The sequence below is a fragment of the Loxodonta africana genome, chromosome 4 (assembly GCF_030014295.1).
Source record: "Loxodonta africana isolate mLoxAfr1 chromosome 4, mLoxAfr1.hap2, whole genome shotgun sequence".
Lineage (NCBI taxonomy): Eukaryota > Metazoa > Chordata > Mammalia > Proboscidea > Elephantidae > Loxodonta > Loxodonta africana.
Window position 1 is genome coordinate 120,651,024 of NC_087345.1, and position 71,187 is coordinate 120,722,210.

General features: G+C 36.0%; 1 pseudogene; it reads right to left on the bottom strand.

Moving 5' to 3' along the window:
• Positions 1-30,632: 30,632 nt before the first annotated feature.
• Positions 30,633-55,210, bottom strand: LOC100663287 (large ribosomal subunit protein bL9m-like; annotated as a pseudogene).
• Between the last annotated feature and the right edge of the window lie 15,977 nt (positions 55,211-71,187).

Consider the following 71,187-nt stretch of genomic DNA (forward strand, 5'->3'; position numbering starts at 1 on the left):
GTAGCAAAGAGATTTATGGTCTCTTTTTGTTTTACACATAGACACTTCTGAGAATTCAGGTTAAACATTCCTTCTTGACAAGTCATAGGGGAGGAGAGAGAGAGATGTCTTTAAAGAAATCTGTCACTTTATGAGATCTAATGAGTCAAATATTAATATACCCATTATGATAAATTAGCAACTTTCTAATCTCAGAGTAAACCTCAAAATTATTGTTACCTCAAAACCATTAAACTGTTGTTACCATTACCTTTAAACTATATTGCCATTCATTATTGTCATCATATTATGCAGAGAGCTAGTCTTCTCCCATTTTAATTTTTATACTTTTAAAAGTCAAATAATTCTAAAAGATTTATACAGAAAAACGATCTAAAAACTTCCTCACACCCTGACAATCCCAAATCTCCACTCCTTAAAGAACAGCTTTTACAAAACTCTTATTTCTGTATTTTGGTATTAATTTATATTCCTAAATAACATGATTATCATATTATTTCTTGATTTTTTATTGACTTCTTTCTGCAGAAGGTTTCCCTATGTGCCCTTCTTCACAACTGTGTCCTCTATTTTCCAGTATAGTTATATCATAGTTTTTGGTTGACTCAATAATCAGTGTTTATAATTTGATTATGTTGCATTATTCACTGTCAAGCCATGCAGTCTACAATGATTACATTTAATATCTCTACAGTTTTGTGTTTTTCAGGATATAATAGTCTGTTGTGTTGTTCTTAACACTGGGTGCCTATCACTACACGTAGCTAATAGTTTACCCCCAGACCCTCTACTGAAGTGTTAATTTTCTCTCAACATATTTAAACAAATCATCTATTTAATTGACTTGTGTTTCTTGGAGATTTTATTCCTGGAAGTCTCCATCCCTGCTTGCTAACTAGAAATACTATATACCTCTCTTCCTGGAATCTTTCTTCATCATCATTCTTCAACTTTCTCCAGTGCTGACCCTTTGTTTTCTGGACCCGTCTTTTCTTTCTTGGTTTACTTGCTCCATCTTCCAGCTTCCGATGAAAAGGACAAGCAAAGTAAAGTATATGAGATTATTCTATATCTCAAAACAGCTTTATTCTATTCTCATATTGATTAATACATTTTCTCCCCAAAATTTTGAAATATTTCTCTATTGTCTTTGAGAAATTAGTGCTTCCATTGCAAGAACCAATACATTTCTACTTTTTTTTATCCTTTTCACATGACATGTGTATTCTCTGGAATTTATTTTACTTAATCTTCTCTTTATCCATGGTATTTTGGAATTTTATGATGAGACCCAAAGTCAATCTTTTTTATTAATAATTTTATTGGGCTCTTCTAAAACCAAATCCATTGCCATTGAGTCAATTCCAGCTCACAGGGACCCTGTAGGAAACAGTAGAACTGCCCCAGAGAGTTTATATGGTAGGTTGGTACCCTTGACATCTGTGATTCCAGACTTCCTTTTTTTCAACCACCCTGGTTTGTTTTTGGTGTATATATTATAGAAACTGTTCAAGCCATAAGGGATTTCATTTTTTTTTGGATCCACAATGAACACGTATGGAAGCAGCAGTCAAGAAATCAAATGGAGGCAGGGCCAAGATGGCAGAGTAGTCAGATGCTTCTGGTAATCCCTCTTACAACAAAGACCCGAAAAAACAAGTGAAACAATTACATTTATGACAAGCTAGAAGCCCTGAACATCAAAGGCAAAGTTAGGAAATAGACTGAGTGGCAGGGGGAGGGAGAGACTGTTCAGAAGCAGAGAGGAGTTATTGGACCTGAATCACCAGCATCCCTCAGGCACCATTACCAGGAGTGGCTGCGGCAGGCTGGTGGTAGTGTTCAGCTGCAGTTTCCTCAGGAAGAAACAGCAGTCACACAGCCTACTCACATCTCTGGAACCAGAGAAAAAGGCACTCTCGGCAAAAGCTAAGTACTTGTGTATATTTTACTGCGCCCCCAACCATGAAGCCGGCTTCAGTGGTTGTTGATTTTCCTGGGCCTGAATCAGGTCTGGTTGCGTACCCTGAGCCATTGCCCTGGCCTTGGAAAAGGAATAAATTCACAACTAGGGAAAAGATAATCTGCCAGCTCCACTAACCTGGGGAGCTCAGGACAGAAGCAGCTCCTGTCTAGGCATAAATGGTCTGTGGACTTTGAATACCTTTCTCCTCTGCATGGACCTGTGTGGGCCTATTTCAGGAGAATAGGATAGTGTTGGCAGACTATATCATTTAAGCTTTGCAGTGGAGAGGTGGGTGTTTGATGTTTCACACAGCTTTGCCTATTAAACAGGGTCCCCACATCCCATATCAGGGGCCTAAGGATAGGTAGCTCCACTCAGGTCACCCACTTACCTGAGACAGAAGTACAAGGACATCCCATATCAGGGGCCTAAGGATAGGTAGCTCCACTCAGGTCACCCACTTACCTGAGACAGAAGTACAAGGATAACTGATACCTCCCAGTCCTTACAACCAAAACCAAGGTCTGTCTGCAGAACTTACCCACCTGCATGCTCTAGAGAACGGGGACACATTTTCCCCACAGACACTCAGGGGACGATTGTCAGCCCCCTGCCTTGTTCAGAGCATGATCCCTTGGTGCCACCAGGTACCAGTACCTACAACAATCTCTCCTGCCCCTCTAAGTCTATAAGACAGAGCCTGTACCACACACTTGATGACAAACTCCCTGGACACCTGAGTGAAGCCATACAAGAAAAGTGAATGGACTCCTAGGCTCATATACCTGGTAACAGCTCCAGTGACAGGGTGTGTGATCTTCAAAGGTGAAAATAATCAAGCTACCTCACTCAAGCAACCTATTTGGACATATCAAAACAAAACAAAGACAGAAGCTAGGATATAGTAAGCAAACATAAAATAAGCTAATATAATAACTTATAGAATATACAAAGACAACAGTCAATATTAAATCACATAAAGAGGCAGATCATGATCACTTCAATAAGCACTCAAAAAAAAAAAAAACAGAATCCAGGGATCTTCTGGATGAAGGTGCCTTCCTGGAACTACCAGATGCAGAATATAAAAGATTTATATACAGAACTCTTCAAGACATCAGGAAGGAGATCAGGCAATATGCAGAACAAGCCAAGGAATACACAGATAAAGCAGTTGAAGATATTAAAAAGGTTATTCAAAAACATAATTAATAATTTATTAAGCTGCAAGAATCCAGAGAGAGAGAGATAGAAATCAGAAACTCAGAAGATTAACAATAAAATTAAAGAAGTAGACAACTCAGTAGAAATTTAGAGGAGAAGAATTGAGAAAGTGGAAGGCAAAATTGGTGAGCTTGAAGATAAGGCACCGGGCACCAATACATTTGAAAAAAATCTGATGAAATAATTTTAAAAAAAGAAGAAATCTTAAGACTCTATCACGAGAAATAACCTACAACTGATTGGACTACCACAACAGGGAGGGATAACAGAAAACACAGACAGAATTGTTGAAGATTTGTTGGCAGAAAACTTCTCTGGTATCGTGAAAGATGAGAAGATAGCTACCCAAGATGCTCATTGAACTCCACATGAGGTAGATTTTAAAAGAAAGACACCAAGACATATTATAATCAAACTAACCAAAACCAAAGACAGAATTTTAAGAGCAGCTAGGGATAAACAAAAACTCACCTACAAAGGAGAGTCAATAAGAATAAGCTCAGACTGTTCAGCAAAAACCACGCAGGCAAGAAGGCAATGGGATGACTTATATAAAGCACTGAAGGAAAAAAAATTGCCAGCCAAGAATCATATATCCAGCACAACTGTCTCTCAAACATGAAGGTGAAATCAGGACATTTCAGATAAAAAGAAATCTACGGAATTTGAAAAAACCAAACAAAAACTACAAGAAATACTAAAGGGAGTTCATTGGTTAGAAAATCAATAATATCAGGTGTCAAACCAAGACTAGAACACTGGACAGAGCAATCAGATTTCAACCCAGATAGGGAAATCACAAAAACCAAGATAAAAAAATGCTCAAAACAGGGAAACTGTGATGTTATTATGTAAAAGAAGACAACATTAAAACAATAAAGAGGGACTAAGAAATGTAGTCATAGATCTTTCATATGGAGAGGAAGACAAGGCAATATAAAGAAATAAAAGGTAGGTTTAAACTTAGAAAAATAGGAGTAAATATTCAGATAATCACAAAGCAGACTAACAATCCTACTCATCAAAATAAAATACAAAAAAAAAAAAAAACCAGGGACTCAGCAGAAAGAAAATCAAGAGCAATGAATAAGAGAAAAAGACAATATATAAAGTAAACTACTCAGTACAAAAAATTAAGCAGGAAAAAGAAAATGTCAACAACACACAAAAAAAATGACATCAAAATGACAGCAGTAAACTCATACGTATCCATAACTAAGCTGAATGTAAATGGACTAAAAGCACCAATAAAGAGATAGAGAGTGGCAGAATGGATTAAAAAAAAGCTCCATCTATATTCTGCCCACAAGAGACACACATTAATGTAATCCATCATATAAATAAAACAAACACAAGAATCACATGATTTTATTAATTGATGCAGAAAAAGCATTTGACAAAGTTCAACACGCAATCATGATAAAAACTTTCAGCAAAACAGGAATAGAAGGAAAATTCCTCAACATAAAGGGCTTTTATACTAAGCCAACAGCCAACATCATCCTAAATGGAGAGAGCCTGAAAGCATTCCCCCTGAGATCAGGAACCAGACAAGTATGCCCTTTGTCATCACTCTTACTCAAAACTGTGCTGGAGGTCCTAGCCAGAGCAATTAGGCTAGATAAAGAAATAAAGGGCATCCAGACTGGTAAGGAAGAAGTCAAAGTATCTCTATTTGCAGATGACATGATCTTATACACAGAAAACCCTAAGGAATCCTCAAGAAAACTACTGAAACTAATAGAAGAGTTCAGCAGATTATTAGGATACAAGATAAACACACAAAAATCATTTGGATTCCTCTACACCAACAAAAAGAACATCAAGGAGGAAATCACCAAATCAGTATCATTTACAATAGCCCCCAAGAAGATAAAATACTTAAGAATAAATCTTACCAGAGCTGTAAAAGGTGTACATAAAGGAAACTACAACACACTGCTGCAAGAAACCAGAAGAGAACTATGAAAGTTGAAAAACATACCTTGGTAATGGATAGGAAGATTTAACATTGTAAAAATATCTATTCTACCAAAAGCTATCTACATACACAATTCAATTCTAATCCAAATTCTAATGACATTTTTTAATGAGATGGAGAAACAAATCTCCAACTTCATATGGAATGGAAAGAGGCCCCGGATAAGTAAAGTATTATTGAAAAAGAACAAAGTGGGAGGCCTCACTCTACCTGATTTTAGAACCTATCATATCACCACAGTAGTCAAAACAGCCTAGTACTGGTACATCAACAGATACATAGACCAATGGAATAGAATTGAGAATCCAGATATAAATCCATCAACATATGAGCAGGTGATATGTGACAAAGGACTAAAGTCAGTTAAATTGGGAAAAGACAGTTTTTTTAACAAACGGTGCAGGCATAATTTGATATCCATCTACAGAAAAATGAAACAAGACCCATACCTCACACCATGCACAAAAACGAACTTTAAATAGATGAAGGACCTAAACATAAAATCTAAAAAGATAAAGATTAAAAATTTTTATGGAAGAAAAACAGGGACAACTCCAGAAGCCCAAATACATGGCATAAACAGTATAAAAAACATTACTAACAATGCAGAAGAATAACCAGATAACTGGGAGCTCCTAAAGATCAAACACTACGCTCATCCAAAGACTTCACCAAAAGAATAAAAAGACTACCTACAGACTGGGAAAGAGTTTTTAGCTATGACATTTCTGATCAGTGCCTGATCTCTAAAATCAACATGATACTGTAAAAACTCAACAACGAAAAGATAAGTAACTCAATTAAAAAATGGGCAAAAGACATGAACAGGCACTTCACTAAAGAAGACTTTCAGGTAGCTAACAGATACATAAGGAAATGCTCATGATAATTAGGAATTAGAGAAATGCAAATCAAAACTACAATGAGATTCCATCTCACTCCAACAAGGCTGGCATTAATCCAAAAAATACAAAATAGTAAATGTTGGTGAGGTTGTGGAGAGTCTGGAACACTTATACACTGCTGGTGGGAATGTAAAATGACACAACCACTTTGGAAATCGATTTGGCACCTCCTTAAAAAGCTAGAAATAGAACTACCATAAGATCAAGCAATCCCACTCCTTGGAATATATCCTAGACAAATAAGAGCCTTTACACGAACAGAAACATGCACACCCATGTTCATTGCAGCAATGTTTACAATAGTAAAAAGATGGAAGCATCCAAGGTGCCCATCAATGGATGAATGGATAAATGAATTATGGTATATTCACACAATGGAATACTATGCATCGATAAAGAACAATGATGAATCCGTGAAACATTCCATAACATGGAGGAATCTGGAAGGCATTATACTGAGTGAAATTAGTCAGCTGCAACAGTACAAATATTGTATTAACCCAATATTATAAGAACTGGAAAAGCTGTTTAAACAGGGAAGAAAATATCCTTTAATGGTTATGAGAGCGGGGAAGGAGGGATGGGGTACTCACTGATTAGGTAGTAGATAAGAACTACTATAGGTGAAAGGAAAAAAACACAGTACAGGCGAAGTCAGCACAGCTGGACTAAACCAAAAGCAAAGAAGTTTCCTGAATAAACTGAATACTTCTAAGGCCAGTGTAGCAGGGGTGGGGGTTTGGGGACCATGGTTTCAGTGGACATCTAAGTCAATTGGCATAATAAAATCTATTAAGAAAACATTCTGCATCCCACTTTGGAGAGTGGCATCTGGGGTCTTAAATGCTAGCAAGCAGCCATCTAAGAAGGATCAATGGTCTCAACCCACATGAAGCAAAGAAGAGTGAAGAACACCAAAGACACAATGTAATTATGAGCCCAGGAGACGGAAAGGACCACATAAACCAGAGACCACATCAGTCTGAGACCAGAAGAACTAGATGGTGCCCGGCTACAACCGATGACTGCCCTGACAGGGAATACAACAGAGAACCCCTGAGGGAGCAGGAGAGCAGTGGGATGCAGACCCCAAATTCTCATAAAAAGACCAGACTTAATGGTCCGACTGAGACTAGAAGGACCCCAGTGGTCATGGCCCCTAGACCTTCTGTTGGCCCAGGACAGGAACCATTCCCAAAGCCAACTCTTCAGACAGGGATTGGACCCGACTATTTTATGGGATAGAAAATGATACTGGTAAGAGAGAGCTTCCTGGATCAAGCAGACACATGAGACTATGTTGGCATCTCCTATCCGGAAGGGAGATGAGAGGGTGGAGGGGGTCAGAAGCTGACTGAATGGACACGAAAATAGTAGAGGGAAGGAGTGTGTTGTCTCATTAGGGGGAGAGCAATTAGGAGTATATAGCAAGGTGTATATAAATATTTGTTTGAGAGACTAACTTGATTTGTAAACTTTCACTTAAAGCACAATAAAAATTAAAAAAAAAAAAAAGAAATCAAATGACATATTGGGCAAATCTGCTGCAAAAGACTTCTCTCAAGTGTTAACAAAGATGTCACTTTGATGTCTAAGGAGCGCCTGACCCAGGCAATGGTATTTTCAACCACCTCATGTGCATGCACAAGCTGAGAATGTATAAGGAAGACTGAAGAAGAACTGATGCTTTTGAATTATGGTGCTAGCGACGAATATTGAGTTTTTTTTTTTTTTTTTTTTTATGGATTCCAGAAGAATGAACAAATCTATTTTGGAAATAGTACAGCTGGAATGCTCCTTAGAAGTGAGGATGGCAAGGCTTTGTCTCACGTACTTTGGAAATGTTATCAGGAGGGTTCAGTCCCTGGAGAAGGACATCATTCTTGGTAGAGGGTCAGTGAAAAAGAGGAAGACCATTGTCTTAGTTAATCTAGTACAGCTACAACACAAATACCATAAGTGGATGCCTTCAACAAACAGTTAATTCTCTCACAGTCTTGTTGTTGTTGTTAGGTGCTGTGGAGTTGGTTCCAACTCATAATGGCCTTATGTACAACAGAACAAAACACTGCCCAAGTTGTGTGCCATCCTCATAATTGTTATTATGCTTGAGGCCACTGTTGTGGCCACTGTGTCAAACCATCTCGTTAAGGGCCTTCCTCTTTTTCGCCAATCCTCTACTGAGCATGATGTCCTTCTCCAGGGACAGATCTCTCTTGATAACATGTCCAAAGTATGTGAGACACAGTCTCACTAGCCTCGCTTCTAAGGAGCATTCTGGTTGTACTTCTTCCAAGACAGATTTGTTAGTTCTTTTGGCGTTGTGGTATATTCAATATTCTTAGCCAATGCCACAATTCAAAAGCATCTATTCTTTGATCTTCCTTATTCATTGTCAGCTTTAGCATGTATATGAGGTGACTGAAAACACCATGGCTTGGGTTAGGTGCACCTTAGTCTTCAATGTGACATCTTTGCCTTTCAACACTTTAAGGAGGTCTTTTGCAGCCCATCACCCAATGCAATGTGTCTTCTGATTTCTCAACCGTTGCTTTCACGGGTGTTAATTGTGGATACAAGTGAAATGAAATCCTTCACAAGTTCAAACTTTTCTTCATTTATCATGATGTTGCTTACTGGTCCAGTTGTGATAATCTGTGTTTTCTTTATGTTGAGGTGTAATCCCTACTGAAGGCTGTGGTCTTTGAACTTCTTTAGTAAGTACTTCAAGTCCTCCTGACTCACAGTGTAACTCCAGGGCATTGGCTTCAGGGAAAAGCTTTCTCTCTCTGTTGGCTCTGGGGGAAAGGTCCTTGTCATCAATATTCCCTGGCAGGGGAGCTTCTCAGTGCAGGGATCCCGGGTCCAAAGGACACACTATTTTCCTGATTCTAATTTCTTGGGGTCTCCTTTTCTCTTTTATATCTCAGAAGAGATTGGTTTAAGGCATATCCTAATATTGTAGATTGAGTTCTGCCTCAGTAACATAACTGCCACTAATCTCTCAATAATATCACAGAGGCAGGATTTACAACACATAAGAAAATCACATTAGATGACAAAATGGTGGACAATCAATCACACAATACTGGGAATCGTGGACTAGCCAAGTTGACACACATTTTTGGGGGAACACAGTTCAATCCCTAACAACCCTGGCAGTGCAGTGGTTAAGAGCTACAGCTGCTAACCAAAAGGTTGACAGTTTGAATCCACCAGCCACTCCTTGGAAACCCTATGGGGTAGTTGTACTCTGTCATGTAGGGTTGTTGTGAGTTGGAATTGACTAAACAGCAATGGGTTTGCTTTTGGTTTTATGTGCTATTTAGATATTTGTTATTTAGTTCGCAAATATTTGGGAAGATTTTACAGCTATCTTTCAGCTGTTGAGTTCTAATTTAACTCCATTTTGTTTGGGAAACATACTGTGCATGATTTAAAATAATTTAAGTTTATGTACACTTTTTTTTATGGCCCAGTTTATGGTCTCCTTTGGCAAATAATTTGTATGCAATTGAGAATAATGTATTTCCTGCTTCTATTGGATGAAGTGTTTTAAAATGTAAAGTAGGTCAAGTTGGCGGATAGCGATGTTCAAATATTCTATATCCTTTTCAATTTTCGGTGTACTTATTCTATCATTTATTCATAGAAGGGTGTCAAAGTCTCTGAATATAATTGTGGATTTGTCTATTTTCCCTTCAGGTTCTCTCAGCTTTTGCTTTAGGTAATGTGAGCTCTGTTATTAGGTGATAAATGCCTAGGTTTGTTATGGTTTCTTATGTTGAACTATGTGTGATGGCTAAGATTGTGTCAACTTGTCTGGGCCATGATTCTCAGTGTTTTGGCAGTTGTATAATGTTGTGATCACTTCCCTGTTGAAATCTGATATGTGATCACCCCCATGATGGAACTTGCTGAGTAGTACAGGCAGGGGCAGGGCCCGTGGCAGCTCACTGTGCCCCTTGACTTTCCTCTCTCCAACCTCCATCACCTACTTCCTTTCTGCTTGCCTCGCCGATGCTTTTGGCTTATTCTGGATCCTGAAGTTCCCTCTTGATTGTCCCAGGTGGCTTCTGATCCTGTTTTCGCCAGCCTCTGTGGCTACATGAATCAGGAGAAGCCTCTATCCTGATCCACAGACTTGGGATGTTCTAGGCTCTATAATCACGTGAGCTGTTTCCTTGATATAAATCTCTCTCTCTATACATTTTACTGGTTTTGTTTCTCTAGAGAACCCAGCCTAACACACTATGAAATGACATTATTTAACCATGGTAATATTTTGTGCTCTAAAATGTACTTATCTGATATTAATATGACCTTTACACCCATCTTTTGATTAGTGTCAACATAGCATATCTTTTCTCCTTTTATTTTTAATCTATTCATATACTGATATTTTAAATATGGTCCTTGTAGGGACCATATAGTTCAGTGTTTTTTGTTTTTACCCAATATGACAAACTTTACCGTTTAATTGATGTGTTTAGTCTATTTACATTTGATGAGATTATCTATACATTGGGTTTATATCTATCATCTTGCTATTAGTTATTAATGTAAACCATCTCTTCTTTATTTTTTTCCCTTTTTTTGCCTTCTTTTGTATTAACAGCATTTTTAGGATTCCATTTAATATGGTTTATTATCTGTTTTTTTTATCTGTAATTTTTACTTTATTATTGCATGCTGTAAGATTTATAGTATACATCTTTAGCATGTAACAGTATTTTTTTGTTGTGGCTTATTAGCTATAACTTTTGTTTTATTATTGATTGCTGTAGCATTTACAGTATACATCTTTAGCATATAACAATATCACCTCAAAAATATTGTAATGCTTCACATAGAGTATCAGAACTTTACATCAGTTTTCTTCCCCTTCTTCCCTCACTACCTTTTTGCTATTAAACTCTTCCTGAGCCTATGTTCACTTTTCTGGTTTTTTACTCAGAAATCCACTTACTTCTTGACTTTCTCTAATAGTTTTCTTTGACTGCTAAGTCACTTACTATCTGCCTATCTCCAATATTTCATCACCCTTACTTCCTTTCTCATCTATGAGTCCTTTAGTTAGCAGATCTTTTTAAAACATTTTCTACTATTCTTTTAGTAGGGATTGGGAAGGTAATCAGTACATGTATATAGTTAATGAATGGAAGCCTCATTTTATTTTAATACTTTAATACATGTTTATATTAAAATAGTTGTACTGCTTTGTAGGAAGACAACTTCATCCGCTATGTATTGCTTTAATCCAATGCTTATGACTCCCTACATTTTTCCTATACTTCAGTCCATTTCTAATATCAGTCCTTCTGCAAGCTCTGCTGTTTCCTAGAATAAAAACCAAATTTCACTACCAAATTCTTGGCATTTGCCTTATTTTTCCTATGAATGAAATATATATATATTTTTTTTATGAATGAAGCTTGTCTTTCCCTACATCTTGTTACTCACCTCCGGGCAACCATCCCAATATAGCTCTTTTTTATGTATCTATAGTTACAGGGTCACTATGAGTCAGAAAGGACTTGACGGCAATGTGTTCTTTTTTTCTTTTTTTTTTTAGTTACTGGTGACCGATACATAAAAAAAAGTTACTAGTGGTGCCCTTGTGGTGTAGTGTTTAAGAGTTTGGCGGTTAACCAAAAGGTTGGTAGTCTAAATCCACCAGCTGCTCCTTGGAAACCCTATGGGACAGTTCTCTGTTTTATAGGGCCACTATGAGTCAGAATTGACTTGAGGGCAATGAGTTAGATTTTTTTTTTCCAGTGACTGGTAAGGATAGAAGATCAGTGTTTTATCATCTTTACTGATTGCATGTCATGTTATTATTCCATCCTTTTCCTATACACCCTGTTGGGGTTAATCAACATCTCTTCCTTTCAGTGATTCAGATCCTGGCTCACAGTTTTTCTCTTTACTCTTTCTCATTGATGGTAAGGGGGAAAGCACATTGATATTAAAGTCACACCCATCAGGAACTGAATTCTGGCTCTGATATTTACCTTGAAGGTGGTGTGACAGATTATTTTTACTGATCTTTCCAATTAATAGCATTAATGACCTGCGATACACAGATGACACAACCTTGCTTTCTGAAAGCCAAGAGGATTTGAAGCACTTACTAATGATGATCAAAGACCACTCAGCCTTCAGTATGGATTACACCGCAACATAAAGAAAAGAAAAATCCTCACAACTGGACAAATAAGCAACATCATGATAAACAGAGAAAATGTTGAAGTTGTGAAGGATTTAATTTTACTTGTATCCACGGTCAATACCCACAGAAGCAGCAGTCAATAAATCAAATGATGCATTGTATTGGGCTAATCAGCTGCAAAATGCATCTTTAAAGTGTTAAAAAGCACAGACCTCACTTTAAGGACTAAGGTGTGCCTGACCCAAGCCACTGTGTTTACAATTGCCTTAGATGCATGTGAAAGCTGGACCATGAGTAAGGAAGACTGAAAAGAAATGATGACTTCCAATTATGGTGTTGGCGAAGAATATTGAATATACCCTGGAGTACCAGAAAAACAAACAAATTTGTCTTGGCAGAAGTGTAGCCAGAATGTTCATTAGAAGCAGGGATGGACAGATTTTGTCTCGTATCCTTTAGACATGTTATCAGGAGGGACCAGTCCCTCGAGAAGGACATCATGCTTGGTAAAGTAAAGGGTGAAAAAAGGAAGACCCTCAATGATATGGATTGACATGGTGGTGGCAACCATGGGCTCAGGCATAAAAACGATTGTGAGGATGGCATAGGACAGGCCAGTGTTTCCTTCTGTTGTAACATAGGGTCGCAATGAGTTGGAACCAACTCAACGGTAGCTATCAACAACAACATGAAGTCAACAGCTATGACAGACTTTGATAATTTTCATTTTAATATTGAATTAAATATAATTCAATGGTATAGACAAAAAATGTAAATAAAAAAAAGAGAAAGACTACAGGAGCACTGTAAGCTTCTTTGGGTCTGCCTGGAAGAGCCAAAGAAATTTTTCACCAGAATTGATTTTTGATGAATATTCTCCATTGAGATTTCGATTCTTAATTTATTATGTCTAGATAAGCTTAAAACAATAAGACTGTAAGTGCCAGTATGAACCCCTATGCTAAATATACACAGACCAAATATCTAAAAATTATCAAAGAATGCGGAGTAATAAAATGGACCTTTGAACATAACACTTTTTCTTCATCAGTTGTTACACTAGCCAGATAATTTATGTCACTTGCCTTCCTTTGTCCCAATACTCTTGGCCAGTCATTTCAAATCCCCCAAATTGTTGTTCCGCTGTCTCTACCTTTTCTTTCCTACCCCTAAAGAAACTTTCTTTTGACTCTGAAAGCTCTGAAATTATTATCTAATCACTTTTCTTTATTTCCCTACCAAAATTATTATAAAAGTTTTTATATTTCCTAATTATATGTCCTTGTTGGTGTTGTTAGGTGCCATCGAGTCAGTTCCAACTCATAACGACCCTATGCACAACAGAATGAAACACTGCCCAGTCCTGCACCATCCTTAACAATTGTTGTTATGCTTGAGCCCATTGTTGCAGCCACTGTGTCAATCCACCTCGTTGAGGGTCTTCCTCTTTTCCGCTGACCCTGTACTCTGCCAAACATGATGTCCTTCTCCAGGGACTCATCCCTCCCGACAATATGTCCAAAGTATGTAAGACGCAGTCTTGCCATCCTTGCCTCTAAGGAGCATTCTGGCCACACTTCGTCCAAGACAGATTGGTTCGTTCTTTTGGCAGTCCATGGTATATCCAATATTCTATGCCAACACCACAATTCAAAGGCGTCAACTCTTCTTCGGTCTTCCTTATTCATCGTCCAGCTTTCAAATGCATATGATGTGATTGAAAATACCACGACTTGGGTCAGGCGCACCTTAGTCTTCAGGGTGACATCTTTGCTCTTCAACACTTTGAAGAAGTCCTTTGCAGCAGATTTGCCCAATGCAACGCGTCTTTTGATTTCTTGGCTGCTGCTTCCGTGGCTGTTGATTGTGGATCCAAGTAAAATGAAATCCTTGACAACTTCAATCTTTTCTCCATTTATCATGATGTTGCTCATTGGTCCAGTTGTGAGGATTTTTGTTTTCTTTATGTTGAGGTGTAATCCATACTGAAGGCTGTGGTCTTTGATCTTCATTAGTAAGTGCTTCAAGTCCTCTTCACTTTCAGCAAGCAAGGTTGTGTCATCTGCATAACGCAGGTTGTTAATGAGTTTTCCTCCAATCCTGATGCCCCATTCTTCTTCATATAGTCCAGCTAATCTGTTCAGCATACAGATTAAATAGGTATGGTGAAAGAATACAACCCTGACTCACACCTTTCCTGACTTTAAACCAATCAGTATCCCCTTGTTCTGTCCGAACAACTGCCTCTTGATCTAGGTAAAGGTTCGTCATGAGCACAATTAAATGTTCTGGAATTCTCATTCTTTGCAGTGTTATCCATAGTTTGTTATGATCCAACACAGTCGAATGCCTTTATATAGTCAATAAAACACTGGTAAACATCCTTCTGGTATTCTCTGCTTTCAGCCAGGATCCATCTGACATCAGCAATGATATCCCTGGTTCCATGTCCTCTTCTTAATCTACTTGAATTTCTGGCAGTTCCCTGTCGATATACTGCTGCAGCCACTTTTGAATGATCTTCAGCAAAATTTTGCTTGCGTGTGATATTAATCGTGTTGTTCTATAATTTCCATATTCGGTTGGATCACCTTTCTTGGGAATAGGCATAAATATGGATCTCTTCCAGTCAGTTGGCCAGGAAGCTGTCTTCCATATTTCTTGGCATAGATGAGTGAGCACCTCCAGCGCTGCATCTGTTTGTTGAAACATCTCAATTGATATTCCATCAATTCCTGGAGCCTTGTTTTTCGCCAATGCCTTCAGAGCAGCTTGGACTTCTTTCTTTAGTACCATCGGTTCCTAATCATATGCCACCTCTTGAAATGGTTGAATATTGACTAATTCTTTCTGATATAATGACTCTGTGTATTCCTTCCATCTTCTTTTGATGCTTCCTGCGTCGTTCAATATTTTCCCCATTGTATCCTTCACTATTGCAACTCGAGGCTTGAATTTTTCCTTCAGTTCTTTCAGCTTGAGAAACGCCGAGCATGTTCTTCCCTTTTGGTTTTCCATCTCCAGCTCTTTGCACGTCATTATAATACTTTACTTTGTCTTCTTGGAGGCCCTTTGACATCTTCTGTTCAGTTCTTTTACTTCATCAATTCTTCCTTTTGCTTTAGCTGCTCGACGCTCAAGAGCAAGTTTCAGAGTCTCCTCTGACATCCATCTTGGTCTTTTCTTTCTTTCCTGCTTTTCAGTGACTTCTTGCTTTCTTCATGGATGATGTCCTTGATGTCATTCCACAACTTGTCTGGTCTGTGGTCACTAGTGTTCAATGCGTCAAATCTGTTCTTAGATGGTCTCTAAATTCAGGTGGGATATACTCAAGGTGTAATTTTGGCTCTCGTGGACTTGCTCTGATTTTCTTCAGTTTCAGCTTGAACTTGCATATGAGCAATTGATGGTCTGTTCCACAGTCGGCCCCTGGCCTTGTTCTGACTGATGATATTGAGCTTTTCCATGGTCTCTTTCCACAGATATAGTCAATTTGATTTCTGTGTGTTCCATCTGGTGAGGTCCATGTGTATAGTCGCCGTTTATGTTGGTGAAAGAAGGTATTTGCAATGAAGAAGTCTTCATTGTAAAATTATATGTCCTTAGATCCAAATTATTTTGTACCTTATTTATATCTGCCTCTCACCATTACTTCATTACTAACATGGCTATGGTCTCTTGACCTCCCTTGCTCTTTTGTGTACTCTGTTTATCTCTCCATAGCTAAGACATTTACATAATCATAAACCATCATTTTGTTTTACTTTTGCCTTTTTTTAAAAAAAAAATTCACAACTTTTTCTTTAAACATTTTTCTTTTGCATTCCACAGGATATTAAATTTTTAATTCACCTTCTTAAGGATTTCTTCTTGAACTTCTGTAGTTCTTTATTCACCAATTAATTTATTTAGCAACTATCCATGTTATCTCAGCCTGGATTTATGTAACTGTGAATAGGAGAGAAAAAGTCCAAGTTTTTTTGAGCTTATATCATATAACATACTAATAAGAAAAACAGAAGAAGACAAAATAATATAAGTCGTATAATAGAAATTACACAGAGGGCTGTGGGAGTATATGCAAGAAACATATCATCCAAATTGGACAGCTGGAAGTGGTCAGAGGAAAGCGTGTCACTCAGGGTACTGGAGGGACATGGAAACCACTCAGATGGCTAAAATTAAAGAGAATTAGTGAGATGACTGCCTACAAAGATAAAGAAATATTTTCAAGGCATCCACAGACTACCAGCAGCAAAAAGCCAGTATGACTTGCAGGGTTGAAATAGAAAAGGGAAGAAATAGTGTTACTAAAGGAGCCCTGGTGGTACAACGGTTAAGTGTTTGGCTGCTAACCAAAAGGTTGGTGGATAGAACACGTCCAATGGCTTTGCAGGAGAAAGATCTGGCTAAATGCTCTGGTAAAGATTACAGCCTAGAACTCCCAGTGGGGCAATTCTACTGTGTCTCATGGGGTCACTATCAATCAAAAATAGACTTGATGGAACCCAACAACAACAACAGGGTTACTGGGGTCTAGTGAGAGCTGGGGCTCTGAAGGAGGGCTAGCCCCGTGGGAGACTTAGTTATAAGGATCACATCTCCAGTACTGAGACAGAAAATACACTAAACTCTCTCTTTCTCTATCCTTCATTTTCTCACTAGTGCCTCTAATTTGCCAAACACAACTAAAAGCAAACTGGTAAAGGAGCTCAGACGATTTTAAAAAACTGGTAAGGGAGCTCAGATGATTTTATATATATATATATATATATACACATACACACACACACAATATTGTCAGATACTCCCATATATACATATACATATACATATACATATACATATACATATACATATACATATACATATACATATACATATACATATACATATACATATACATATACATATACATATACATATACATATACATATACATACACTATACATACACTATACATACACTATACATACACTATACATACACTATACATACACTATACACTATACACTATACACTATACACTATACACTATACATACAATATACATACAATATACATACAATATACATACAATAGACAATACACAATAGACAATACACAATAGACAATACACAATAGACAATACACAATAGACAATACACAATACACAATACACAATATACAATACACAATATACAATATATAATATAGAATACACAATATACAATACACAATACACAATACACAATATACAATATACAATACAAAATACACAATACACAATACACATTATACACTATACACTATACACTATACACTATACAATATACACTATACACTATACACTATACAATATACAATATACACTATACACTATACAATACACAATATACAATATACAATACACAATACACAATACACAATACACAATATACAATATACAATACACAATACACAATACACAATACACAATACACAATACACAATATACACTATACAATACACAATACACAATACACAATATACAATATACAATATTCAATATACACTATACACTATACACTATACACTATACAATATACACTATACAATATACAATATACACTATACACTATACACTATACACTATACAATGTACACTATACAATATACAATATACACTATACACTATACACTATACAATATACAATATACACTATACACTATACACTATACAATACACAATACACAATACACACTACACACTATACACTATACACTATACACTATACAATATACACTATACACTATACACTATACACTATACACTATACACTATACAATATACACTATACACTATACAATATACACTATACACTATACACTATACACTATACACTATACACTATACACTATACACTATACACTATACAATATACACTATACAATATACACTATACACTATACACTATACACTATACAATATACACTATACACTATACAATATACAATACACAATACACAATACACAATACACAATACACAATATACACTATACACTATACACTATACACTATACAATATACACTATACAATACACAATACACAATATACAATATACACTATACACTATACAATATACAATATACACTATACACTATACAATATACACTATACACTATACACTATACACTATACACTATACAATATACAATACACAATACACAATACACAATACACTATACACTATACACTATACAATATACAATATGCAATATACACTATGCAATATACACTATACACTATACAATATACACTATACACTATACACTATACACTATACAATATACACTATACACTATACACTATACAATACACAATACACAATACACAATATACACTATACACTATACACTATACACTATACAATATACACTATACAATAAACACTATACACTATACAATATACACTATACAATATACACTATACAATATACACTATACACTATACAATATACACTATACACTATACAATACACAATACACAATACACAATATACAATATACAATATACACTATACACTATACAATATACAATATACAATATACAATATACACTATACAGTATACACTATACAGTATACACTATACAGTATACACTATACACTATACACTATACAGTATACACTATACAGTATACACTATACAGTATACACTATACACTATACACTATACACTATACACTATACACTATACAATATACACTACACAATACACAATACACAATACACAATATACAATACACAATACACAATACACAATATACAATACACAATATACAATACACAATATACACTATACACTATACACTATACAATATACACTATACAATATACACTATACAATATACACTATACAATATACACTATACACTATACAATATACACTATACAATATACACTATACACTATACAGTATACAATATACACTATACAATATACACTATACAGTATACACTATACAGTATACACTATACAGTATACACTATACACTATAAAATATACACTATACAATATACACTATACAATATACAATATACACTATACACTATACAATATACAATACACACTATACAATATACACTATACAATATACACTATACACTATACACTATACACTATACACTATACACTATACAATATACACTATACAATATACACTATACACTATACACTATACACTATACACTATACAATATACACTATACAATATACACTATACACTATACAATATACACTATACAATATACAATATACAATACACAATACACAATACAAAATATACAATACACAATATACAATATACAATACACAATACACAATATACAATATACAATACACAATACACAATACACAATACACAATATACACTATACAATACACAATACACAATACACAATACACAATATACAATATACAATATTCAATAAACACTATACACTATACACTATACACTATACAATATACAATATACACTATACAATATACACTATACACTATACACTATACAATGTACACTATACAATATACAATATACAATATACACTATACACTATACAATATACAATATACACTATACACTATACACTATACACTATACAATATACACTATACACTATACACTATACACTATACACTATACAATACACAATATACAATATACACTATACACTATACACTATACACTATACAATATACACTATACACTATACACTATACAATATACACTATACACTATACACTATACAATATACACTATACACTATACACTATACAATATACACTATACACTATACAATACACAATACACAATACACAATACACACTATACACTATACACTATACACTATACAATACACAATACACAATACACACTATACACTATACACTATACACTATACACTATACACTACACAATACACAATACACAATACACACTATACACTATACACTATACACTATACACTATACAATATACACTATACACTATACAATATACACTATACACTATACACTATACACTATACACTATACAATATACACTATACAATATACACTATACACTATACACTATACAATATACAATATACACTATACACTATACACTATACACTATACACTATACACTATACAATACACAATACACAATACACAATATACAATATACACTATACACTATACACTATACAATATACAATATACACTATACACTATACAATACACAATACACAATATACAATATACACTATACAATATACACTATACACTATACACTATGCAATATGCAATATGCAATATACACTATACACTATACACTATACAATATACACTACACAATATACACTATACACTATACAATATACACTATACACTATACAATATACACTATACACTATACACTATACAATATACACTATACAATATACACTATACACTATACAATATACACTATACAATATACAATATACACTATACAATATACACTATACAATACACAATACACAATACACAATATACAATATACACTATACACTATACAATATACACTATACAATATACAATATACAATATACACTATACAATATACAATATACACTATACACTATACAGTATACACTATACAGTATACACTATACAGTATACACTATACAATATACACTAAAAAAAACTTTTTTTTTTTACTATACACTATACAATATACAATATACACTATACAATATACACTATACACTATACACTATACACTATACAATATACAATATACACTATACACTATACACTATACACTATACACTATACAATATACACTATACACTATACAATACACAATACACAATACACAATATACAATACACAATATACAATATACAATATACAATACACAATATACAATACACAATATACAATATACAATATACACTATACACTATACAATATACACTATACAATATACACTATACAATATACACTATACAATATACAGTATACACTATACAATATACACTATACAATATACACTATACAATATACCCTATACAATATACACTATACAATATACACTATACAATATACAATATACACTATACAATATACACTATACAATATACACTATACAGTATACAATATACAGTATTTTTATACACTATACAATATACACTATACAATATACACTATACACTCTACAATATACACTATACACTATACACTATACACTATACAATATACAATATACAATACACACTATACAATATACACTATACACTATACACTACACACTACACACTACACACTACACACTACACACTATACACTATACAATATATAATATATAATATATATACCAAAACCAAAAACCAAACTCAGTCCCATCTAGTTGATTCTGACTCATAGTGACCCCATAGGACAGAATAGAACTGCCCCATAGAGTTTCCAAGGAGGGCCTGGTGGATTCGAACTGTCAACCCTTTGGTTAGCAGCCGTAGCACTTAACCACTATGCCACCAGGGTTTCCTATATATATATGTTGGTTATACGCCACCTTCTCCTAGAGAAGACCTTGCAATATTCCCCCATAACATGTTGGCATTTAGCTCCTTTTTTGGATCTGGAGGCAATGAGGGATGATGAGGTTATGTCTTAAAGAAAAGAGATAATTTCCATGCCTATTTGGGAGTCAGCTGCATCAGTCCCTGAAAGATATTAATGCAAAGGCAGATTTCATTTGTGGGTTGAAATGATCAGTGTATATCCAAATGTTCTTATGCCAATTCTCAAGGATCTATTTCTTCCTAATTGGTTCCCTAACTGTAACATGTAAGATACTCGATGAGTTTGTGCATTTAATTATAATACAATTCTACAATCCATATTATCAGTTTTTGAGTCTGATGAGTCAGACTCATGGCTACAGGAGAAAATATTTTTTTAAAAAAAGCATCCATAGAAGGATTCAGGTTCTGTACTTTAGTCCTGAATTGGACGTACAGTTCCTAAGATTATTTTTAAGCTCTCCAACACTAGCAGAAGAAATCAGCCCACCTTACCATCTTTATGATCACTACTGTTGTCAAAGCATTAAAGTGCAAAAGCTACAGGATCACCCAAAGATTCGTTCTCTACTGGTAATCTGTTCTAAACTACTACCAGTGATAATGTGGATAATTGTGATGCAATTCATATTACAGATTATGAAACTCTCATTTTCTACTGGCATGGAGATCATTCATATTTACCTCAAACATCGAGCCATTCAGATTCAGAATCTCCTCTTGACAGTTTCTTGGGATCACTTCTGGTATCAACTAAGCATTTGCAGTGAAAAAATTAAATTTTATCCAAGCCCTATGACCCTGGAGAGCAGCGGTGGTTACACAGATTCTCACCCACCACCGCCCCCCTCCGCACACACACCCTTTTGTTCCAGAGAACTGCTTACTGTAAACTACCAACCAAGATGGACTTGGATCTCTTCTGTTTACATAAACGTTATAATAGGCTTTTTCCAACCTTACTTCCCAGACCTGCCTCTCTTCCTCAGTCTTTACAATCTCCTAACCTTCATTTCTCTCTCCTTTCTTCCCAGGATCCATGTGGCCTTCTTACAAGAACAGATTCCTAATAAAATGTCCCTAATTGCAATCTTCATAAATTACTCTCTCATCCCAGTGATCAACCTCCTGTAACTTTCTTTTAAAAACCTCGTAGTTCTTTGTCCCAGCAGACTAGGAACTGGTTTTGTTCTATGCTACCATAGTATCCTATCACAGTGCTCCTTCCCTCCCTTCTCTTAGTCCTTTCCCCTCTCTTAAAATAATTATTTTAGGATAAAGTCATCCTCACCTGTTTTAACAGCTTGTCTGGTGCAAATTTTTGTCAGTAGTGTAGAGAATTCACTCCAAAAAAGAGACTTTCAATGAATTTATTACATATAGAGTGTGAACATAGTCAAGGAAGCTGAGGGGCTCAGAGAACAGCAACAACAAGAAGTGGTTACCTTTTCTAGGACTGAAAGGGCAAAGGGGAAGGTATAGCTTTATTAGCGCCATAATCGGGACCACCTGATGGAAATTGTTGCTATAGAAAGACACAACTACAGTCAGAGAAGTGATGTCAAAGAAGGGGCGCGAGAAGAAATGCTTTGACATCTCCCTATTTCTGCTGACTGATCTGCAGGTGCCTTCCCTTGGATGAGTGTAACTAAGAGCCAGAATACAAAAGACCCTTGCGATGTGGTCTTAAGGCCAGCCTCCAGGGCACAGTGAAGAGCAGAAAAGTTTAAAGAGTAGATCAGAGGTAGAGCAACAAACAGAAATAATCCATTCTTAGGGTAACATTTATTTCAATACCTAAAATAAAAGAACAAGGATATGTTACCCAGAAAAATGCTGGCAAGAATGTTCCAGGAAGGAAAAGCATTACGCAAAAAGCTGGGCTTTGAAAAAATGCATATTAGGAAAGATTGGCATGGCTGAGGCGAAAAGTTGGAGGTGATGAGAGATAGGGCCAAAACCCATTGCCCTTGAGTCAATTCTAACTGGGTGGCAACCCAGTGTGTGTAGGTAAAACTGCTCCACAGAGTTTTCATGGCTGTGACCTTTTGGAAGCAGCTTGGTAGTCCTTTCTTCTGAGGTGCCTATGGGTGGGTTCAAACTGCCAACATTTCAGTTAGTAGTCATGCACATAACCATTTGTGCCATCCAGGGACTCCTAGAGACTGCAGGGCAGGGCAATTCTAGGTCATGCAACATCTTCTAAACCAAGTTAAGAAGTTTAGACATTTTTTTCATGATCAATGGGAAGACAATGAATGGTTTTAAGCAGGGGCATGATAAGATAATTTTTCATTTAAGAAAGGGCATTTTGACTATGTTGGAGAAAACAGATTGGAAAAATAAATGCAAGAAGATGAATTAGTAAATAATTACTATAATTTATATGAAAAATAATGGGATCCTTAGTAAGAGAGTAATTACGGGAAAGGGAATGAGTAGATGTAATCAAAAGATATTTAGAGAATATAAACAGCAGGACTTGGAAACAGATATACATACACACACACACATGCACCCCCCCACACGTGCATATAAGTTGTTAGTTGCAGTCGAGTTGATTCTGACTTATGGAGACCCCATGTGTATAGAGTAGAACTGCTCCATAGGGTTTTCAAGGTAGCAACCTTTCAGAAGCAGATCACCAGACCTGTGTCCCCAGGCCCCTCTGGCTGGGTTTAAACCATCAACCTTTCGGTTAGTAGTCAAGTGGTTAACTGTTTGCACCACCCAAGGACTCTCTCTTTCTCTAGATATAGATGTATACAGAATATGTATACCGGATACATATACAGATAGAGAGATAAATACATATATATATATATATATATCCTATATTATTCTTATGGTACCATCATTCTCCAAGTTTCTAATCTTGGAAATCTTAGAATCATCTTTCACTTATACCTCTCCCTTGACTTATCATATGTAATTAGAGAAATCTTGTTAGATCTAACTTTTTACATCTCTTGCATCAGCACCTTCTTTGCTCTACACACTTTGACTCTATCTCTATCCTAATTTAGGTTCCCATTTCCTCTCAAATGGACTATTGTGATGTCTTCTTAACTGATCTGTTTTTTCCATCTATTAGGTCAAATTAATATCTTTAACACACAATATTGGATATATTATTCTCTTGATCCAAGATTCTCAAAAACACTCATTATACACTGGTTTAAGTCTATAATTGCAGTCTTCCCATTCATTACATTACTCTTCTCCTTTATAGTCAATTTTATTGAGAATTCCATTAAAACTTGTCAAATTTGTCCTTTGACTGAATAAAGAACTATTTGTCATAACTCAGTTGCTAACTATGTCTACTCTATTGAGTTAAAATTGTCTAATCACTTTAAGTGTGAAAACAATTATCTGTAATCAGAAATATCATAGATCTTCTATGTAATAAGATTTGATATGAACATATGATATATCCATAATAAGAACTATGAATATTAAGCTATATGGACCATATAGTTATTTAAATTGGTAAAACTAGTTTAAAAAAAGATTGATTCTGTTCTGTTTCTTCAGATAGAATTTTTCCCAGTGCTTCTTAACTTTAATAGCCTCTGTTAGACAGCATTATTATAAACACGAAGGAATTAATCATAATTACTTAGTGAGAAAACATTTGATTTCCTGGAAATGAGATTCTATATCTGTAAATGGAAATAACAGCACTTGCCCTACATACTTGGCAGAATTGTTTTGAGGTCCAAAGAGATTTAATAATGTAGATGATTATAAAATCCAAACTATATTATATAATGATCCTTTATAACTTCAGTAATCTCAAACACATATGAGAATGAGGATCTGCTTGTTTTAATGGAAAGACTACTATTATGTATGTATCATTTCTGAAATTACTAACTGGGATGTTGGGTAAAATATTTCAGCTCACTACGTCAGTTTCTATATTTAAAAAATGTTATTGATATCTAATACACATCTGCAGAGTCACTGTACTGTGCTTGACAAATTCTCAGTAAATCTTAATTTATTCAAATCTTTTTGCGATAGACAAAACAGACCAAAATACATGAAATAGATTCCATGTAGTAAAGTTGAATCTGAGTATACTCACAGTTGATATCCATTAATTATTCCTAACTTTCTGCTATTTTGGAAAATTTCTAGCAGGTTTCCTAGCTCAAGTTTCTAACAAGTTTCTTATCCCAGGTTAGGTTAAAACAGTAAACAAAATGAACAGCTGCTTGAAGCAAGAATTATTTGAATTACAGAGAAAGAAAACCAACACAAGAAATACGGTACAGATTTTTTTTTTTTTTTTTAACTTGAGGACAGGGTTAGCATTCTTCAAATTGTGTTCTTTGTGCCCCTGGGGCTCCATTGATGCACCTGAAGGCCACTGCAAGAGTAGCAGAGATGCCAGGAAACAGCACTGTGAACCCCTCTCCTGGCTTCACTCTAAGCAGTTTTTGTTTCTTTAATATAGACAGGCTCTTTTCAAATTTTTTATTTTGAGAAAAAGTTTCTGTTGCATGTTTCCCTCCCAGCTACCTCCAATAGACTCCCACCCTCTAAATATAAAACTGGAAAATCTTTCATAGAGGAAGCCATTTCTTTTCTGCCATGGATATTAATTTGTTACATCACACTGAAGTAGTTGATTCATAAAATGGTGATGTGATGTCAGTGAGAAAACAATCTATCAGAATGAAACAGTACTGTGATAGGCTGAATAATGGCCCTCCAATATGTCCACGTCCTAACTCTAAGAACCTATGATTGCTATCTTATATGGCAAAAAGAACCTTGCAAATATGATTAAATTAAAGATTCTGAGATGAGATTACCCTGGATTAACTGGGTAGGCCCAATGTAATCATAATGGTCCTCATAAGAGGGATTCAAGAGAAGTCAGAGTCAGAGGAGAAGGAGGTGTGATGATAGAAGCAGGGACTGTAACTATACACTTTGAACAGGGAGAAAAAGGCCACAAGACAAGGAACACAGGTAGCCACTAGAAGCTGAAAACGGTGAGGAAATAATTCTTCCTCTCAGAGTCTCCAGAAAGAACCACCCCTGCGGACAACTTGACTTTAGCCCAGAGAGACTCATTTCAGACTTCTCACCTGCAGACCTGTAAGAAAATAAACTTGTCTTGTTTTAAACCACTAAATGTGTGGTAATTTGTTATAAAGGCAATAAGAAACTAATACAATATCTAAGCCATTTGAAGGTCTGTGGTTGTGGGAGCAGTATACATGCCATTATTATGACTTCATAGACAAAATGAAGTCTGACTCTGAATCCTCTATGGAAGTTTCCCAGGACATTTTTTTTTAAGTCATTCGTACATTTATTCAAAAACTACTAGTTATTTTTCTAGGTTCTACATTTTGCAAATTATTGTCCCCAAGTTCTGGAACTTGAGGGGGTAGGTCTGTTTAGAAGGGACAGATATTAAAAAAGTAATTATGGTAATGTGTTGCATCCTGTAAGAGAAGCACACATAGATGAACGTAACCCAATTTGGGAAAGGATAGAAAGACTTCATGGAAGTTAGGATATTTGGGTTGTTATAAAGGATTAGAAAAGGAATCTGGTGGGGATATTAAGTGTGAATAAGAAATATAAAGGAGGAAAAGAGCAAAGTACAAAATATGGAAACATGAAAGATTTTAGCCTGTTCAAGCAACTACAAACAAACAAAAAAGGAATTTGGGGAATAGAGAACGATTCCAAAGAAGATTGTTAAATGCATTGTTATTAGACTGATGGGTATCTGCAATGAACTACTATCCACTTATCTTTCTCAAGTAATTTAAAGATAAGGAAGTCATACCTCTTAAGTTATACATGATTTGGGGAGGAATGACTAATCTATTGCATGATAGAATAAAGACCAGATTGAAAAATACAGATTGTTTTTACTACATGAGCGCACCAATGTTCCTTCTAGCTATTTGCTTATATAATTCTATTAAATCTAAGTGGAATCTGTTTTAAATTCCTAAGCTGATAAAAATAAAGCTTTTGAATACATCCTAGAGAAAAATGTGTGTTTGATTAGAAGACCGTTGAGTTAATTTATTTGTAAAGGATCTATTATTAGCATATTTCTTTGCATGATATTGGCAATGAAAAATTTCAAATATTTATATGTTAACATGTATACAAAGCATCTGGGTAACTACAAGGACTTTTGTTGTTGTTGTTGTTCGTTTATTAGCTTTGTTTTGTTTGCTTTGCCCTGCTTTTTATTAGGATGTTTCAGAATTATGTAGCTGTAGTCAAGGTCTTTATTCATTTTGTTCTATTCAGCATAACTTCTTACTTTGACACTGGTAATTTCACAATCCTCACTCCTTTATCCGCCATTCTTTTAGTGAAGTTTGAATGTCTATTGTTTGCCACTGCTGTTTTTCCTCTGATGTGAAGGCCACCTGTCATTGAAAACAGTTACCATGCTCCAGTGAGGCAGATAAGATGTTTTTAAATATATTCTAAGATTTATTTAATAGGTTTGACCTTTCCAGAAATTGTCCTTATCCATCATTATAGTACATGATCAATCATTTCATACTTCATCCTCTATAAAACAAGCACTAACAATAAGGGAAAGGGTTTACATTCTATTTTTCTCTAGAGATTTATATCAAAACAGTTTGGACAGCGTTGCTAATTAAGGATGGAAAGCTCAAAATGTGGACCAATGTGACTATCCTTAAAAGGGTCAGGGACTTAACTGAACTTTCTCTGTATTTATATTTTACTTTAGGCTTCAGGGATATAAAAGATGGGCCCAGCAATTTTTCTTCAGCTTATTCCTATGTGATTGGTCTATTTAAATAAATACGCCTAGAATTGTGAGTTCCTAATGAATTCTTCTAATGTCTTGGTTAGCTTAAAAAGCAGGTAGTCTTTATCACTTTTCAAATATATACACAGGTATAGGAAAGGCTAGTGAATCACCTATATTCTGTGGCTAGATGCTATTGAATATTTAACTGTTTTAGGGTTGGTTTTATTACTTTTTCCTGTCACCGCGATTCCACTCCAAACAATGGGTAGACTGTTGGAGGTGGTCTAATTATTGAGTTTGTATTTAGGATAAATAATTTGGAAAATATAAAATTTAACTTGGGTATTTTCCCAAATTAAATGTTTGTAAATTAAATTTAAAATTCTAAAGAAAAAAGAAAGATCCATAGACCCTTAAATTTGCAGGAACACTTCTTGAGCCTTAATCTGGTCTCATCTTTCCACTATAATTTACAGCAATGTCTCTTAGAATAAAAATAGGTTTTCTCTTAGCTCAATGTATGGGCGCACGAAACATTAGCAGACTTAATAAATGCCAGAAGAAAGTCTAAGATATCATTTTTATTCCAATGTGAAACTACCAGAAGAACAGTAGATAAAGAAACAGAGATGATCATTACATAAAAGACCTAAAATAAAATAAAACTGAAAACCAACCTCGTTACTCTTCTATTATAAAAACAAATTTAGTGAAGGAGAAAAGTGTGTTGCAGAGAAAGGGACAACTGGTCTCTGTTTCATCTGGGCCATTGCAGAGGGAATATGCAAATATGTCCTTTCCAATATACTTTTAAAAGTAATATGTATGTTTAGCCATGTACATCATCAAGCTTCAAATTTAAGGATAGAAGCAATATTCCTCTTAATGCTATGCATAACCTACACATGATCATCAAGTAGATAAAGCTCAAAGCAGAGCAGATCCCACTCTCTGCCTCAGGGGATAAACTTTTAAAACTAAAAAAAAAACTCCCATGTTTGATATACTGGCATTTCACAGACTGATAGCAATGTTTATGACTTTTAAAAAAAAATCAGTCTATGTATTTACCTAAAATAAATATTTCTTCTGTATCTTCATTTGTATAAATCAATAGGTTAAACATATTTTTCATGTCCAGCAAAGATCACAATGGTTTTCATGCACTGTAGCTACTTTGATTGCTACCCAGATTATCTGTATAAGATTCTGGAGAAAAAGTATAAGCAATAACAGCAACAACCAGAAAAAAAAAACTCATCCAGATGTTTTTTTCTGCACAATAACAAATATTTGAAAACATATGGATGACTAGATCTTTCACTTGTCATATAATGTGAATACAAAGCCATAATTAGACATGTTAATCTGTTTGTGATTGAGTTCTAAAATACATTCACGAGATAATGGAACATCCTAAATGACCTTGAAAGTCTTTATTTATTTTTGCAGGAAGCCTCTGCTCCAAAGTTATCTGTCTGGTATACTTTTGACTTTTTCTCAGCCTTTTTAGTAATCAACTAAAAACACATTTATATCTCCATATTGAGTCTCTCATAGACGAAGTGTAAGAATTCAACTTTACACATGAATCTGACACTAAACTCAGAAAAACAATAAAGAAAGACAAAGAATGTGATTGATGTTAAACTGATGAAACAGCTGTGAAATGCAAGGTATCCCATAGAGATACACGTGAATTCATATCAGTTATAAGCTTTCCCTTCTATATTTTGGTTATGTAAAAACAAAATTCCTCACTTCCGTAGTTTTTCCATTAGCATTCCATTAAACTTGCATACTGTTAATTAAGAATGTTAGTTCATGATATATGCTGCACGTTATAGTTTGAGAAGATTTTGCGTATTTAAAACTTAGGCAGGGAATACTGCTTCATTTTTAGATAAGTAAACTAGAGCTTAAAGCTGGTCAAATAAATAATTTGATATCTAATTATCTAGTAGGTCACATTTCCTGTATTTGAACCCAGTTCTCTCCTATGCTTTCCTTTTTTGTTTGTTTATACAAAGAACATAACCATCTTATTTCTGTTTGAGACATAAATGTTTGGTGTGAGTGTTGAGAACCTGCCAAGTACTAGAGACAATGGCTCACTCTTTGTTCCAATAAATTTCAAAGGAGAAAGAGGCTAGATCTGGACTGCTTCAGTCCATTAATGTCCAGCTTATCAAACTTACAGCTTGGTTCTTCTTGAGCTGGACTGTCCCAATAAAGAAGAATGTGAAGACTGTCCAAGATGGAGATGGCAAATATGGAGAAGTCAACATGTATGTTCAGTTTAGTCTGATGTCTCCATACGCTCTCTAAAATTCCATATTTGGTCAGAAGTGGGAGTGAAATCAAGGTGCTGGCTTATCTTTGTTCCACTGCTCTTGTTTTGTAGAACATCGGGGTCTTGAAGGCATCTGGCTGCCTTGAAGGGAGGATAGGTCAAAGCACTTGTGAGCTTTTGGAGGCCATTTTCTTGGTAGCTTGCTGGGCTAACCAGTTCTTGTATGTTTTGGTATTGGGCTTTTCAAAGTTCCCCACAGACATAGGCACCCTCACAGTCCATTTACCATCACTTCACACCAACACTCCCCCCACCGTGTGATGGGCTCTTCTGGTAACTTTTCGGCATGGTGAGACTACCGTAACACCAAGGTTCTTGAAGTAATGGCGGGCAGCTATTTCGCGGTTTAGCTCCCATGTTACATTGCTCTTCATCCCCACTTTCAGATGACAGCCTCTCAGAAATTTCACTGTTACTTCATGTACCTTGGTTTGGATCTTCTCTAATTTTCCTTCGCGACTCAGCGATTTTTCCTCTTCAAACAGCTTTTTCTTTTCAGGGGATGCATATACAGCTAGTCCTTGAGAAGCAGTCCATTACCGCTCACAGACTTCTTTACTGAGGCCAGGTCGCGCCAGAATCCAAGTTCCTCCACAGATTGCGTGAGGATGTGCTCCAGGTTTTCTTTCCTTTCCTTCACTAGCTTGTAGACGTAGTGTCGCTGGTGCAAGCGCGGCTTCCTGCCTTCCCCCACCAGCTGCACCTTCAACCAGCGCCGCACGATGGCTGTACCCGGATTGTGAGAGAGGTTGACATCGCGCTCCCGGTCAGGGGTGCCGGCTCCAAGCCGCCGCTGGAATAGCTCATGGATTTCTCGCAGCAGCTGCTCAGTGCCCGCCCACAACAGAGCTCTGCAGGGGTCACAATGGTGGCCGCTGTCACGTTCTGCCTTTATTTTTTTGTGTTACACTAAGTAGCCTTTCAAAATAACTGAATATTAGACCATTTAAAAATTGAATACTAATATCCAAAGACATACCAGGATTTTTAAATTAGAATAATCAAATTAAAATTTGAAAACATTTAATGAACAAAAAATAATTTTTGTTATTATTGGATGTGAATAGAAAAGAACAATAGAAAAGTTTAAATGCTACCCCAGCTGCCTCACTGAGTGTGGACAATCGTCCCCTTGTAAAACTAGTTATTAAAGTGTAATCACCTCATACCTGTTGCCAGTCGATTCTGACTCATAGTGACCCTATAGGACACAGTATAACTGCCCCATAGGGTTTCCAAGGAGTAGTTGATGGATTTGAGGTGGATTGGAACTGGCTGACCCTTAGGTTAGCAGCTGAGCTCTTAACCACCACACCACCATGACTCTGCAAAAACCTCTTAGGTATGTCAAATAACTGCCAAATATCAACCTTTAGGAAGGATGTGCATCATGAAGAAAAAACAGAAATCATCTCTGTTTTAAAACCTCACTTAATATTGTTTTTATTTAGTCAATTTTGATAACTCCAAGTGAAGATTCTAAGAAGAACCAACATATATAATTTTCTAAACCTGGTAATCCTGATCTTAAAAAAAAAAAAAAATCAAAATAAGTTTCACTTACCTTGTGGGTTCAGGTTAATGCACTCCAGTGCCAAGGATATTACATCAGGTATAAACTGTGGTTTCTGAAATTGGCAACCACAAAGATAGATGTCTCAGCTTAATTAACACAGCTAGTTGGTAAAGAACTAAGACTTGAAGAGCCCCTGGAAAGGTACATACAATGATTAAATGAAGGGTCAGAGACTCAGGTAGTCAAAGATAAGGCATCAGCAACTCAACTATCCAAGGGAACCCAAGCCAACAACAAGATTTAGTGAAAATAAACCCATTGCCATTGAGTCAACTCTGACTTATAGCAACACAATGTACCATCCAGAGTATTTCGAAGGCTGAAATCTTTATGAAAACAGCCTGTCATCTTTCTCCCATGGAGCACATGGCTGCTTAGAACCTCTGACCTTTAGGTTAGCAACCGAGTACTTTAACCACCAGGCCACCAGGGCTTCTTCACTGGAGATAAATTATAATAAATATAAAATAAATTTGGATTAGCTCATAATGTTGCTGTTAGGTGCCTTGGAGTTGGTTCCAACTCATAGTGACCCTAAGTACAACAAAACATTGCCCAGTCCTATGCCATCCTCACAATCACTGGAATGCTTGAGGCCACTGTTGTAGCCACTGAGCAAATCCATCTTGTTGAGGGTCTTCCTCTTCTTCAATGACCCTCTACTTTGTCAAGCATGATGTCCTTCTCCAAGGACTGATTGCTCCTCATAACATGCCCAAAGTACATGAGATGAGTCTCCTCATCCTCCCTTCTAAGGAGTATTCTGGCTGTACTTCTAAGACAGATTTATTTCTTCTTCTGGCAGTCCACGGAATGTTCAGGACTCTTCATCAACGACATAATTTAAAGTCATCAATTCTTTGATCTTTCTTATTTATTGATCTGCTCTTGCATGCATTTGTTGTTGTTAGGTGCCATCGAGTTGGTTCTGACTCATAGCGACACTATGCACAACAGAATGAAACAATGCAAGGTCCTAAGCCATCCTCACAAACATTGTTATGCTGCAGCTCATTGTTGCAGCCACTGTGTCAATCCATCTCCTTGAGGGTCTTCCTCTTCTTCACTGACCCTATACCTTACCAAGCATAATATCCTTCTCCAGAGCCTGATCCCTTCTGATAACATGTCCAAAGTATGTAAAACGTAGTCTCGCCATCCCTGCTTCTAAGGAACTTTCTGGTTGTACTCCTTCCAAGACAGATTTGTTTATTCTTTTGGCAGTCTATGATATATTCAATATTCTTCACCAACACCATAATTCAAAGGCATTGATTCTTCTTCGGTCTTCCTTATTCATCATCCAGTGTTCTCATGCATATGAAGTGACTGAAAGTATATGGCTTGGATCAAGAACACTTTCATCCTCGAAGTGACAACTTTGCTTTTTAACACTTTAAAGAGGTCTTCTGCAACGGATTTGCCCAATGAAATATGTCATTTGCTTTCTTGACTTCTGCTTCCAAGAACAGAGCGTGTTCTTTGTACTGGGGTCCCTGTGCTGACACCCTCCTAGACCCAGGAGACAGAGAGATCTACAACACTGAAAACTGAAAAATTAGATACAATTAGATCATGTAGTTAAAACTTTTAGCACAATATCAAACATATAGTAGTTATTTCACCAAGTAGTAGAAAATCTAAGTGTATTTTTGGCTGAATTTGTAATAAATACTATTCCTGAAATAGTATGTAGATTCAAATCTCTGAAAAAAATGCACTTTTCAATTCAGATATCCATACTAACTCAATTTAAAATACATAAAGATATTTCTTAAGATAGAATTATTTTGTTTTTGAATATGCTGCAAAATTTAAAATAAACAACTTAGAGTTAATGTTCTAGTGGCAAATATAGCAATTCATTGTTCCAAAACTTCAAATATTTCATCAAAATACATTTGAAAACTGCATATAAGAGCTCATACGGTACTTGCAATTTTTTAAAATTTTAAGTCAGAATTTTCAAAACTGTTTTTTTGCAAATAGCTCAGTTACACCCACAAATCACTGAATCTATTTAGCATCTTTTGAAGAGGTGTAATTTTTGAAAAATGTGACATTTGTTTTTGTGCCAGTGCATTTGTCAACATTAGTGTAATTAGCTCAAGTTTCATCAACTAGCTGGTGCAATCTGTTCGGAAAGCAACTTTGAATTTTGAATAGTCTTATAGATTCCATCCTATGGGATTTGATTTTAGTTCTTATATGTGAAAAATAAAGAATACCTTTTAATCAAGTCAGCATGATTAAAAACATCAGATTGGATAGTATAGAAAGAAGCATCAGAATCTTTGAAGTTTCAATAGAAATTTTAGGAAAGTATCCAAAGTAATCTCTGAAATCCCCAGTTACTTGAAATAAAACGATTATTTTATTACATAAGCAAATGATTACACAGTGTGCTATTAATGCATTTATTTTAAATGTAAGAATAGTGCAATTTTGCTGAAGACATAGGAAAAAAGTATGCTAAATATTATATTCATTAATGATAGGGATTTTTCTTCACCACCAGGCAGCAGAAGAAAAGCCTTAGGAAAAATATGAAATAATTATTTTATCGAAATACTTTTTTGAGATGGATAAAAGTAAGGTTTTACCTAGTCACATTCTTAGCATTTGTGTAGTTTGTTGCTAGGTGTTGTAGAGATGGTTCTGACTAATATTGACTCTATATGCAACAGAATGAAATGCTGCCCGAACCCGTGACGTCCTCACAATTGTTGTTATGCTTGAGCCCATTGTGGTAGTCACTGTGTCAATCCATCTCATTGAGGGTTTTCCTCTTTTTCGCTGACTCTATTTTACCAAGCATGATGTCCTTCTTCAGGGACTGATCCCTCCTGACAACATGTCCAATGTATGTGAGATGCAATCTTGCCATCCTTGCTTCCAAGGAGCATTCTGGTTGCACTTCCTCCAAGACAGATCCATTCATTCTTTTGGCAGTCCATGGTATATTCAACAGTCTTCACCAACACAATTCAAAGGCATCAACTCTTCTTCAGTCTTCTTTATTCATTGTCCAGCATTCACGTGCATACAAGGTGATTGAAAACACCATGGCTTGGGTCAGGCGCACCTTAGTCCTTAAAGTGACTGTCATAGATTGACTTACATCCTTCAAAAATACCTGCCAACTTGGCTAGGTCATGATTCCCAGTATTGTATGACGGTCTACCATTTTGTCATCTGATATGATTTCCCTATGTGTTGTAAATCCCATCACTATGATTAAACGAGATGGATTACTGGCAGTTATACTGATGAGGTCTGCAAGATTAGATGGTGTATTAAGCCAATCTCTTTTGAGATATAAAAGACAGAAGCGAGCAGAGAGACATGGGGACCTCATACCACCAAGAAAGCAGTTCTGGGAGCAGAGCACATCATTTGGTTCCTGCCTTGAGATGCTTCCAGACCAAGGGAAGACTGATACATCACAAGGACCTTCCTCCAGAGCCAACAAAGAAAGGAAGTCTTCCCCTGGAGCTGGCACCCTTAATTCAGACTTCCAGCCAACTGGACCGTGAGAGAATAGACTTCTCTTTGTTAAAGCCATCCTCTTGTGGTATTTCTGTTATAGCAGCACTAGACGACCAAGACGGTGACATCTTTGTCTTTGAACACTTTAAAGAGGTCTTTTGCAGTAGATTTGCCCAATGCAATAAGTCATTTGATTTACTGACTGCTGCTTCCATGGATGTTGATTATGGATCCCGGGAAAATCAAGTCCTTTACAATTTCAACGTTTTCTCTGTTTATCATGATGTTGTTTATTGGTCCAGTCGTGAGGATTTTCGTTTTATTTATGTTGAGGTGTAATCCGTAGTGAAGGTTGTGGTCTTTGATCTTCATCAGTAAGTGCTTCAAGTCCTCTTCACCTTCAGCAAACAAGGTTGTGTCATCTGCATATGACAGGTTGTTAATGAGTCTTCTTCCAATCCCGACGCTGCATTCTTCTTTCTGTAGTCCAGCTTCTCAGATTATTTATTTCCTCAGCATATAGATTGAATAAGTATGGTGAAAAGATACGACCCCAACCCATACCTTTCTTGACTTTAAACCATGTAGTATCCCTTATGCTGTTCAAAACACTGCCTCTTATTCTAAGTACAGGTTTCTCATGAGCAAAATTATGGAGCAATGTTATCCATAATTTGTTATGATTCATACAGTTGAATGCCTTTGTGTAGTCAATAAAACACTTATGTACTAGAAGGAGGGATTTTAGAAAGTGTGAAATAAAGTCTTATTTTTTCTTTTCTGAGCCCGTGTAGAATATCCTTGGAGGAAAAACATAATGAGAAGCAAAAAATAGAAGACAGAATATCTGAAAAAAAAAAAAAGTATGCTGTAGCTATATGCAATCTAACATATAAGTGGTCTCTTAGGTTCAGTTGGTAAAGCTAAATGGAACAACAGAAGTGGAAGACTGATAGTACTCCTTTTCTATGCTGAATAATACAAAGTTAAGAATTAGAATTTAAAAAGAATCATACAATACCCAACACATTTCATATTTTCTGTCAACTCCCCTGTACTAGCATGGGAAGAGGATATCCATTCACTTATCCATCTATCATCTACCTACCTACCTACTTATCCATCTATCATCTCTCATAGGTATACAGGTATCTGTATCTATACCTCTATCTATCTATCTATCTATCTATCTATCTATCTATCTATCTATCTATCTATCTATCTATCTACCTACCTATCTACCTATCTATCATCTATCTTTCTATCTATCATCTATCTCTCTCTCTCCATTTATTTATCTATACCTATCTATCTACCTATCTGTCTGTCTATCTATATCATGGTCCCTGTTTTTAATGTTCTTAAGTTCAAATATGTGAGAAAGATATGTGGAGGAGAATAAAATGCCTATTTTACCAATAAGTCCAAATAATATAACACAAAATGAAGCATCATAGAAGAGATTTCTCTTGAAGAATAGATCAATTATTTTAATTGCATGAAATGCATCTTTGGGTGAGAATTCCAGGTGAAAAGTATGATCAAAAATATAGAAGTGGGAAAATATTGAGTTCAAATTCTGTAAGTGTACCGTACTTGTAGAGGATGGTTAAAGAAAGGCCTTAGATACATTTGTTTATCCTGAAATAAATTTTGAAGGCCTGTTAATTTTTAGGCACTATGCTAATTTTTGATGCTAATTCTATGCCAAAGAGATGACTGGCATACCCTTATCCATTGAAATATTTAAAATCTTAAGACATGGAGAGGATGTGAATTCTCATCACCATATTTATAACAAAACATTGAGAAAATACAAATACAGCTATAATGTGATTTTGAGGATGGTGCAAATGCTTTCTACACAAGAGATCATGATAGAGGTGGCATTCTGAAGACCTTGAAGGGTAAGTAGGATTTATCTACAGAGAGGTCAGGTGTGATACATGTTAGTCCCCCAGTGTGCCACTGCCATTCTGACAGGGTTCCACTCATCCTCGTTAATTCCTCAGTCCTAAATATGAGTGTGAGGAAAAAGGGGCTTATTTAATATTTGGATAAATAGAAATACACCTACTCTTCACTCATAGACTTGGTTGGGTTCCAAAGACCAGGTTGTTAGGTGAAAATTGGTATTATATAAAAATGGAGGATGATCACATCAGATCACAAAATGGAAGATGATTACATCATTACATAACTGCAAAATTACATCATTACATACCCACCAAATTACTTCATTACATAATTGACAGACCACTGAGAATCATGACCCAGCCAAGTTGACACATAACTTTAACCATTACGGCCAACATTACTTTTACCTCACACCTTGGCATTCATTACTGCCAGATGAACATCATTAATGTGTTAAATAGTCGGATAGTAGATTTTTTATTATTGCCCTAAATGTAAAATGTCAGGCAACAAGATAGTTGATAAGTAGAAGTGGGTCTATAAAGAAATCATCAGCCTCTGTAGCATAAGAGTGGGAAATGTTGAATGTTGAATAAGAGTGGTGAGAGTGGACATCCCTTCCTTGTTCCAGATCTTCGGGAGAAAGCATTCAATCTTTCATCATCATGTATGATATTAGCTGTAGGTTCTTGGTAGATACGCTTTATCAATTTGAGAGAATTCTTGCTTTTACTACTTTGCTGAGAATGTTTATTAAGAACAGAAGTTATACTTGTTAAATGGTTTTTCTGCATCTATGGAGAAAACCATGTGTTTCTTCTTTATAAACTGTTAATATGGTGGATTATATTGAATGATTTTTGAATATTGAATTAGCCTTGAATTCACGGGATAAACGCCACGTGGTCATGCTATATAATATTCTTTTTATATATTACTGGATTTAATTTGATCATATTTTGTTGAGTACTTTTGCTTCTATGCTTATGAGAAAAATTGGTCTGCAGTTTTTTGGTTTGTTTATTTCATTGTCGTTGTTCTGTTTCTGTGCTGTCTTTGTCTGGTTTAGGTATCAGCGTAATACCAGTCTTATAAAATGAGTTGAGAAGTGTTTCCTCCTCTTCTATTTTCTGGAAGAGATGCTATAGAGTTGTTCTATTTATTCATTAAATGGAGCACTGGTGGTGCAGTGGTTAAGAGCTACAGCTGCTAATCAAAAAGGCTGGCAGTTTGAATCCACCAGCTGCTCCTTGGAAACCCTATGGGGCAGTTTTACTCTGTCTTATAGGGTAGCTGTGAGTTGAAATTGACAAGATGGCAGTGAAGCCATTGGGCACAGAGATTTTTTTTTTAAAGAAGGCTTTTAACTACAAATTAATTTACTTAATAGTTTTAAAGACATTTAGGTAATCTATTTCATCTTGGGTGAGTTTCAGCAGTTTGGTTTTTGAGGAATTGGTTCATTTTACCTAACTTGTCAAATTTACATACATATAGTTGCTTGTTATATTTCCTTATTATATTCTTCATAATATTACAGCAGTATCTGTAGTAATATTTTTATTAACCTTTTTAATAACATCACTGTGGGATCTGTAGTAATATTCTCTCTTTCATTCCTGTTATTTATACTTTGTTCTTTTTCTTTTGTCAGCGTTGCTAGAGGTTTAACATTTTAATTGCTCTTTTCAAAAAAAAAACTAAGTTTTACTGATTTTCTTCATTGACTTTCTGTTTTCAGTTTTATTGCTGTCTTCTCATATTTTTATTATATTCTTTCTTCTTGATAGATTTTAATTTTGTCCTTCCTTTTCTAGATTCTATGGTGGAATCTTAGATTATTGATTTAAAGTTGTTTTAATATAAGCATTCAAGGCTATAAAGTTTAAGTACTGCTATAGTTGTGTCACACAAATTTTAATACACTGTATTCTCATTAAGTTCAGAATATTTTCTAATTTCCCCTGAGATTTCTTCTTTGACCTATGGAATTTTAGGACTAGATTTGATTTTAAAATGATTGGAGATTTCCCTGTTGTCTTTCTACCATTGAGTCCTACTTTAATTTCAATATGTTCAAAGAACAATATTTTATATAATTTCAAGTCTTTTAATTTTGTTAAGGTTTATGACTGAGGATATAGTATATGTGGTTAAATTTTTCTTATGTACTTGAAAATAATGTGCACTCTGTTGTTGCTGAGTCAAATGTTCTACAATGTCAGTTAGATTCAGTTGGTTGATGATCAGGTCTATGAATTTGTCGATATTTTCCTACTCCAAAAATCAAGACCAAACTCACTGCCATCAAGTTGATTCTGACTCATAGGGACCCCATAGTGTTTCTGAGGCTGTCAATCTCTATGGAAGCAGGCTGCCACATCTTTCTCCTGTGGAGCCACTGGTGGTTTTGAACCACCAACCTTTCAGTTAGCAGTCAATTGCTTTAACCACGGCACCACCAGGGCTTTCTACCAACAACTGAGAGAAAAATGTTGAGGTACCCAGCTATAATTTTGAATTTGTCTTTTTCTCCTTTTAACTCCGTCAGTTTTTGCATCATATATTTTTAAACTCCTTTAGTTAAATACATATATAGCATTGTTATGATTTTTAGTACGCTGGTACTCGACTCAATATGTAATGTATGTCCTTTTCTATCCCCGGTAAATTTTTCTGAGGTCTACCTTGTTTGATAATGATATAGCCATTCTAAGTTTCCTCTGATTAGTGTTTGCATAGTATATATTTTCCCATCCTTGTATTTTTAACCTATTTCTATCATTATATTTGAATTAAGATTCTGGAGCATAGCATATATTTGGGTCATTTCTTAAAATCCATTCTGTTAATTTCTGCCTTTTAATTGACATGTTCAGGTTGTTTACATTTAATCTTACTGTGGGTATTTTTGGAAATGTTTGTTGTCACCTGCTACCAAGTCCACTCCCAACCCATGCCACTCTTATGTGTTACGGAGTAGAACTGCTCCATAAAATTTTCTTAGATGTAATCTTTATGGAAGCAAATCTCCAGGATTTCTCTTCCGTGCAGCCACTGGGCAGGTTCAAACCATCAGCACACTTGCACCATCCAGGCTCTTTATGCTTGGAATTGGGTCTTTTTTTTTGTTGTTTTACAGTTTTGTTGTTTTCTGTTTATTCCATCTTTTTTATTCTTTGTTTTCCCATTTCCTGCCTTCTGTTCTTTGGGTGATTTGAATTAGTATTTTATTTAAATTTAGCTTTTTGATTTTGACTATATCACTTTCTGTAATTGTTTTAGTGGTTACTCAAGATACTAGAAAATTCATAATTCCCTTCTCAAAGACTACATCAAAACAATATTTTACCACTTCAATTTGAATACAGAAACACTATCACCATATAGGTTCCTTTGTTCTCCCTCATTAATGCTATAGCTGTTTTGTATATTACATCTACACCTACATTAAACCTACATTAATTCTCACTGAAAATCCCACAAAACATATTTTTTTTCTTTAAACTGTCAAATAAGAGTTTAAAAACTCAAGATGAGAAAGAAAGTTTATTAGACTTACCTAGCCATTTACCATTTCTCTTTAACCTTTTTTTTTTAAGATCCTATCTGATGGCTATGAATTCTCTTAGTTTTCCTTCATCTGAGAATGTCTTGGCTTTAGCTTTATCACAGAAGGATATTTTCACTGAATAGAGAATGATGGATTTATAGTTCTTCTGTTTCAGCATCTAAAAATGTTTTGCCAGCTTTTATAACCTTCACCGTTCCTGATGAAAAACCCAAAATCATTTAAATTGTTCTTCTGTATGTAATATGTCCTTTTTCTCTTGTTGATTTTAAGTTTTTTTGTTTGTTTTATTTTGTATTTTAATCTTTTGTGTTTATTTTTGACAGTTTGATTTTGATGTATCTGAACACAGATTTCCTCTTTTCTCTCCTTCTTGAATCTGTAATTTTTTTCTTTTGCCAAACCAGGAAAGTTTTCTGTCATTATTTCTTGAAATATATTTTCTGTACTGCACTGTGTCTTCTCTTTCTATGACTACAATGACATTAATATTAGAACTTTTTTGTTCTTCCAAAGATATTTGAACCTCTATTATTTTGTTTTCTCTCTGTTGTTCATCCTGAAAATTTTCTAATGATCTATGAGTTTACTAAATCTTTCCTCTGTCATTTACAATCTGTATTGAGTCTACCTAGTGAGTACTTTTGTTTCAATTATTGTATATTTCAGGTGTAAAATGTCCATTTTAGTTTTTCTTTATACTTTCCAGTTATTTGCTGGTACATTCTATTTTCAATATTTTTTCAGACTTTGCAACTGCTCTTTCAAGAAACTTTACAGTTCCAACAATTATGTCATTTAATCTTTGGCCTCAGTTGACTGTTTCTTCTTTTTCTCATGTAAGTTAATAGTTTCACAGTTTTTTTCATGCTAAATAACTTAGGATTCTACCCAGGACATTTTGAACATTGCTTTATGAGACACTGGGTCTTGTTTTGATTCTATGGAGAATGTTGATATTTTTGTAGTAGCAGTCAATTGACCTTGTTAGATTTAGCTGGAAAATTCCCCCCCCACCCCCGCCGTTTCTTTGGGTGGAGCTTTTAATGTCAGTTTAGTTTTCAGAGCATTTGGAGTGGTGTTCACATCTGCCCCATTTTGTGCCACCCAATGTTCAGACTTGAAGCACTTACTGATGAAGATCAAGGACTACAGCCTTCGGTATGGATTACATCTCAACATGAAGAAAACAAAAATCATCACAACTGGACCAATAAGCAACATCATGATAAATGGAGAAAAAATTAAAGTTGTCAAGGATATCACTTATTACTTGGATCACAATCAACATCATGGAAGCAGCAGTCAGGAAATCAAACGATGTATTGCACTGGGAAAATATGCTGCAAAAGACCTCTTTAAAGTTTTAAAAAGCAAAGATGTCACCTTGAAGACTAAGGTGTGCCTGACCCAAGCCATGGTATTTTCAATCGCATTATACGCATGTGAAAACTGGACAACGAATAAGGAAGACTGAAGAATTGATGCCTTTGAATTGTGGTGTTGGTGAAGAATATTGAATATACCATGGACTACCAAAAGAAGGGACAAATCTGTCTTGGAAGAAGTACAACCAGAATGCTCCTTAGAAGCAAGGATGGTGAGACTGCGTCTCACATACTTTGGACATGTTAGCAGGAGGGATCAGTCCCTGGAGAAGATCATCATGCCTGGAAAAGTAGAGGGTCAGCGAAAAAGAAGAAGACCCTCAGGGAGAAGGACTGACACAGTGGCTGCAACAATGAGCTCAAGCATAACAAGGATTGTAAAGATAGTGCGAGATTGGACAGTGTTTCATTCTGTGGTACATAGGGTAGCTATGAGTTGGAACCAACTAGACAGCAGCTAACAACGACAACATTTCTAAGCAAGTGAAAAATCTTGATTGAAATGAGGAAATTGCTAACAATTCTGAGAGGAAATGCATGAGATCAGAGTAGAAGTTCAGAAACAAATTCAAAATTAAAATAAAGGGCAATCTACATACCTACTCAGATACCCAGTGAAAATTCTGAAATAGAAAGCCTATTTTTTAACTGTTGTACAAGTAATCTTTAATATTACCCATTCAGAAACTATACAAAAAATGTCCAGAAACCCTAACCAAGTTACCTTATTGATAAAATATATTCTGTTATTTGTTTAAAAATGTGTGCTGGTGCGGCACTTACTTCTGGAAATATGCTCTGATAATTTTCAGATGACTAAAGCCAACAATTTAGGCCATGTGGGCATACGTGCCATAGTAATTTTCAATTTTAAAAGACCAAGAAAAACAGTTTCTGACCAAATGACCACACCACACTTGGTTTCCACTTTTGCAACAGTGTTCTCAAAGTTTTTCATTCCATAATGTCATTTATAGACATTTCTATCAGGCATACAGGTCCTTACACTGACAAAGAAATAAGCAGCCTCTGCAATGTCATTCTTAAATATGCTTTGCATGATTTAATTATTTTTTCTTTGTTGATGACAGTAGCTAGAACTTTGGTTTTTGTAATATGCTTTAATATTTTAAGTTGAAAATAATCTTGATGTTTTATGCAGATTTAAGTATAACGTTAGATGGATATTCCTCTTAAATGAAAGTTTCTTACATATATTTTGGTTATTATTTATATATTTTTTGTCACTTTTGGGTTAAATAAATTTATTTGCAAGTACATTTTATAAAAGTCTTTTCTCATTTTTTATTTTTCTCTTTTATTTTCATTTCTAATTTTGTCTTTTTGTGACTTTTTTCTTTAATATTTTTAAGTTTTTCTTTTTTTTTCATCTTGAGAATCAGGTCTTGAATTTACCTACTCATTTTTTATTTCTCTTTGCTAATTTATTATTTTGTGGGTTTCTCTTCGCTAATTCTTTGTTTTATTTTGTTTAAATTATTGATTTAATTATTTTATATGTTTATGTGACTACTAAGGTATTTCATTAGGCGAGTTCATCCCATTAATATTTAATATTTATTTTCTTAGTTTTATCTTTTCTTACACCATCAGCATTGAAATTTACTGAGTTCAATTCTGGAATATTTCATGAATTCATGAATTTCCGTCCATTATCAATTTAAGCCACCTTCAAATAATCTCATCTGACTAATGTGTAGTCTCCTAACTCCTTTTATGCTTCTCTTCCACTTTTTTTGACCCATTTACAATCTTCCTCTATATAAAAGATTGAATAATCTTAAAAAAAAAAAAAGAAAAGAAATCAAGTTATGGCACTTACCTGCTTTAACCCCCCAATGGCTTCTCATACATGAATAAATTCCAAATTCTTTACCATGGTCTTCAAGGCCTAATATTCAGTGACTCTACCTATCTTCCTGTCCTCATATTTTACCACTCCCCCAATCCTTCTTGACACTTATCTTCATTCATCTAACAAACTACTATTAAACTTTTAGTGCATGCCTGGCACTCACTTTTCTAGCGTCTTGGGCTATATCAGTAAACAAAATTAAGTATATATATACATATATATAAAATCTGCCCTTGTGGAATTTACTTCCTAGTGGGCATCTAATAAATTAGTTAATTTCATAGTTAGAAGACTGTAGTGGCCCATGGGAAGAAAAAAAAGGGGAGCAGGAAAAGGCGAGTCAGGAATGCAATTAAAAAAAAAATATGATCTTTTTCTCAATTTTAAGAGCTTAAGAAAAAGGGTTTCTGACCAAATGTCAATTCCACATTTGATTTCCACTTTTACAATAACATTCTCGAAGTTTTTCATTCCATAGTGTCATTTATAGACATCTCTATCAGGCATACAGGTCCTTACATAGACAAAGAAATCCTCAACCTCTGCAATGTCAGTCAAGCAAAGATCATTCTTCCTCAGACCACTGCAGGAAACACTCTGCCCATATCATCTGATGACTGGTTCCTTTGCGTTTTTCAAATCTCAGCTCAAATATTGTCTCTTTAAAAAGATCTTCTTTGATTATCCAATCTAGATTAGTTTGTCCCCCCATCACATACATTACTCACCAACCTCTGTTGATTTGGGGCCCTGGTGGCCCAGTGATTAAGAGCTCCGCTGCTATGCAAACATCAACAGTTTGAATTCACCAGCCTCTCACTGGAAACCCTACGGGGCAGTTCCACTCTGTCCTTTATGGCTGCTGTGAGTCGGGAATCGACTCCATAGCAACGAGTTCTTTTGTTTGTTTTCTGTTGATTTGTTTGGACTTTGTGAGGACGATAGAAATTGCTGACTTCATCCCACCCTAGTTCCAAAGCACTTGAAAGATAGGACAAAGGAGTATTCAGATTTAAAAATACTTTATTACAAAAAAAACTATTGAAGTATGTGTTAGATGTGCCCCATCATGGGCTTTCTAATACTGAACACTAGAATCAGAGTTACCAGTCCATTCACAGGCAGCACGATAATGGCAGGCCATTCCTCTGGGTCCTGTCCTTGTGGATAATCTGATCAGTGGTCATTCTGTTCCAGAATAATAGAGCCTGACCCATTGTAAGTATTAATATTTATTGAATGAATTCATTAATAGCATTGCGTTTAATAGCATCCTTTCTATCATTAATGGTTCATTCTCTAATGCTATTGAAAATACAAAAAACATTTTTCTTTTCTATATGTATTTTACTTTAGATGATTTATAATATTTAATATTTTTCTAATTATTGTGATAGTTAATAGCTTTGTATAATAAGCTAAAACTATAATTTCTTGATTTATAAACTTTAAACTTCCTATTGAACATGGGGACGTAAGGAAATATTCTTATTTTCATCTTATCTCCTCCCCCTATAACCCTTGACTTCAGTTAGTTATATTTATTAGTTCTTTTAATGGTGGGTTTTTTTTTTTTTTTTTTAACTTTTGAGTGCTTTATAAACAACTCTAATTTCTAAGGAAAAACTGTGGTACATTCATACAATGGAAAACTCTCCAGCAATAAAAAGGTAAAACTTATTGATACATGCAACTTGGATGACTCTTAAGTGCATTATGCTGAGTGAAGAATCTAGTGTTAAAAGTTTACGTACTGTATAGCTCTACACACATTCTGAAAAATGCAAAACTACAGGGATAAAGAAAGATTTGCCATCGCTAGGGGTTAGGACGGAAGGCAGAGACTGATTCTAGAGTAGCAGGGTAAGGTAGTTCTTCGGATTGTTAAAATTGTTCTGTCTCCTGAATGTGCATTTTGTCTCCTCATCTATGCATTTTAAAACTCACAGAACTGTACATCAAAAAATGTAAATTTTACAATAGATAAGTGCTAACACTGGTGAAGGGTAAGACAGTACTCAATACTGGAGAAGTCAGCACAACTTGTACAAGGCAAGGTCCTGGAAGCTCCATAGACACATCCAAAATCTCTGAGGGACCAAATCATTGGGCTAGGTGCTGCAGGGACCATAGTCTCGGGGGACATCTAGCTCAGTTGGCATAACATAGTTTATAAAGAAAATTTTCTACATCCTACTTTGGTGAGTGGTGCCTGGGGTCTCAAAAGCCTGTGTGTGGCCATCTAAGATACTCCACTGGTCTAAACCTTTCAGGAGCAAGAGAGAATGAAGAAAACTGAAGACACAAGGGAAAGATTAGCCCAAAGGACTAATGCACCACAACTACCACAGCCTCTACCAGTCTGAGTTCAGTACAACTAGATGGTGCCCAGCTACCACCACTGACTGCTCTGACAGGGATCACAGTAAAGGGTCCCAGGCAGAGCTGGAGAAAAATGTAGAACAAAATTCTAACTAATAAAAAAAAGACCAGTCTCACTGGCCTGACAGAGACTGGAGAAACCATGAGTGTATGGCCCCTGGACACCCTGTCAGCTCAGTAATGAAGTCACTCCTGAGGTTCACCCTTCAGCCAAAGATTAGAGAGGCCCACAGAACAAAATTAGACTAAAGGGGCACATCAGCCCAGGGGCAAGGAATATAAGGCAGGAGGGGAAAGGAAAGCTGGTAATAGAGAACCCAAGGTCAAGGAGGCAGAGTGTTGACGTGTTGTGGGGTTGTTAACCAATGTCATGAAACAATCTGTGTACTGTTTAACGAGAAGCTAGTTTGTTCTGTAAACCTTCATCTAAAGTACAATAAAAAAAGAAAAAATGTAAACTTCATATGTAACTTAAAAAAATAATCTAAAAACTAATTTCCTTCACATGAATGAACCCTGGGTGGGCTGACTAAACCCTACCTATAGGGTCGCTATGAGCCGGAATTGACCTGACGGCAATGGGTTTGGTTTTTCGGTTTTATTAGAAACCAGGTATATGTTTTTATTGATGTCTTCGTTAGATGCTGTCAAGTCAGTTCTGACTCATAGCAGCCCTATGTACAACAGAATAAAACACCACCAGGTTCTGCGCCATCCCCACAATCATTTTTGTGCTTGAGTCCATAATTGCAACCACTGTGTCAATACATTTCATTGAGGGTCTTCCTGTTTTTTTACTGACTCTCCACTGCACCAAGCATAATGTCCTTCTCCAGGGTCTGATCTCTTTGATACGTTCCAAAGTACGTTAAATGAAGTCTCCTCAACCTTGTTTCCAAGGAGCATTCTGGCTGTACTTCTTCGAAGATAGATTTGTTCATTCTTGTGGCAGTCCACGGCATACTCAATATTCTTCGAAAGTTCGAAGGCATCAATTCTTCTTTGATCTTCCTTACTCGTTGTCCAGCTTTTACATGCATATGAGGTGATTGAAAATACCATAGGTTGGGTCAGACGTACCTTAGACCTCAAAGTGACATTTTTGCTTTCTAACATTTTTAAGAGGTTCCAGGTATATACAATGCAAAAATTTAAATACTTTCTCCAATGCTCACGCATTCTAAAAATATTTTACCTCCTAATTTTTGTTATTGATTTTTTCTTTCATGTTGCCTTTTCTCATCAAATAGCCATAAAGTTTTAAATTAAATGTATATCATGCTTACCACCAGTCTTTTGACACCTTACATTTACTTTTTAGCTAAAATTCATCCATTTTCATTTTTTCAAGCAAGGATTATGGGTGTTGTTATTCATGAATCTTCAGCATTTAGAAAGACTGTGTGTTATGTTTATTTTTAAATGAGGAGTTTGCTGGGAACCGTATTTTCCTTAGATCATATTTTCCACATATTTTTCTGTGAATTTTTTATGTATGTGCATGTGTTTTTATATATATCATCATCTTGGTTGTTAATGTTGTTGAATATCCAGTAACTTTTTCACAATATGCTCCTGGAATGCTTTTGTGTATTAATGTTTTGCAAGAGGAAACATGACATTTTATACTATAGATTGAGGTGTTTCTAATTCCAACAATGTTTTCTTCAAGTAAGTATATTTTTTTTTGAAAGGGAAATATTTAAAATTTTAATCTAATTATAAAAATATTTTCTCTATGTATAAAATAAAACAATTAAGGTATGTTAGAGTATATACAATTTCTGCAGGCATGTAAAGAATTCCTGGAAATCAATATTAAAATAAAAAACGTAATGATAAAAATTGGCCAAATATATGAACATGCATTTTTCAGAAGAGAAACATGCATATTCATTAAAAGTCTGTGAATATACTTAACTCTGTTAATACAGAGGGAAGAGCATGTTAAAACCATTCTTCATTGGTTGTAAACATTGCAAATAATTCTTTTCAGTGTATAGTTTGCCTCTGAAATGCTTATATGTCATCGTTTTATCAATGGGATACTGATGAACAGTACTTTGAAAGAAGTCAAAGCTATTAAACTTTTGCTTTATGGTTTGCACTTTTTGTTTATGAAATCCTTTCCTACTCTGAAGTCATATGTGTGTTGTCGTTTATTCTCTTCTGAAAATATACTCGAGAGATCGGTCAAAAATAAAAAGTCAGCATTAAGTATTGGTGAAAATGTGGTTAAAACTACACGCTCACACACTGCTGATGAGAGCATAAATTGGACATTTTTAAAAACAATATGTAAGTAGTATATCGAGTTTAGAAAACAATTTGGCATTATCTAGTAAAGAATTTTTGTATAACCTCGTGAATTGACATTTTTATTATCTATAGATATTTTCAACAAATTCCGAAAATATGTACCAGATGTCTTCTCAAAATGTTTATGGTATATTATAATCAATACATGTGAGTCTTACTAAAACAATACTAAGCCCCCATGATATATATATATACACACACACACACATATGCGTGTGTGTATAATACATGAAAAAATCATGTGAAGCTGCAGCTTTCAGACAACAGATGTCATGTCTTGTTTGTAACTATGAGACATTGAATAAATGGTTATATAATATATGTGAATGCATAACACGTGTGTGTTTTTGTGTGTGACTAAAAATAATCAATCAATAAATGTTTACGTAACACATTTACTCATTGCTGCTTTTCACATAATTGAGGTTGTTTTTGCTAATGTGTTGCAATTGAAACCATGCACATACAAACATATCATATGTTTTTTTGTATACATGTATAAACCACATACATGTATATATTCTAAAATTTTATGCTATATATGAATAAATCATATCTATACATATATACACATATAAAGTTCAGAATATACTATTACTCTGTCCTATAGGGTCGCTATGAGTCAGAATCGACTCGATGGCAGTTGGGTTTTTTTATGTACATACTAAAATATGTTTATACATAAATGTATATATATGTATGTATATATCAATTAAAAACATTTCCCTCATGTAAAACTAGAGCTTTGTTCTTATTGATAAAGTCTGTATTTGAAGAAGACATATTTTTATTTTAATATTTATATCAATATTTGTATAAACAGACAAATCCACTATTATACGTACAGACTTCAACACCCCTCTATCATTAATTGACAGACCCAACAGGCAGAAAATTAGTAAGGATATAGTTGAACTAAACAGCACCATCAATCTACTGGATCTAAACTGACATTTATACAGCATTTCATCCAACAAGAGCAGAATACATATTCTTCTCAAGCTCACATGGAGCATTACCAAGACAGAAACATCCTGGGCCATAAAATACACTTTAACAAATTCAAATAGAAATCCTACAAAGTATACTCTCAGACCACAATGGGTTTAAACTAGATATCAATAACAGAAAGATAGCTAGAAAATCTCAAAATATTTGGAGATTAAATAAGACAGCTCTAAATAACCATGGATCAAAGAAGAGGCCTCAAAAGAGATTAAAAATACAACTTACCAAAATTTGTGTGGTACAACAAAGCAGTGCTTAAGGGATATTCATAGCATGTAATATATCATAGAAAAGAAGAGTTATCTAAATTTGATAATCTAAGTGTTCATCTTAGGAATTTAAAAAAGAACAAATTAAACCCAAAGCAATCAGAAGAAAATAAATAATAAAAATTAGAGCAGAAATTGACTAAGCTGAAAACAGGAAATTAATAGAGGGAACCAACGAAACTAAAACCTGGTTCTTTGAAAAGATCAGTAAAACTGAAAAACCTCTAGCCATGCTAATGAAGATGGGGGCAAAGGTGTGAGAGAGAGAAGACACAAATTAATAATAGTATAAATTACAACTGATTCCATGGACATTAAAAGGATAATAAAAGAATACTATGAAGAGCTATGCACAAAAAATTGATAACTTAAGTAAAATAGACTAATTCCTTGAAAGACACAACCAATCAAAACTCACCCAAGGTGAAAGAGATAAATAGACTGTATCTGTTAAAGAAGTTGAATTAATAATGGATAAGCTCTCAAAGTAGAAAGCACCAGGCCCTGATGGTTTCACTGATGAATTCTACGAAATATTTAAAGAATAATTAACACGAATACTTCTCAAGCTCTTCCAAAAAATACAAAAGGGGGGAACATTTTCCAATTCTTGCTATGAGGCCAGCATTTCCCTGATACCCAAACCAGACAAAGATATTACAAGAAAGAAGTATATAGATCAATATAACTCACAAACATAGGTGCAAAAATTCTCAAAAAATATTAGCAAATTGAATAAAAAAATGAATAACCAAATGGGTTCATCTCAGGTGTGCAAGCCTTGTTCCATATTAAAAAACCAATTAGTGTAATTGATGATATCAACAGGCCAGAGCAAAAGAATCATATGATTATATTAAATGAAGAAAAAACACTTGACAAAATCCAACACTTATTCAGGATAAAAACTCTCAGTGAACTAGGAATAGAGGAGAACTTCTTCAACTTGATAAAGTACTTCTATGAATGGCAAACAATTTGAACAGACACTTCACCGAAGAAGATATACTGATGGCAAATAAGCATATTACAAAAAAAAAGTTCAACATCACATATCATTAAAGAATTGAAAATTAAAACAACAATGATATGACTACAAATGCATTAAAGTGGCTAAAATTCAACACAGTAACAACATTAAATGCTAAGGAAAATGTGAAACAGCAGAACTCTCTCATTGCTGGTGAGAATGCAAAATGGCACACCCACTTTGGAAGACGGTCTGACAGCTGCTTACATAGCTAAACATAGGCTTCCCATATCCAGAAATTACACTCTTAGGTATATACTCAAAATGTGTGCCCACATAAAAACCTATATACGGATATTTATAGCAACTTTATTGATAATTGCTAAAAATTGGAAACAACAATAGGTAAATGAATAAACAAAAAATAAACCAAGTACATCCGTACAATGAAGAATTATTCAGTGATTAAAAAAAGAAACTATCAATCCACTGAAAGACTTGAATTAACATTATGTGCATATTACTAAGTGGAAGAAGCCAGTTTGAAAGACCTATATTCTGTATGATTCCAACTATGTGACCTTCTGGAAAAGACAAACCTATAGAGACAGTGAAAAAATAGTGGTTGTGGGGTGGGGGAGTATGACAGGGGGAGAAGGGGGTGATGAATAGGTGGAGCACAAAGCATTTTAAGGGCAGGAAACTTTTGCATGATACTGTAATAGTGGACAAACATCATGCATTTGTCAAAACCAACAGGATAGATAGTGTAAAACAATTGTAAACCTTAATGTAAACTACAGATTTTAGTTAATATAGTATATCAATATTGGTTCATCAATTATAACAAATATATAAAGAGAATGCAATATGTCAATAATAGGAGGAACTGTGCAGGGGGGTGCAGGGGGATGGAGTATAAGGAAACTTTTCACTTTCTGCACAATTTTATATAAACCTAAAACTGTTCTAAAAATAAAGTGTGTGTGTATGTGTATATATATATATACACATACACACACACTTTATTTTTAGAACAGTTTTAGGTTTATATAAAATTATATATATATACACACAAACCCTGATGGTGTAGTGGTTAAGAGCTATGGCTGCAGCAGTTTGAATCCACCAGGTACTCCTCGGAAACCACATGGGGCAGTTCTACCCTGTCCTACAGGATCGCCATGAGTCAGAATTGACTTGAAGGCAATGCATTTGGTTTGGTTTGGCATATATATATCCATAATTTGTTGTTATGCACATACTCAAATGCCTTTGCATAGTCAATAAACACCGGTAAACATCTCTCTGGTATTCTCTGCTTTCAGCCAAAACGATGTGACGTCAGCAGTGATGTCCCTTGTTCTACATCCTTTTCTGAATTCAGCTTGAATTTCTGGCAGTTTCCTGTCGATATACTGCTGCAACTGTTTTTGAACTATCTTCAAAATTTTACTTGCATGCGAAATTAATGATATTTTTCAATAATTTCTGCATTCTGTTGGATCGCTTTCTTTGGAATGGATACAAATATGGATCTCTTCCAGTCGGTTGGAGTAGCTGTCTCCCAAATTTCTTGGCACAGGCTAGTGAGCACCTCCAGTGTTGCATCTGTTTTTTGAAGCACTTCAAATGGTATTCTGTCAATTCCTGGAGCCTTTTTTTTGCCATTGCTTTCATTGCATTCAATACCATCAGTATCATCAGTTCTTGTTCATATGCTACCTCCTGAAATAACTGAACTTCAACCAATTCTTTTTGGTACAGTGGCTCCGTATATTTATTCCTTCCATCTTTTTTTTTTCTTTTTTGAGATTTCTTGCATCATTCAATATTTTGCCCATAGAATCCTACAGTATTGCAACTTGAGGCTTGAATTTTTTCTTCAGTTCTTTCAGTTTGAGAAATGCCGAGTGTGTTCTTCACTTTTGGTTTTCTGACTTCAGGTCTTTGCACATTTCATAATACTTTACTTTGTCTTTTCCAGCGGGCCTTTGAAACCTTCAGTTCAGCACTTTCACTTCATCATTTCTTCCATTTGCTTTAGCTACTCCATGTTCAAGAGCAGATGCAGGACTGGGCAGTGTTTCCTTCTGTTGTACCTAGGGTCATTATGATTTGGAACCAACTCGATGGCACTTAACAACAACAACAACAACTTTCAAGAGCAAGTTTCAGAGTCTCTTCTGACATCCATTTTTGTCTTTTTCTTTCCTGTCTTTTTAATGACCTTTTTCTTTCTTCATATATTATTCCTTTGATGTCATCGCACAACTAGTCTGGTTCTTGGTCATTAGTGTTGAATGCATCAAATCTATTATTCAGGTGGTCTCCAAATTTAGGTGGGATGTACTCAAGATCATATTTTGTTTTTTGTGGACTTGTTTTAATTTTCTTAATCTTCACCTTGAACTTGCATATAAGCAATTGATGGTATGTTCCACAGTTGGCCCCTGGCCTTGTTCTGATGATACAGAACTTTTCCATTGTCTCTATCCACAGGTGTAGTCTATTTGATTCCTGTGTTTTCCATCTGGTGAAGTCCACGTGTGGTGTTGTTGTTGTTGTTAGGTGCCGTCGAGTTGGTTCCGACTCATAGCGACCCTATGCACAACAGAATGAAACACTGCCCAGTCCTGCGCCATCCTTACAATCGTTGTTATGCTTGAGCCCACTATTGCAGCCACTGTGTCGATCTACCTCATTGAGGGTCTTCCTCTTTTCCACTGACCCTGTATTCTGCCAAGCATGATGTCCTTCTCCAGGGACTCATCCCTCCTGACAACATGTCCAAAGTATGTAAGATGCACTTTTGCCATCCTTGCCTCTAAGGAGCATTCTGGTTGTACTTCTTCTAAGACAGATTTGTTCGTTCTTTTGGCAGTCCATGGTATATTCAATATTCTTCACCAACACCACAATTCAAAGGCGTCAACTCTTCTTCAGTCTTCCTTATTCATTGTCCAGCTTTCATATGCATATGATGTGATTGAAAATATCATGGCTTGGGTCAGGTGCACCTTAGTCTTCAGGGTGACATTTTTGTTCTTCAACACTTTGAAGAGGTCCTTTGCAGCTGATTTGCCCAATGCAATGTGTCTTTTGATTTCTTGACTGCTGCTTCCATGGCTTTTGATTGTGGATCCAAGTAAAATGAAATCCTTGACAACTTCAATCTTTTCTCTGTATACCATGATGTTGCTCATTGGTCCATCCACGCATGTAGTCACCATTTATTTTGTTCACAAAAGGTATTTGCAATGAAGAAGTCATTGGTCTTGCAAAATTCTATCATGCTATCTCTGGCATCGTTTCTATCACCAAGGCCATACTGATCCTTCTTTGTTTCCAACTTTTGCATTCTAATCATCAATATTTATCAACGCACCTTGATTGCATGTTTGATCAATTTCAGACTGCAAAAGTCGGTAAAAATCTAAAATTTCTTCATCTTTGGCATTAGTGGTTGGCGTATAAATTTGAGTAATATTCATATTAACTGGTTTTCCTTGTAGGCATATGAATATTATCCTAACACTGACAGCATTTTACTTCAGGATAGATCTTGAATTGTTCTTTTTTACAATGAATGTGATGCCACATTCCTCTTCAATTTGTCATTTTTGACATAGTAGACCATATGATTTTCCGATTCAGAATGGCCAGTATCAGTCCATTTCAACTCACTAATGCCTAGGATATCAACCTTCATGTGTTCCATTTGCTTTTGACGACTTCCCATTTTCCTAGGTTCATACTTGATATATTCCATGTTCCAGTTATTAATGGATGTTTGTTGCTTTCCTTCCCATTTTGAGTCGTGCCGCATCAGCAAATCAAGGTCTCAAAAACTGGACTCCATCCATGTCATTAAGGTCGATTCTACTTTGAGGACACAGCTCTTCCTCAGTCCTATTTTGAGTGACTTTCAACCTGAGGGGCTCATCACTGACACTGTATCAGACAATGTACCACTGCTGTTCATAAGGTTTTTACTGGCCAGTTTTTTCAGAAGTACACCACCAGGTCCTTCTTCCTAGTCTGTCTTAGTCTGGAAGCTCCACTGAAACTTGTCCACCATGGGTGACCCTGCTGGTATTTAAAATTCCAGTGGCATTGCTTCCAGTATCACAGCAACACACAAGCCACCACAGACTGTAATGGGGTGTGTGTGTGTGTGTGTATATATATATATACACACACATACATATGGTTAAGTGCTACGGCTGCTAACCAAATGGTCGGCAGTTCGAATCTGCCAGGCGCTCCCTATACACTCTATGGGGCAGTTCCACTCTGTCCCATAGGGTCGCTATGAGTCAGAATTGACTAACGGCACTGGCTTTGGTTTTGGTTTTTTACGTGTGTATTTTTTATTTATGTATACGTTTATGTATATATGTGTACATATAGGTATGTACACAAACACACATATGCAGCAATCTTCACTTTTCTATGTTCACGAACCAACCTGTTTGAGATTTTGTTTTTTTCTTGACTTGTCCATTCCGAACATTAAAAGTAGACGTCAAACAGTCTGATAGCAGGTCAAATCTGTGCACTCTACAGTCAGGAGGAGCTACATTTCAATCACCATTATACAACTTGCTAGTTTTATGACATTTACTCAGTTGCCCCCCTGCATCTTAGCTGTCACTTTTGCCCCTTTATTAAATCTTTCCACAGAACACCCATTTTGAGTTCATCCTCTGTTTCTGGAACCCTGACTTTGCCCCTACATTAATGAATATAATAAAATTTTAAAACCTATGAAGTTTAATACTTGTTACTCTTACTCTTGGAAAAATACTAAATATTGTTTTCTATTACACCTGTGAGTTAGATTTAGGAAAAGCATATTGTACAAGTCATTAATTTACATATTCTTGCACATTAACATTGCATGGAAGGATGCCTCAGTCCAACGATGTGATGTTATTTAGAACATACATTCTTGGTGACTTTCATCAGCAATTCACAAGCGTCTTTGCTCCTTCCTGATTATGCTATGCATGTTGTATAGATTATTTACCCTGAGGGTGAACTGAGAGCCTTAAAAACACTCCATTTTGGAATTTCACTGAATTATTAAATGATAGTTGAATTATTGTGATAGTAGAGCATGACTAAATTATTAACTAACAGCTAGGAAATGAATGGCTACTTTATTGGCTCAGTGATTGTGAGATCAAGTGAGGTTTTTCATGTTAAGACTATAATTTAAAAGAAAAAATGCTATTTCATGGTAACTTTAAAACTCATATTTTATTAAAGCTCTTTTCTCTCTTTTTCCATCTCTACCCACTCTTTTCCATTTTTTCACTATTCTAATGCTTTATATTCTATCTCTAAGCTTATCACTTTTTTTTTTAGGTTGCATTATTTATTCAAATGTGCTTAAAATTCAGTATGAAATTCCAAAGGAAAGACAGATTTGCAAAAGTTCACCAAATTATTTTCATTGCCAATGTAACACAATCAGTATAATACATCTTAGTATCCACTACAATTAAGAAATTAATCCATTACAATTAATGACCACAACTTATTTGTTAATAAACTCTGTATTTTAAAATAATTTTAGGTTTGTATACAATTTGCAAAGATAATACAGAGATATCCCTTATACTCCTCTCATGTTGTTTTAGGTGCTATTGAGTCAGTCCTGAATCATAGTGACCCTATGCACCACAGAACGAAACGCTGCCTCTTGACTCTAGATCGATGTAGTCAACTGTCTTTAAAAAATAAATATATAACAGAACATTTGCTATTTCAACATTCTTCACATGTACATTTCAATCATACTTTTAATTTTTTGATATTTTTAACTGAATGTCTCTCCCTATAAAACATTCTCTGACTGTAAGGCCCATGGAGGCAGGGATTATTGTTTTTATTACTATTGAACGTCCAATAGTAATATATGCTTGGCACATATAAAAAAGTAGTAAATATTCCTTGAACGAACCAATGTATTAGAACATCAGCCACAAATAAACTAATAAACGGTAACTGCAGATTTTCATGCTTAAATTTAACCCATTTCCCATCTACCTCTCAGTCTGCTTTCACCACCAAGTACTTAATCCCATCATGTGAAATATTGACTCTTGATGACTTTGCTAGCAATTCTTTTATTCTTAACCTGGCAAGATTACCATAGCTCCAAGATCACTGGCCTTGTGATTCTTACCTATAATTAGCAATAAAAGATGAGAGCCACTTATTAGGAAAAGTTAGATCTGCCACTAATTCTGATAATAAATGGGTCACATTAGGTTCCTGTGTTACAAGTAAAGGTATTTCATCTGTCTGTAAGTACGAGGATGTGCCTCTCTTTGATGGAACTTACCACTTCAGAAGTGCAATCAAGTAACTTGGAATAGGAGGGTAAGATTCATCTAGAAAATAGCTTTTCCAGCACTCCAATCAAGAGTAAAATTACAAAACCACATTAAAGATGCTTTTAGGTTTCATAGATGTGTAGAAATTATCTTATTCAAAAATTTATTCAATTGTATGGCATATGTAACTTGTTTATTTTTTCACCAGTCAACATCTTTCTAGAGGAAATGTAATCCAAATACAGCAATTACCACATGTTGGTATGGTGGCATAGTTACAGAATTAATTTACTCACAAAAATTAGGTTTTTGGATTTAGTTAATTTTAACACTTTTTGAGGGGGGAGGGATCTAATTGTCTTATAATTTTAAGCATTTATTTTAAAGGTGCATGTCAGGTCATTTCAAATGTATGTAAATCAAGAAGATACTTTGTGAAGAGAAGATACTAACACATAGTGGAGTGGACATCATGGAGTCAGGTTCAGTGAATATGTATTTTCTCAATAGTACAAATACAAAAATGATACAGAGAATAGCTTTCTGCCAACTTGGATAGAAAAGAAATGAGAATTGAAAAAGTTCTTATAAACCGCCCAAGTCAATCTTCTTCTTCCATATGAGAGGAAAATGAGGACCAGGTAGGAAAAAAAAAAAAGAATTTCTTAAAAGCAAGACTCCACTATGTTAATATTACTGAGCTAAGATAATTTATACATAAAATAACTAAGAAAATATTTGCGTAGATGACTATACAAAGTTAAAAGTTAGCAATCTGATAAAACTTTGGCCTTTCAAAGGTAGTGGCTTGGGAATGACACCGCGTTGTCCCTCAAAATGAAGTATACACTAAAAAAAAAAAGAAGGCGGTGGTGGCCAGTATAAGGTGCCGTGTCCCTGATAGTTAGACTATGTAAGTCCAGAAACCAAGTGCTGGAGGTATGAATGAGATGAACGACTACTCTCACTGTCATTCCCTATGTTCCACTTACAGAATATGTGCTTCCTATATCTACACTGGAAACCCTGGTGGCGTAGTGGTTAAGCGCTACAGCTGCTAACCAAGAGGTCAGCAGTTCAAATCTGCCCAGTGCTCCTTAGAAACTCTATGGGGTGGTTCTACTCTGTCTTATAGGGTCGCTATGAGTCGGAATCAACTCAATGGCAGTGGGTTTTGGTTTATCCCTACATTCTCAAGACCTGTGTGATTAAATGCATCGGTTCTTGAGGGATAGTGAACTCCCCTCTAACAGTACAATGTAAACTAAAGATATGGCTGCAGCTGGAGGTTCCCCTTGCCAGAAGACTAGTAGGCAAAGAGGGAGACAGTAGGCTGGCAGAGGTCATTAGTCTTTATTATCATGAAGAGGCAAGATTGTTGCTACAAAAATGGGTGTAGAGAGGAGTTTTGTGTGGAACTCACTTAATTCACAGGGATGTTTCTTGCCTCAAAGATAGCCTTGAAATGGCAACTGAACCAGTCAATGCTAGACAGAACAAGGCAGTAAGTTCAACCCTCTTAGGGATGAAGATGTGGCTTGCCGTATTTATCAAACAACCAAATTACTGCCTGGGGACCAAATGTAGTAGTAGGGATCTCTAGCTTCTTCCAGGAACACTCCAGTTCTAACATTTTATTTATTTATTTTTTTACAAATTAAAACTAACCAGCACCTTAAAGAATCAGTGATAGATCAGAGTGAATGAACTTAATGTGGTTGACAAGCAAATCTCAGTTGTGCAAATGGTATACTGTAGCAGACACTATGCATCCCCCAAGATATCAATAGCAAGTGCTATTTAAATGTGCGCACATTTGACGGCTTTTTATTACAAATGCCTTTGAAGAATTGACTGAGGCTTCTCTCAGGCTGCCTGGACAAGTTCTACCTATGCTAGCAGAGAGAAGGTGATGTCAGAAATGAATTGACAGATAAATACAATAGTTTTCTCACAACTTGTGTGGGACAACTTTGAGGCATGCTCTCTATAGTCACCCAGATGTTCCTACGGTTATTGAGCCCTGGTAGACCACAGCAGTAACCTGCCCTTTAATGTGTCCTGTATTGGCATCCATCCCTTCCCTGTTTCACTTCTTCATTTCTCTACTGGTGCTTTCTGGGGTCACTTTCCTGCTAAACTATGTACTCGCAAATCCTTGTTTCTGTGTCTGTTACTGGTAAAATCCAACCTAAGGCCTAAGTCCTGTCAGATGATGAGTGGTGAGGAAAAAAAAAAAAAGCAGGATTGGGCAGGAAGTGGTAATGGAAACATGGTTGTGTGTTGAAATTTTAAATAAGTGTCTTAGGGAAAGCCAGACTGAAAAGTTTATATTTGAGCAAAAATCTAAAGGAGGTGAGGGAATCTGACTTCTCTGAAGAAGAAATATGCTAGCAGGGACTACAGTAAAAAAAATCACAAGGCTGGAACCTCTCTGATATGTTTTAGGAATAGTGAGATGGTCATGGATTCTGGAGTAGAGTGAGAGAAGTGGAGAGTAGTAGACGAAATCAATGGAAGAGCGGTAGGGTTGAAGGAGAACGTACTAGGTCCCACAGAAACCTAAGGCCTTTGTTTTTCAGTGAGATCTTTGTTTTTGACTCTGAAAGGGAGAAGAAACCATGAGGATTCTGAAGAACTTGAATGATATCTTTTAAAAATTTTGGGGGGCAGGGCCAAGATGGCGGACTAGGTGGACGCTACCGCGGATCCCTCTTGCAACAAAGACTCGGAAAAACAAGTGAATCGATCACATACATAACAATCTACGAACTCTGAACAATGAACACAGACTTAGAGATGGAAAACGAACAAATACGGGCAGACAGCGATCGTTTTCAGAACCAGGAGCCAGCGTACCAGGCAGGTGACCTTCGGAGCCTGATCTGGGGCAGAGCCCGGGGGGCAGATGGCACAGACAAGGGGTCCAGCCCTACCCCCCGAACTCATCCCGGGAGGGAGCCTGGCCAGTGGCGCGGGCGGCGTAGCAGCGCAGCCAGCGGGAGAAGCACCCGGGAGGCAGTGACTGATCTTGGAGCTGGGAGAGCAGCGTCCCAGCCGGGGAGCCGTCCCACTGGGAGTCTGGCGGGAAGCGGGCGTGGCATGGCGCGAGCGTGGGGATCAGCTTTATTTCCCTAAAGCGACCCCGGGGAGAGGCCCAGACGTTCGTGCGGGCGACGCCCACCCAGTTTGCGCGTGCGGTGCGGCGCACCGGAGGGAGAAGTCCCCGGAAGGAAGTGACAGGTCTTGGAGCGGGGAGAGCAGTGTCCCAGCCGGGGAGCCATCCCGCTGGGATTCTAGCGGACGTGGGCAGGGCGTGAGCGCGGGGACCAGTTATATTCCCCTGAATTGACCCCGGGGGAGGGCCCAGCCGTTCGTGCGGGCGACGCCCACCCAGTTCTCGCCAGCGGAGCAACGCGCCGGAGGGAGAAGTCCCCGGGAGGAAGTGACAGGTCTTGGAGCGGGGAGAGCAGCATCCCAGCCGGGGACCCGTCCCAACGGGATTTTGGCAGGCTCAGGCGGAGCGTGAACGCGGGGATCAGCTCTATATTCTGAAGTGCTACACTCCTAGCTCTCTGATCCCTCCCCCACCCTCCCCAGGCGGCTCCATTAACATCTGAATACCCTGAGCCAGAGGGAGAATTCAGATAGGGATCTGACTGCATTCTTTTTTAGCTGATTACCTGGAAAAACTAGTTTCCCAGTGATGGCTCGGAGACAGCAGTCCATATCAAACCACATAAAGAAACAGACCATGACAACCTCTCCAATCCCCCAAATAAAAGAATCAAAATCTTTCCCAAATGAAGATACAATCCTGGAATTATCAGATACAGAATATAAAAAACTAATTTACAGAATGCTTAAAGATATCACAAATGAAATTAGGCTAACTGCAGAAAAAGCCAAGGAACACACTGATAAAACTGTTGAAGAACTCAAAAAGATTATTCAAGAACATAGTGGAAAAATTAATACGTTGCAAGAATCCATAGAGAGACAGCATGTAGAAATCCAAAAGATTAACAATAAAATTACAGAATTAGACAACGCAATAGGAAGTCAGAGGAGCAGACCTGAGCAATTAGAATGTAGACTGGGACTTCTGGAGGAGCAGGGAATCAACACCAACATAGCTGAAAAAAAATCAGATAAAAGAATTAAAAAAAATGAAGAAACCCTAAGAATCATGTGGGACTCTATCAAGAAGGATAACTTGCGAGTGATTGGAGTCCCAGAACAGGGAGGGGGTCAGAAAACACAGAGAAAATAGTTGAAGAACTCCTGACACAAAACTTCCCTGACATCATGAAAGATGAAAGGATATCTATCCAAGAGGCTCGTCGAACCCCATTTAAGATTGATCCAAAAAGAAAAACACCAAGACATATTATCATCAAACTTGCCAAAACCAAAGACAAACAGAAAATTTTAAAAGCAGCCAGGGAGAAAAGAAAGGTTTCCTTCAAGGGAGAATCAATAAGAATAAGTTCAGACTACTCAGCAGAAACCATGCAGGCAAGAAGGGAATGGGACGACGTATACAGAGCACTGAAGGAGAAAAACTGCCAACCAAGGATCATATATCCAGCAAAACTATCTCTGAAATATGAAGGAGAAATTAAGATATTTACAGATAAACACAAGTTTAGAGAATCTGCAAAAACTAAACCAAGACTGCAAGAAATGCTAAAGGAGATTGTTTGGCCTGATGACCAATAATATCAGGTACCAGCACAATACAAGGTCACAAAACAGAACGTCCTGATATCAACACAACTCAAATAGGGAAAGCACAAAAACAAACAAATTAAGATTAATTCTAAAAAACAAATAAATAAACAAAATAATACACATAACAGGGAATCATGGAAATCAATAGATAAATGATCACAAGAATCAAAAAGAGGGACTAAATATAGGAGGCATTGAACTGCAAGATGGAGAGTGATACAAGTCGATATAGAACGATACAAGTTAGGTTTTTACTTAGAAAAATAGGGGTAAATAATAAGGTAAACACAAAAAAGGAATATCAATTCCATAACTCAAGAAAAAAGCCAAGAAAAACGTAACGACTCAACTAACATAAAGTTAAACATTAGGAAAATGAGGATTTCACAATCTACTAAGAAAAACGTCTCAGCACAAAAAAGTATTTGGAAAAATGAAATGGCCAACAACTCACATGAAAAGGCATCAAAATGACAACACTAAACACTTATTTATCTATAATTACGCTGAATGTAAATGGACTAAATGCACCAATAAAGAGACAGAGAGTCACGGACTGGATAAAGAAACACGATCCATCTATACGCTGCCTACAAGAGACACACCTTAGACTTAGAGACACAAACAAACTAAAACTCAAAGGATGGAAAAAAATATATCAAGCAAACAATAAGCAAAAAAGAAGAGGAGTAGCAATATTAATTTCTGACAAAATAGACCTTAGACTTAAATCTGCCACAAAGGATAAAGAAGGACACTATATAATGATAAAAGGGACAATTGATCAGGAAGACATAACCATATTAAATATTTATGCACCCAATGACAGGGCTACAAGATACATAAATCAAATTTTAACAGAATTGAAAAGTGAGATAGACACCTCCACATTTATAGTAGGAGACTTCAACACACCACTTTCAGAGAAGGACAGGACATCCAGTAAGAAGCTCAACAGAGACACGGAAGACCTACTTACAACAATCAACCAACTTGACCTCATTGACTTATACAGAACTCTCCACCCAACTGCTGTAAAATATACTTTTTTTTCTAGCGCACATGGAATATTCTCTAGAATAGACCACATATTAGGTCATAAAACAAATCTTTGCAGAATCCAAAACATCGAAATATTACAAAGCATCTTCTCAGACCACAAGGCAATGAAGCTAGAAATCAATAACAGAAAAACGAGGGAAAAGAAATCAAATACTTGGAAAATGAACAATACTCTCCTGAAAAAAGACTGGGTAATAGAAGACATCAAGGAGGGAATAAGGAAATTCTTAAAAAGCAACGAGAATGAAAATACATCCTATCAAAACCTCTGGGACACAGCAAAAGCAGTGCTCAGAGGCCAATGTATATCGATAAATGCACACATACGAAAAGAAGAAGGAGCCAAAATCAGAGAACTGTCCCTACAACTTGAACAAAATAGAAAGTGAGCAACAAAAGAATCCATCAGGCACCAGAAGAAAACAAATAATAAAAATTAGAGCTGGACTAAATGAATTAAAGAACAGAAAAACAATTGAAAGAATTAACAAAGCCAAAAGCTGGTTCTTTGAAAAAATTAACAAAATTGATAAACCATTGGCTAGACTGACTAAAGAAAAACAGGAAAGGAAACAAATAACCCGAATAAGAAACGAGAAGGACCACATCACAACAGACCCAAATGAAATTAAAAGAATCATTTCAAATTACTACGAAAAATTGTACTCTAACAAATTTGAAAACCTAGAAGAAATGGATAAATTCTTGGAAAAATACTACCTACCTAAACGAACACATTCAGAAGTAGAACAACTAAATAGACCCATGACAAAAAAAGAGATTGAAACGGTAATCAAAAAACTCCCAACAAAAAAAAGTCCTGGCCCAGACGGCTTCACTGCAGAGTTCTACCAAATCTTCAGAGAAGACTTAACATCACTACTACTGAAGGTATTTCAAAGCATAGAAAATGACGGAATACTACCCAACTCATTCTATGAAGCCACCATCTCCCTGATACCAAAACCAGGTAAAGACATTACAAAAAAAGAAAATTATAGACCTATATTCCTCATGAACATAGATGCAAAAATCCTCAACAAAATTCTAGCCAAAAGAATCCAACAACACATCAAAAAAATAATTCACCCTGATCAAGTGGGATTTATACCAGGTATGCAAGGCTGGTTTAATATCAGAAAAACCATTAATGTAATCCATCACATAAATAAAACAAAAGATAAAAACCACATGATCTTATCGATAGATGCAGAAAAGGCATTTGACAAAGTTCAACACCCATTTATGATAAAAACTCTTACCAAAATAGGAATTGAAGGAAAATTCCTCAACATAATAAAGGGCATCTATGCAAAGCCAACAGCCAATATCACTCTAAATGGAGAGAACCTGAAAGCATTTCCCTTGAGAACGGGAACCAGACAAGGATGCCCTTTATCACCGCTCTTATTCAACATCGTACTTGAAGTCCTAGCCAGGGCAATTAGGCTAGGCAAAGAAATAAAGGGTATCCAGATTGGTAAGGAGGAAGTAAAGCTATCATTATTTGCAGATGACATGATCGTATACATGGAAAACCCTAAGGAATCCTCCAGAAAACTACTGAAACGAATAGAAGAGTTTGGCAGAATCTCAGGTTATAAGATAAACATACAAAAATCACTTGGATTCCTCTACATCAACAAAAAGAACACCGAAGAGGAAATAACCAAATCAATACCATTCACAGTAGCCCCCAAGAAGATAAGATACTTAGGAATAAATCTTACCAAGGATGTAAAAGACCTATACAAAGAAAACTATAAAACTCTGCTACAAGAAATTCAAAAGGACATACTTAAGTGGAAAAACATACCTTGCTCATGGATAGGAAGACTTAACACAGTAAAAATGTCTATTCTACCAAAAGCCATCTATACATATAACGCACTTCCAATCCAAATTCCAATGTCATATTTTAAGGGGATAGAGAAACAAATTACCAATTTCATATTGAAGGGAAAGAACCCCCGGATAAGCAAAGCATTACTGAAAAAGAAGAAGAAAGTGGGAGGCCTCACTCTACCTGATTTCAGAACCTATTATACAGCTACAGTAGTCAAAACAGCCTGGTACTGGTACAACAACAGGCACATAGACCAATGGAACAGAATTGAGAACCCAGATAAAAATCCATCCATGTATGAGCAGCTGATATTTGACAAAGGACCAGTGTCAGTCAATTGGGGAAATGATAGTCTTTTTAACAAATGGTGCTGGCATAACTGGATATCCATTTGCAAAAGAATGAAACAGGACCCATACCTCACACCATGCACAAAAACTAAGTCCAAGTGGATCAAAGACCTGAACATAAAGACTAAAACGATAAAGATCATGGAAGAAAAAATAGGGACAACCCTAGGAGCCCTCATACAGGGCATAAACAGAATACAAAACATTACCAAAAATGATGAAGAGAAACCAGATAACTGGGAGCTCCTAAAAATCAAACACCTATGCTCATCTAAAGACTTCACCAAAAGAGTAAAAAGACCACCTACAGACTGGGAAAGAATATTCAGCTATGACATCTCAGACCAGCGCCTGATCTCTAAAATGTACATGATTCTGTCAAAACTCAACCACAAAAAGACAAACAACCCAATCAAGAAGTGGGCAAAGGATATGAACACAGATTTCACTAAAGAAGATATTCAGGCAGCCAACAGACACATGAGAAAATGCTCCGGATCAGAGAAATGCAAATTAAAACTATGATGAGATTCCATCTCACACCAACTAGACTGGCATTAATCCAAAAAACACAAAATAATAAATGTTGGAGAGGCTGCGGAGAGATTGGAACTCTCATACACTGCTGGTGGGATTGTAAAATGGTACAACCACTTTGGAACTCCATCTGGCGTTATCTCAAACAGTTAGAAATAGAACTACCATACAACCCAGAAATGCCACTCCTCGGAATATACCCTAGAGATACAAGAGCCTTCACACAAACAGATATATGCACATCCATGTTTATTGCAGCTCTGTTTACAATAGCAAAAAGCTGGAAGCAACCAAGATGTCCGCCAACGGATGAATGGGTAAATAAATTGTGGTATATTCACACAATGGAATACTACGCATCGATAAAGAACAGTGACGAATCTCTGAAACATTTCATAACATGGAGGAATCTGGAAGGCATTATGCTGAGCGAAATGAGTCAGAGGCAAAAGGACAAATATTGTATAAGACCACTACTATAAGACCTTGAGAAACAGAAAAAACGGAGAACACATACTTTTGTGGTTACAAAGGGGGGAGGGAGGGAGGGAGGGAGAAGGTTTTTTATTGATCAATCACTAGATAAGAACTGCTTTGGGTGAAGGGAAAGACAACACTCAATACAAGGAAGGTCAGTCTAATTGGACTGGACTAAAAGCAAAGAGGTTTCCAGGATAAAATCAAAGCTTCAAAGGTCAGCGGAACAGGGGCTGGGGTCTGGGGAACATGGTTTGAGGGGACTTCTAAGTCAATGGGCAAAATAATTCTATTATGAAAACATTCTGCATCCCACTTTGAAATGTGGCGTCTGGGGTCCTAAATGCCAACAAGCGGCCATCTAAGATACATCAATTGGTCTCAACCCACCTGGAGCAAAGGCAAAGGAAGAACACCAAGGTCACACGACAACTAAGAATCCAAGAGACAGAAAGGGCCACATGAACCAGAGACCTACATTATCCTGAGACCAGAAGAACTAGTTGGTGCCCGGCCACAATCGATGTCTGCCCTGTCAGGGAGCACAACAGACAACTCCTGAGGGAGCAGGAGACCAATGGGATACAGACCCCAAATTCTCATAAAAAGACCATACTTAATGGTATGACTGCGACCAGAGAAATCCCGGAGGCAATGCTCCCCGGACCCTCTGATGGCACAGGACAGGAACCATCCCCGAAGACAACTCATCAGGCACGAAAAGGACGGGTCAGCGGGGGGGAGAGAGATGCTGATGAAGAGTGAGCTAATTAAATCAGGTGGACACTGGAGAGTGTGTTGTCAACTCTTGACTGGAGGGGGGATGGGAAGATAGAGAGTGAGGGAAGTCGTCAAAATTGGCACGAAACGAGAGACTGAAAGGGCTGACTCAATAGGGGGAGAGCAAGTGGGAGAAGGGAGTAAGATGTATGTAAACTTACATGTGACAGACTGATTGGAATGGTAAGTGTTCACTTGAAGCTTAATAAAAATTAATTAAAAAAATTTTTTTTGGCTGTTGTATGGAGAATATAAGGCCTAGCAAAGAGGTTATTGACAAAATTTAGAAAAGGTAGCATGATAGTTGTACCAGGGTGGTAACAGTGATAATGGCAATAAGTGTTTAGTTTCTGGACCTATTTTAAAGGTCGAGTCAACTGGATTTACTTAACGGTTGGAACTAATGTAGGACAGAAAGAGAAGAATCAAAGATAACTTCAGTGTTTTGGCTCAAAGAACTGAATGGAAACACAGGTGGAGGATATAGAGGAAGGAATAGGTTTTACAAAGAGGAGAACTGGAGGTCCTCTTTGGATCTGTTATATTTGAGATACTCGTTAGATATCCAAGAGGACAATTGTATAGAAGTATGGACTTCCAGGGAAATGTCTGGGCTGGAGATATTTATTTGGAATTATCAGCAAATAATTGCCAGAATACATTATGTGTATGTATAAATGGTAAATATGCCAATGTTTTTAAAAGTTATTAATAGATTTAAACAATCTTTCATCCACTTTATACTCTCCCTTCAACTCAACACTGACAAATATGTGGCTTACAAAGTTAAATAGAGGATAAAATCCGTCACTTTTTAGTTAATACAAACTATTCCATCCTAAGAATGATAATAGGAATTCATTAATTTAGGGTGTTAAAATTTATTGAAGGTGGATAGTAATAATTTCAATCAGCTAAAGAGAATAAGCAAAAAAGTAAGGAACCATTGAAAATGGCATGATGTTTAGTTCCAAAGCAAATGTTATCTGGACTAATAATAAGAATACTAGAGAAGAGCCAAAACAATACTTACCTGCCCGCTGCCATCGAGTCAATCCTGACTCATAGTGACCCTATAGGACAGAGTAGAACTGCCACATAAAGTTTCCAAGGAACATCTGGTAGATTAGAACTCCTGAACTTTTGGTTAGCAGCTGTATCTCTTAACCACTACACCACCAGCGTTTCCATAAAATCAACAGTAAAAAAAAACAGTACCTCCTAAATAACCACAAATTCCCTGTTGGCTTTTGTTATGTCATCCTATCAAAGATTCATTCTCTTTGGACAAGTTCCTACTCCTAGATAAGACAGTTAAGCATGCACACATGCAGTGTAGTGGGTTTTCAAGTGTTTATGAAGAAAAGCTGTCATAGTGATGTAAACATAGGGAACGATTCCATATATCCATGGGGGAGTGGGCAATTTGGTATGTATGCACCTATTGTGAATCTAAGTAATTCGATTTATGTAAGTAATTCTATTCAACCTACTCCTTGACATGTTTTATCCAATAGTAAATAAAGCTGATCCAAACACCTAGAAGTGTCTCAGGCTGTATGTTATCTCCACGTCTGAGGAGGATCTTTTCTAGCAGTGTGGTATTACAGGCTACTGCCTGCTGTAGAAGCTACCACAGCGATGCACAACTCTGCTGCCTGACCCAGATGACTGAGGCTACTCTGACGCATTGTCTCTTTGAAGTCCCAGGATGGAATCATAGGCATCTTTTAATTTGGAATAGTCCAATGCTGAATTGACATCAACATTGTAGAACCAACACAATGAGAGGCCGAGAGAGTAGCATCAGGTCTCCTTCAAAGGAGGTGATCAAATATAATCTTTGAATTTGCCTGCTGTGGCATTCTAAGATGCTAATTTCTGGCTGCTTTTCTTGGAAAGCAGGAGATAGATCCTTCGGGGGGATTATATGGGCATGATATTCTTCTTCTTCTTTTTACAGCTTATCCATGGGGGAAAATTGTGGAATAAGGCACAGAAGTTTTCTGTGATTCTTAGGCCCATTCTCAAAGTTAGGTGTTAATGCCATTTCTTCTTTACTTGTCCACCCTAATGTCTCCATTGTTGCTATGTTCTCTTGCTACTAGTAACAGAATTCAGACATGAATGGGTTTTCTAACAAATATTTCTATGTTGTACCATTAAGTGTTCTAATATATCAGTTTGGTGAGTAATTTTTTTTTTTTTTTTAATTTAAGGTAATGCATTTGTGTCCATCTCTTGGATACTTGTTTCCCACTAAGCAGTGACTCTCTCATTTTCAGTCTTTAAGGAAGGGCACAACTGGGCCCGCCACCAACCCGGGGGTATGTAAAATAGAGAAATACATATGTCACCCCAAACTGTCCCTGTGTTTAATTAGACAAGGCAGGCATTGATGGGGAAATGTTAAGAGAAAGCATGCTTGTATTTTAAAGGAATTTAATTTGTAATGCCAGAGCTAAGCAAACTAAAGAAAAAAAAAAATTGCTTTTATGTTATCCAGCTTAACTGAGGTTTTAAAACTCACCGAGGAAAGTGTGCCAACTTATCATTTTCATTGATTTTTCCTGACATTTAGGTAAAAGGTCTTAATAGTTTAATATGAGGACATAAATGATCTATAATGTAGATTTATAGTCATATACTATAAAAATCCATCAGAAAAACCAACTCATCAAAATCTTAACCTTTAAAACACTGGGTGGTCATGTTTCAAGAGAATGGGCACACTTGGGTAACCTTCAAGGTCTGAAAAGAAAGTTGTCATTAATGTCACTCTACAGGATAAACTGCTGAATCCCTGCTCCTGGTCATTCAATACTCTAGGTGTGACAAATCAAGTCCAAAAATGAATTCTTGTAGCCATTTTTGTGGAGAAAGAAGAATCTTTAGGTTGTTAGTTTAAGACATATAAATTGGAAAAGTAAGGCTAACTTATGAGTTATCCTCTTTTACGTTACGTTTACACCAGCATGAGTAAACTAGTGCACACACTTTTTTTCTTTCTCCATTCATCAAAACTTAGAGAGAAGGTTTCGTGTTTCTATTAAATTTGTCATATATTTCTGCCTAATTTCCATCCTAGCTGCATCATGATTCAATTGGTCAAAAAGCCTTTCTTGCTATATAGTAGTTTAAATATAAAAAATGCAAATAATAATACACCCTGCATGCCACCAAGCAAATCATATCTTAGCATTCAATCTCATACTGCCATTTCTATGATGCACTGATGTTTTTATATTATTTTATATTTAAGTGCCCCCTCCCCAAATCCTTTGTGGAATATTACATGGAACAAATGAATACAATAATCAGAAATGTGTGTGCACTAT